The sequence below is a fragment of the Balaenoptera acutorostrata genome, chromosome 6, assembly GCF_949987535.1.
Source record: "Balaenoptera acutorostrata chromosome 6, mBalAcu1.1, whole genome shotgun sequence".
NCBI lineage: Eukaryota > Metazoa > Chordata > Mammalia > Artiodactyla > Balaenopteridae > Balaenoptera > Balaenoptera acutorostrata.
The window spans coordinates 91353368-91425456 of NC_080069.1; the positions used below are offsets into that span (position 1 = coordinate 91353368).

Here is a 72089-nt window from a genome sequence, read left to right on the forward strand (position 1 = left end):
AAAGACAGAGAGGCTTCAGGGCCAGGAGGTAAGGAGCCTGAATAACCTGAGTTTCCCTTTCAGTGTAGAACCTCCTCTGCAAGACTTTAAGCAAGGCCCTTCAGCAATCTGGGCCTAGTTTCCTTCCAGCTTGGATTTCCAAGATTTCCTTAAGGAGAAGAGCAGGCCACCTCTGCATCTGCATGAAGGGGCATCTGGGTCAAGAGATATGGAGGAATTTTCCATGACTCCTTGGATCCCCTCCTTTATATTTACGAAACCCTCTGAGGGCACTTCAAAACTCGGTAAAGCAGTTAGGGGAAGAGCTACCAGCATCTTCTACAGATCACCAGCACTCCTCCCCTCCCCCCAAAATTTAACATAAAATAGCCTGTGAGGGGACAGGTTTTTCCAAAAGGTGCTGGGGATACATGCAGGGCTGAAGGCGGCTACAGAGAGGATGGAAATCACCCAGCACCCGCCTACATCAACACCAACCCACCGCTGCTGGACTAGAAGAATGATTTCCAAGGGACTGGGACCCACTCCACAGCTTACAAATGGTTCTCAATGGGGTCTGTTACCCCTAAACACGTTAAGGAGCACTGCACCAGGGAAGAGGGGAAGACTGGATGAGAGAAAATGGAGGAAATGGCCTGGCACCGAGGGGATCTTTATGTATAGTTTTGATCCAAACGGGTGAATTGTCCCAGTTCACTCAAATCGTTTAATTCAAATTTTACATCATGGATTCATAGAATCTTCAAAGTACAGAATTTTGAAATGTGTTATTAGAATAAAACATTTATGGAATAGAATTTTTAGGATCCTTTGTTCATGAAAATCTTAGAATCATAATCTTAATAAATCTAATCTCAGGATGCTAAGGCTTGGTTTGTTGCACAGGTGTAGCTCAGTAGCCGCAAAGTTTGAGAAAAAGGATCAGTTGTCTAGAATGAGTCCACAGTCACAAAACAATGAGGATCAAAATATCGTGAGACATGGAGGTTTCTAACCATAGTAATTGGAGCTTAAAAGTCTCTATCATAAAGTAATTAAAGCATATGGTCACAAATATTATAAGAATTATTAGATTATTTGAGTTATAAAATAGTGGATCTAGAACTAATATTTTAGAATTAAATAAGAAGAGAGAGGTGGATTTAAAGGACCCAAATCTTCCAATCAGACATTCCTAGACAGGAATTCAAATTAAGTTATATGTACCTTAGAGCTGCAAAAATATCTAAAACCTAGAGAAACTACAACTCCCAGCAGTGGCATCATATTTTCAGGCACAAAATCTTACTCCCAGCATCTTAAAATATGAGGAATACGCTTTTACTCTCTGACCAGAAGCTTAAAGTCATAGGAATATAATCACAGTCAAATAATTTAGACTTCTGGTCATGGAATCTTAGAACTACAGAATCACATTATTTGATTTATGGATTCACGTTAGGATAGTGGTCCAAAATTTAACATTTGGAAATCTGAATCTTGGAAATACAGAGAACCACAAAATCCAGTATTAAAAGATTGCTATAATGTATCTGGTTAAAATGTTAAACTTTTTTTTTCCCTTTGAAAAAACGTAACAGGATGAAACCTGGATTTTCGCAGCTTCGTTACTTTGCTGGGAGGAAAGTAGGAAGGAAGGAAGCTGGGAGGTTTTTGAGCGAGTGAAAAGCCTCTCCCGTCTTTCGAGCATGAATCCGCTGAGGAAGGTCTTCATGCAAACCGTTCAATTTGCTTCCACACCCGGGTCGCCGGAGCGAGGATCTGAACTCTTTGCCTCTTTCTTCCGAAGGCAGTTGCCCAATGCTTGGCGGGGCTGAACCTGCCCGGAGCTCATCTCCACGAAGAACGCGACTAAAGCCCCTGAAGGCCGCCGCCCGCGCTCTCGCGGCTCTCTCCGCCCAGCCCTGCACCCGCAGCCCCGCGGAAAGCTGCGTCTCGGCAGGAGCCTGAAATTCTAAGGGTAGAACGCCCCACCCCTGACATCCGCACATGCTTTCCCGCCCCCAGTTCTCAGAGGAGAAAATTAAGGGCTTGCGACCGGGAAGGGACAGGCCCAAAGTGTCCCTGCGAACCCAGACCTTAGGGGCCGCCGCCGCAGGGGGTCTTGAGCGAGGCCGAATCAGGCCTTAGGGAGCTGGCGGGAAACGAACTCCGAAACCGGACACCCACGAAGCGGACGGGTCCCGTCTGCCCGCCCCTTCCCCGGGAGACTCGCCCACCCAGAGCGCCCACAACCCCCGCCCCCACCTCTCGCAGCCCTCCGTCCCGCTGCGGGAAGGGGCTGCTCGGCTGCCCCCGGAGGTCTTGGGAGCCACTTGGAGCCTTCCTGGCTGGGCGAACTGGAGCAGAAGGTTGCCGCGAGAGGGCAGAAGCCTAGCCTCCATGCTCTTTAAGCTGTGTCACTCCACATCATATAGAGAGGGGTCCCGAGCCACCCAAAGATAAAAGATTGGAGGGCGGGGGGGTGGGGCGGGTGTTGCGGCCTTTCCCTAAATATCAGCAATTGCGATACAAAACCTCGGTACAGTGGAGGAACCTGGAACCCACCGAGGGAAAGTGGCTACCTCTGGTACATGTCGAGGAAACGCACTCCTACCAGAGACGCAGGCAGGTGTGAGGTTCGGCTAAGCTGCGAAGTCGCGGTGGAACCGTGGCAAGTCACCTCCTCTATCGGACCTAGGAATCCTGCCTGAAAGATGAGGGACTGGATGGGGAATGGCCAGGGCAGCCTTGAGTTGGGGTTTGAAAATAAATCATCCTTGAAAGACCTTGGAAGCCAGTCACCTGGAGTGTCTTCTCCCTTCCTCGTCCCCCACCCTCAAGAACCAAGCGCCCCTCAGCCAATTCTCACCCTCTCCAGCCAAAAAAGGTGAGGCGAGCCCTTCCTTTCACCTGCGGGTCCCAGCCTTCTATAGAGGCTGGTAAAGTCCCGAAGCGCTGAGTTCGGGCGCCGAGGTCTCCAGAGACAGTTCCTGGCCTCTCCCGACCTCAGTCTCCCCGTCGGCGCGCAGAGGACCGGCCCAGGAGACCTCCAAGGGACCTCCATGCTCAGATCGTGTGGTGTACCCGCCGCGCTGCCACAGCATCTCCTACCTGGGGAGGTGCGCCGAGGCCCAGGGGGCGGGCAGTCGGGGGGCGGGCGGGGAACGGGCACCGCCCCAAGCTTCCTGGCGCCTTTAAGGAGGAGAAACCCGCGGAGGGAGGAGCCGGTCCGGGTGTGTGCAGGGAAGCGCCTCGCCAGCGGTCTTGGCGGCTTGAGGCCAACCCTGCGGAGAGGAACAGTCGCCGGCCACCCCGCCTGGCCCGCGCCGCAACCTCGCCGCCGTCGCCTGGCCTCGCCTCCTTGCCCTCCGCGCCTTCGGCGGCCCGGGCCGCAGGGGCGCCGCCTAGGCGGCCCCCACCAGAGTGTCCCCACGCCTGCACTAACTGCTCTCGTTTCAGACCTTGGGGCCCGCAGCCTCCTCTGCGCTCAGGACCTCGACGGTTATCCTCAGATCAGCAGGAAGCCCAGAACTGATGCAGGCGCCCCAGCCCAGGACCAATTCCAGACCCCGTGACCTCCTGGCACCAGCGCGCAAAGGACCCTTCAGCCCGCGACAAGAGCCTCGTCCGGGTCCCAACGTCGCTGCTGGCGCCTGGCTTCGAGCTCCAGAACACGAGCAGAGCCGTCGGTGGGCGGGACACTCTTGAGCCTCTGTCCGCACTGAGCCAGCCCGGAAACTACGGGCGCCAAAGCTCCTGGGCGCCCCTGCCAGGAAAGCTGTGCTCCCGGTGCCAGCTGCGAGGACACCCTGAACTCTCTGCAGAGGGCCCCAGCGTCGGTTCCCGTTACCCTGCGTCCCGGGCCCCGCAGCTCCCAGACCCGTCCCCGACCCTCGACAGCAGCGGGCAGCGGGGACGCCCCAGGGACGCGGGACGGCTGCGCCATGACGGCGGAGAGCGGGCCGCCACCGCCGCCGCCGCCGCAGCCGGAGGCGCTGGTGGCCGTGAAGGAGGAGCGCGGTGAGGCGGGGGCCGGGGTCCCCGCAGAGGCCGCGGGTCGCGGCGCTGGCGGGCGGCGGCGGAAGCGCCCCCTGCAGCGTGGGAAGCCGCCCTACAGCTATATTGCGCTCATTGCCATGGCCATCGCGCACGCGCCGGAGCGCCGCCTCACGCTGGGCGGCATCTACAAGTTCATCACCGAGCGTTTCCCCTTCTACCGCGACAACCCCAAAAAGTGGCAGAACAGCATCCGCCACAACCTCACACTCAACGACTGCTTCCTCAAGATCCCGCGCGAGGCCGGCCGCCCGGGCAAGGGCAACTACTGGGCACTCGACCCCAACGCCGAGGACATGTTCGAGAGCGGCAGCTTCCTGCGCCGCCGCAAGCGCTTCAAGCGCTCTGATCTCTCCACTTACCCGGCTTACATGCACGACGCGGCCGCCGCTGCGGCTGCTGCCGCGGCCGCCGCCGCTGCCGCCATTTTCCCGGGCGGGGTGCCCGCTGCGCGCCCGCCTTACCCGGGCGCCGTCTATGCAGGCTATGCCCCGCCGTCGCTCGCCGCGCCGCCCCCGGTCTACTACCCGGCTGCGTCCCCAGGCCCGTGCCGCGTCTTCGGCCTGGTGCCTGAACGGCCGCTCAGCCCAGAACTGGGCCCCGCGCCGTCAGGGCCCTCCGGTTCCTGCGCCTTTGCCTCGGCCGGCGCCTCTAACACTACCACCGCTTACCAGCCCTCCGGCTGCGCCGTCGCCCGACCTGCCAACACTTCCGCCTATGCGGCCGCCTACGCGGGCCCAGACGGCGCGTACTCGCAAGGGGCCGGCAGCGCCCTCTTCGCAGCGGCTGGCCGGTTGGCCGGGCCCGCTTCGCCCCCCGCGGGTGGCAGCAGTGGCGGCGTCGAGACTGCAGTGGACTTCTATGGGCGCACATCGCCCGGCCAGTTCGGAGCACTGGGGCCCTGCTACAATCCTGGTGGGCAGCTCGGAGGGGGCAATGGAGGCGCCTACCACGCTCGCCATGCGGCTGCCTATCCAGGCGGAGCGGATCGGTTTGTGTCCGCCATGTGAGCCGAGCATACAGGCGAAAATTCATAGATACCTCGACTGCCTTTACGAACTCAGTATTCACGAAACCTGAGGACAGGACTGGAGAGAGGATCGAGTTGAAAGCCACATAGGAGGGACCGAGCCGGAGGTTCAGGCGCAGCCTCCTGGTGCACCGTGTACACACCGGTTCGCTTTGAAAATGGGAGGAGGTGGGGAGAGGCATCCTCGGCCCACGGACTGAGACAATGGACCCTCACTGAGGCGAAGCTCCAAAGGTCGTGCCTTTCTGACATTCTACCGGGGAGGGTCCTTGGCTCTAAAGGAGGCACAACGTAGTGTCTACACCAGAGGCTAAGGGAATTGTGGAGAATCACATGACTTCACTCTTCCCCGTACTTACCAAAACTCGGGTCTTTTTACACAGTTCCATCTCTTGTGCCTTTGACTACGTTATTACAATAAAAGGCTCCGATAGTGTCTTCCTACTTAAGGTGAGGAGGACAAATTCGCAAAAGAAGTAACCATTTTTTTTAATGGGAAAGATCTCTGCTTCGCTTGACCAGGGGCTGCTTTTCCCTGCCTCTGAGAACTGCAGACCTGGCTCTGAGTCTGGACGGTGCCCCAGCGCCACAGTGTAACCCAGTTCCATCACTCACACCCCCAGTTTTCCCATCTATAATACAAGAGGGCTGCAGAATTCAACCGTCCCCCATATGATCTTTAAGGGCCCATCATGGTTGTTGCATATCTGGCAGCATGGGTGGGCCACCCAGGGCCTAACCCTATTCCAAGGAATGGAAACAGAGCTCATGGCAAGCATCTCTGGATTACCTCCAGGCACCGGTTATATCATAATTTCGTGAATCTTTTGAGCATGATGTGCTGATCATTTGGCAGCTACTACTGCTGGGTCCTAAGTGCGGTTTTCCATTGAGGCAGGTAGAAATACATTTGTCCATTGCCCACGCTTTCTTTTCATCAAGCAGCCTGGGACCCAATGGGTGAACTAAAATTCAAAGAGATGACCGGACTCAAGGGAGCCTGTTGATGACAGTTTTCATTTTGTTGGGCTGGCTCTTCCATCCCTGGTACCCTCTGCCGTACCTTGGCAGCCTCCTCATGCAAAAAGGAAAGAGAAAAATTAATTGGGGCCATCAGTTAAGTAAGCTTTAGAAAGAAACTGGTGTTTAACTTTGCTTTGTATCCTTTATTTGTTTCAAGCAACAAGCTGACCAAAATCAGAAAGAAAAAAAAAAATCCAACCATTTCCCCACCTTTCTCTTGAGAAATCTTGTAAGTTTCGATTCTGTAGCAAAACTTTCTAGCATTAAATATTTCAGAGGCTCGGTGTGCAGCTTTCAGATAAACCTGAGTGTTCAGATGAACTGGTTTAATAAAGATCTTTGAGCAAGTGAGTTCTGACAAGAGAAATGCAGCCTCTTTCTGCAGAGTTAATTTGCTAGGGAAGAGTTGGGGGGGTGAGAAAGAAGACTGAAAACCACTGGTAATTTTTATTTTTAATTCTGGGGATTGCACTATCCTGTTCACAAAGACATGTGAATGTGATTCAGTCCAGACGGGTATTTGTCTAAATAAGTGCTGCCCAATAGAAATATAATGTAATCTGCCTGTGTAATTAAAATTTTTCTGGTAGCTGCATTAATTTAAAAAAAAAACAGGTGAGATTAACTAATAATATATTGTATTTAACCCAATTTAATGTCCAAACTATCATTTCAACATATAATCAATATAAAAGTTGTTGAGATACTTTTTTCATACCAAGTCTTTAAAATCTGGAGTGTATTTTACACTTACAGGTCATCTGTTTGGACTAGCCACAGCCAAGTGCACAGTAGCAGTGTGTGGCTCATGGCTACTGTATTAGACGGTACATGTCTAGATGTTGGTCCTTCCTGACTTTGATGGTGGTAAATGACCACCTGGAGGAGGGGGCAGCTGCAACACTGACCCTATTGCTAGTGGGTCCAGATTTCAGACCCAGCCCTGTGACCTTGGAAGAATCTAGGTGTTAGGCCTCCCTTATCTCTGTATGGATCCTTGCAGGTTGAAATTCAAAGGTTCTCCGTGTGCAGCTAGACAGTATGGCTCTCCCAGGCAGAAATCAGGATGCCTTGCCTCGTTGGCACTGGCCAGAAATTGAAAGCCCTTCACCCAGGGGTTTTGTCCTTGTCTTCCTAAAGCCCGGCTGGGGGATTGGGGCTGGAAAAGGGCAGTCTATGCGCCCAGTTAATGCAGCGGTTGAGCCTTTCTCTGTGTTTTAATTACCAAGTCCAATGCTTTGACAGCGCCATTAACGTTAATCCAGTCCTTTCCCTAGTGTCCTCATTTGTGAATGGGAATTTGTGACCCCTCCCTCAGAGTCCACCTGAAGTTAAACGAGTCAAGAGGGATAGAAACGCTTTGTAAACTGTAAAGCGCCGGGCACACGAGGGAAGAAGGTTTTAACATTTAAGCGCCGCCTTATCCGGAAGTCTCCTGGAGCGTCGCGGTAAAGCCGGGGGAACAAGAAAGACAGGGAGGGAAAGCGCACGCGTCTTCGCCCCCAACTCTCCTTGTCAACTGGGACGACAGGTGAGATCGACCAGGGTCTGTGCCCTGAGAGAGGGGACGCTGCGAGGAGGGAACTGGGTATACAGCAGGAGCCAGGAGAGACAGCGAGACCCTCGAGGTGTTGAAGAGAGAGCGTCAGCCCTTCTCGGCCTCCTGCCGGCCGGCGACACCCAAAGCTAGCGCGCCACCCGGCCGGGCCAGAAAGGACGCTGCGCAGGCGAGGGAGCGCCGCCCTTCATCCACAGCCGGGCCGGGCGGACCCTCCAGTCCGCGTGACTCTAGGACATTGAGAACATTCACTGATGCGTCTTGGGACAATCCAACTCTCCGAATCCCCAAACCGTGAAATAGAACCTCCCCGGCTCCCCGTCTAGGGGCTCAGAGACCGGAGGTGCGTTTCTCTTTTTCTTCTTCCTGTCTTGAATCCAGAGAAATCGTTTGCGCGGCTCTGAGCCCTGCACCCCGCCGCGTCGTGTTCAGGGCACCCCCCCCCCCCAACCCCCGCCACAACCCCGGGTCTGTAATTAGATGCGTTCTTCCCTAATTGCCCAAGGCTCGTTAGAATTCGCCCCAGAGCTGTAACATTTTCTTTCAAATTAACTTTGCTTGCAATTAAGCTTAGGAAACCAGCAACAAAAGCAGACTTGGCCCGAGGTCGTTTACTACGAAAACGGATTAGGGAAATTTCTGCCCCAGTTTTAAGGGGAAAGATTCCTGCGGCCAGAACTTTGGGGGAAGAGTTCCCACAGCTGAGGCCAAGTGGGAGGAGGAAGCTGCTTGCGGCGGTTGTGGATGGTGACGGCATTGGCCTTCCTCCTCATCTCGGTGATTCGTGCGCCAGAAGTGAGGGTAACCTCGCTGAAAGGAATTCCGGAGGGTTTGGGCTGAATTACACACCTTGACTTGAAGCTGCTGCACGTAGTTACAGTTCATCCCGCACGCTCATAAACATAATCTCATTTACTAAGAACTCTGTGAGAATTTTTTCATTAAAATTAATTTTTTTCGGGCTTCCCTGGTGGCGCAGTGGTTGAGAATCTGCCTGACAATGCAGGGGACACGGGTTCGAGCCCTGGTCTGGGAAGATCCCACATGCCACGGAGCAACTAGGCCCGTGAGCCACAATTACTGAGCCTGTGTGTCTGGAGCCTGTGCTCCGCAACAAGAGAGGCCGCGATAGTGAGAGGCCCGCGCACCGCGATGAAGAGTGGCCCCCGCTTGCCACAACTAGAGAAAGCCCTCGTACAGAAACGAAGACCCAACGCAGCCATAAATAAATAAATAAATAAATAAATAAATAAATAAATTTAAAATGGATAGGACAACATTAAAAAAAAATTAATTTTTTTCTTATTACAAAATTGGTACACGTTCATTGTAAAACACAAACAAAAAATACAACTTAAGAAGAAGAATCAAAGGAACCCATAGTTTGTCCAGAGAAAGCACAGCAAACACCTCAGTGAGTATCTTTTCTAGTTTTCGTTTTTGTTTTTCCTTTGCAAGAGGCCTGAGCCTCAACTCTGTCACTAAAATGCTGTGAGATCTTGAACAAGCTCCTTCCTGCACTGTGTAGGCCTCAGTTTCACCATCTACAAAGCTGGGTGGCAGGTCCCCTTTCACCCTCACAAACTCCCCTTTTTTTGGTCATTTGAATCCAGGACGCACTTCTCCAAGCGCCAGTAGAGAAGCTGAGAGCAGGAGGCTTGCCCTCCCTGCTGTTTTGCACAAGACATTAAGGCCCTGAGGCCTTGAAGCTCTAAGTGTGGGCCACAGACTAGCTGCATGGGCATCCCCTGAGAGCTTGCTAGAAATGCAGACTCTCAGGCTCTACCCAGATCTACTGAACCAGAACCTGCAATTCAACAAGACCTCAAGTGATTCATATGCCCTGGGCAGAGAGGCAGAGCTTTAGAGAAGTGGGGTGGGGGTGGAGGACGTGTTATGTTGTTGAAATCAGAGATCCCAGAATAACTTCCAGAAGGCTCCTGTTTCTCAGCAAGAACCCCAACCAGATATGGCTGCAGAGAGAAGAGATGGCTAGGGTGGAGCCCTTCACCTCCTCCCTTGGGTGTGCTTTACAGTCTTGGAATCCTAACCCTTAGAATGCATCTCACCTCATGTTCCCGGTCTGATAGGTGACCATGACCATGACATTCACTGAGAGTGTTTCTGAAACCATCTTGAAAGCTGGACTGTCACAGCCGGAGCAGGAACCCAAACACCTGACTCCCTGCTGAGCCACTTTGGGGACCTTGGGTTCTGGTCTCTGTACCCTCCATAAGCAGCAGTCATTTGCCCAAGTATGGATTAAACTTGGCAACTTCAACCCCAAGTCTGGGCTTGTTGGGGTTTAGGAGAAAAATAAAGCTCTCTTCTCAGCAGGAAGAGGCCCCCACCTCTGAGTCCATCTGGGCTGAAGGATCCTCCAGTAGAGCATTTAAGTACCCCTCGGACAGCCTACGATCCTGGGCATCCTAATGAATCCTCCCCCACCCCAAACACCCACACCTTTCTGGAGAATTTGGTTTCTGTGCTCATCCTGCTCCTGAGAAGTGCTGACTCCTGGGTGGGGGTCGGCATGACAGGACAACTGGCCGAAAAAAGTCCCTGATGATAAGGAGCATGTACCAGACTGGGCTCTCTTCCCAGGATCACATAGCAACGCAGTGGAAGAACCAGGACTCTCATCTCAGTGCTCACATGAGTTTTCAATAATAGGAATAAATAGGAATACCATGCATGCGTATAGAGCTTCTATAGAGCTAAAGGGGCACAGGACTTACCCAACATCTCATAGTGTCCAAGCCTGGCTAGAACTTATGCCTCCCTCAAGGGAGACTGCATTTGATTATCACCCTCATAAAAGGCAGTGTGGAAATGGAAGTAATCAGACGGGGGGTGGTGAAGGTGGGGGTTGAGGGATGGGGAAGGAATGCAGCTGCGGGAGGGCCCTCCATTGTATGGATGGGTAAACTGAGCCTGGGATCAGTTAAATAAATAGTTTAGAACCACCCAAAGGGAAAGCAGTGTGACTGGTGCTTTTCAGCCCAAACTGAGCAGTGAACTAAAGGAAAAGCAGGACCAACAGGTTGGGTGCAGTGAGGATAGGAGGTCTTTAACAAGTTTGGTGCCTGTCCCTACCCTTCTTCCAGCGGCTTCTTTCCGGGCTGAGGCCAAAGCCAGCCTTTGCAGAGCTCCTGCGGTGGAAAGGATGACTGCTCCCTATGGAGCTCCCCATGCCCCTCTGCCAGCCCCACAACCCCTCTTCTGAGAGCTGAGGCTCAAATTTCCAGCTCAGCCCAGAAGGGTTAACCTGGTGCAGAAGCATGTAGTCAGAGAGGCCCTGGGGATCAACTGTCAGCCCCTCCCAGGATGAGGAAGGGATTGAGAGGCGGAATCAGGGTGGATCTCAGCCCTGGTGCAGAGCACTGGCTTATCTCACTATCTGAGAACCTGGAGCGGCTTCTCCCAGGAGTGTGGGCAGAGCAGAGCCCCAGCTATGATTTTTCAGGCGTGGAGGCATTCAACAACCAGAGATAACGTGTGAGAAGCACAGCCTCATAGAGCCTAACTCTTGCCTCTGCTCTCAACCCCCAGCAGCTGGCCAAGCCCTCCCCATGGATGCTCCTGCCTCCTCCCTCCATTCTGCCCCCACTGCCAGCCTCACTTCCTGAACCTGAGCTCCAGTCCTCTGGGAGCAGGCTCCCTGCTGTCTGCAACAGAAAGCCCGAACTCCTCACCTGGCACTTGGGGCCCTCCATTATCCTTATACCAACCCTCTTCCCAGCCTCATCTCCCATAGTTGCCCTTCCTACACATCTAGCCTCCAGCCAATGCCCCACTTGCTGTTCCCAGACTCCCCTGTGTGTTCCTGTCACCATGAATTTGCTCTGACCATTACCTCTCTAGGAACCCCCTAACCCCATCTTGCACGTCTAAGGCCACCAACCCAGTAGGAGGCTCCTTCGTCTCTCTCCTGGATCACAGCACCAGCCTCCTAACAGGGCTCCCTGCTCCCTCCACTGCTCTCCTCAGTCATTCCCCACAGCAGCCAATGTGTGATTCAGCTCAAACATCAACACATCATGTCACTCTCTCGCAGAGGTCCAGACCTCAGGACAAGGCAGTGAGATTAGGAGCTTGGCATGTTTGTGAGCAGTCCCATGAAGGGTTTCTTACACTATGAGAAAATTAATATGAGCACTTTCAAAATTTCCCCCTCCCATGTAACACTTTCCTTTTATCCTAAATTTCATCAAAGCTTCATAATTAACCTTGTGTGAAGTGGGGTGTGCCCACATTTTTCCTGTACCCATGCTCAGAAGAAAGAACAATGTCTTATCATGGGGATTGGGCACAGGGGTCTTGATGGTAGAGCTGAGATGGAGCATCTTGAGGACAACCATATAGTGGACAACTCTGGACAGAAGTAAAACAATACACTCTCTGGCATATTCAAGAAGAAGTTGTGCCAGACTGCTAGTTGTCTACCCAGCCATTTTCTCCCCTTCTTCTCTGCTCACAAGACCCTGATTTTGTTCAGGTTGCAGTTGGTCATGTGTTTTAGGGGAAGTCTTACCCCTTGGAGTATCCACCGGCTCAATCTGGACTTGTCTAAGGTAAACGTGGTGATGATTCCATCACTCTTGCCAGTGATTATTGAGAAACAGGCACAGGATACTTTCCAGGCCAATGAGATGCCCAGAAAAGTCTGCTCAGGGCTTCTGGGAAATATTTCTTTGTTCTTAAAGAGACAGGGGGAGAGCAATAGCCATTTTCTTCCTCTTAATGTTGTTAGAGTGTGACTCCTGGAAGTGTGACAGACATGTTGGGCTCGGAGGGTACCAGCCTAAGAGAACAAGCCAACCTGCTTAGGATGGCAGAGCCAAAAGGTGGGAATAACCTGGGGGCCTGATGATATCACTGAGCTGCTGAAAGAACCAACCCTGGAACAATTCTTTACACCTGTGGGCGATAACAAACGTCCTCTAAGTTTAAGCCTCTTTTCTTTGGGCTCTGTGTTACTTGCAGCCAAATGCATCCTAACTAATAAAGAAGGTGACCTTTATGGAGCAGGAAAAAATTGATTCTTGGTTTTCCCTTTGAGATTTCCTTTGCCATTCTTATTTTTAAAAAAAATATAGCTGAAAAATTATCTAGTCCCACCCCTTGTTTTATAGAAGGAAAAAACAAGGACCAGAGAAGGTAACATTCCTCGGTTGTACAATGAGCTAACATCTTAGGCCCTTGTCCAGGGCTCTCACCACACCATTGCTCTTCCCCAGCTTCAAGTGGCTCAGCAGTGGCACAGCTGACTAAGGTAACCCTGACATTACCCAAGAGAGGCTGTGTTCAGGGTGTACGAAGTGCTTCCACATATGCTATCCTTTGGATCTTCACAACTGCCCTGGGAAGTAGCAGGTTTCAGGTGTATTTTTTTTCAGATGAGAAAACTGAGGTCCAAGAAAAGAGGACAAGCTCAAGGTCACAGACCTTTGCCTGAGAGGGATTCAACCCAGGTGTAACAAAGTTCACAGCAAAATGAATCAAACATGAGGATTTTTCCTTCCTGGATATGGGAATCAGGAGACTTGCGTGTTGGTTTTGACTGCAGCTCTGGGGAAATCCTCTCTCTTTGGGCCTCTAAGTAGGGTGGATCTTCCACATGTCCCTGACTTACCTCCACAGGGCGTGTGAGGCTTAAAGATAATGTCTGCAAAGTGTGTGGATCTGCTTGCTTCAGATCCTACAAAGTAGGATGGTTAGTGCCAAAGCTGAAGGGGACTGGCTGTTGCTTAAAACAAGCTCTACCATCGTGGGCCTCTTTTCACCCTCCTATCACCCCACCCTGACCCTCCCAGCTTCAGCCAGCGTTGGTCCCACCAAGGCGAAAGCTGCAGGAGCAGGCCCGTAGTTTACAGAACACCTGGGAGAGGCTGTGGGTAGCTGGGTAATTTCCAAATTAGTTGTAGGAGAAACCTAACAAAACAATCTGCAGGCTAAGCATCCGGGGAGCTCTCTGTGAGACTGACAGCCTGGAATCCAGCAAGTACAATGCACCGACCACAGGGAGGGCCCTTCTTCCTTGGCGGGAGGAGGGCTGACTTACTTCCAGCAGGGGCCCGTCTGGGCCTGCAGCTGGCCTGATAGGAGAGCAAAACCCCAGAACTGAAACAGGCTTTCCACCCAAATTCCAAACTATAATGAATATAAACGACTTTCCCGAAACGCTACTGCAAGGTTGGCTGGCCAGTGAGTTACATGCCCTGGCAGACACCTCACTTCTCAGCAAGGGGCTGTCAGGTCTCATTTTGAAGGTTTCCTCCTGAATCCATCCTAAGGAAACCTGGGCTGTGCCCCCACTACCCCTTGTAGGCTACACACAAACGCACGAAATGAACCTGGAGTCTGATATACTGTTAGTAATGGTCAAATCTGAACATTGTTTAGTACTTTCCTATTTTCTGAGAGGCTGCCTGCCTTCGTCAGAAAAGCACTGGTTCAAGTCCTGGCTCTGGTACCAGGGCAAGTCTCAGCCTAAACTTCCCCAGCAATAACATGGGTGCAACAGTGCCTTCCCTCTCTGATACCAGTTACAATGGGTAAGCTGGTGGGAGATAGTGATCATGAACTATAAGAAATGGTAGGAGCAGTTTGAAACCAGGCAACTGGGCACCAGAGCTTCTAGGTGATAACACTTTGCATCATGAGGCTCCTGGTTCAGAGAAGCACTAGGCTAGAAGTCAAAAGACTCAGGGCTGCTCTCTGATCGCACGGACAGCCTTCAAGATGGTGCCGAAGAAAGACAAGAAGCCTAAGAAGTCAACCTGGAAGTTTAGTTTGGATCTTACTCATCCCGGAGAAGATGGAGTTTTTGATTCTGGAAATTCTGAACAGTTTCTACATGAGAAAGTTAAAGTTTTTCCAGGAAAAACTGGAAATCTTGGGAATGTTGTTCACATTAAAGCCTTCAAGAATAAAATCATGGTTGTTTCTGAGGAACAATTCTCTAAAAGGTATTTGGAATATCTTATCAAGAAATACCTTAAAAAGAACAATCTTGGTGATCGGCTTCGGGGATTGCATCTGAGGAGGAGACTTACGAACTTCGTTACTTCCAGATGAGTCAAGATGAAGATGGATCTGAGTCGGAGGAGTAGTGAAGCCATCCCTTATAGGCCTCGGCTTGCTGATAAAACAAATGAAGCATACAAGACAAAGAAACATCTAGAAATTGACCCTTAGATTATCAGTGAATGAAAAACACTGTACTCTGTTATGTTAAGCATTCATCTCTTTAGGTGTATGCTGTTTACATGGTTCTTTAATACTTTCTATAAGCAATATTTAAATAACTTATAGCTAGTGGAATTTTTTCCAGTTTTTCTGAAATGTATTGCTTTTAAAAATGTCCTCGAGCTAAAGTGTATAGTGTAGTATAGGAAAAAATGAAGCACAATTTTGGGTATAACTTTAGATAATAAAATATTTAAAATTAAAAAAAAAAGAAGATTCGGGGCCTCACCCCTCCACAGCCACCAACTTTGTGCGTGACCTTGAATGAGTCCCTTGCCTTCGGCAGTCTCATCTATACACTGGGTAGATGTGTGTGCCTGGGGGTAATCAGATGGACTCCAGTGTCCCTTTAGCATAACCTTTGGTGAATCTGAGTCCCCCTCCCCTGAACACAAACATGAGAATGGAATAGCATAATATGAAAGTTTCTGTAAACTGCAGTGTGATCGTTTATTTCCAAGCCCTTCCATGTCTTTATCTCATGAAGTTCTCAAAACAACCTCAAAGTGATCAGGGGTGAAGTGAAATGGGGGAGGTTTTACTGCAATAGTGTTTATAGCATGGGGCGCTAAAGCCCAAAGAGGGGTCACCAGCAATTTCGATGGAGCCCACACTAGACTTGGGACACCAGGCTCTGACCCAGTGCTTTTGCAGTTACACTGTGTGAATTATTACAAATGAATGGATACCCACAGCACTTTAATGCTGTGCCTGGCATTGTGCCTTGCCTGCAGTGGGTGCTCACAGCATGTAGACCTAGGAAAGTGGCTTGGTAGTAAGAAGTCTGAGAGCCAACCCCCACCTTGGTTACTCAGCCTGGGTCCAGGGGGGCTTAGGATTAGTACACACCCAGATCTGGGCCCAATCTTACAGGCTGCTCAGACCCAGAGTTCTCAGACATAGCCTGGGTCCCCAAGCCCCTGCCCTCCATCCACAACCTATTATGTTCACCTTCTAGATAGCTGATGGTTATCCCAGGCCTCATGTGCCTCATACACCATCTGTCCCTCCCACCTGCCCCATAGGGTCACACACTATGGCTCCCAGTGATCACCCCTCCTGGTATTCACAGCCTGTGTAATCCCCTCCCATTGAGTCTAGTGACTTGCTTCTAATCAACAGGATATGGGAAAAGTTATAAGATGTCCCTTCCATGATTAGGTTACAAGACACTGTGACTTCCGTCTTGCTAGCACTCACTCTCTTATCCGCTCTAATGAAGCAGGCTGCCATGTTGTAAGATGCAGTACGGAGAGACCAAGATGGTAAGGAACCAAGGGACTTATGAGGAACTGAGACCTTAGTCCAACAGCCTATAAGAACTAAACCTGCCAGAAACTACGTGAATGAGCTAGGAAGCGAATCCTTCCCAATCACATTTTGAGATGACTGTAGGCTTGTGAGATACCCTGAAGCAGAGGACCAGAGAATCTGAGATCAGAAATGTTGTGATTTTAAGCCCCTAAGCTTTGGGATAATTTGTTATGCAGCAGATAACTGGTACATGGGAAGCACTCTCACTTCCACTACAGTCTCCAGCCAGGCTGCCCCATGTCAACCAGAAGACACACACACACACACACATACACGAATGCCTCTTCCCCTTGGGGTGGAAGATTTGAATACTTCAGCTAGGTCAGCCTAGACTTCTTGAGGGGACTCTGAAGCCTGGGGATCCCCCCAGCTTTGTGCACTCCTTTTTTTTTTTTTTTTTTGGCTTCAACATGCGGCATGTGGGATTTTCGTTCCCCAACCAGGGATTAAACTCATGCCCCCCTGCATTGGGAACATGGACTCTTAACCACTGGACTGCCAGGGAAGTCTGTTTCTTTTTCTTGTGTACTCCTGACTTTCAGAGGGAGCAAAGAGACTGGGGAGCCCCCTTGAGATGACAAAGGGAAGGAGGGCCAGGAGAGCTGCCCCCAGGGAGCCTAGGCCTATCCTTAGGACCCCTGGTTGCCCAGCCAAGTGACAGCGGGTTGCCCAGGCAAGTTTCACAATATCCAAGTCCACCTTGCAGCCTTTGAAAAAATGTACAGTGTCAATAAAAGCAGATTCAACCTACTTTCTTTTGGCCTTTAAGTCTGACATTAAGATTAGAATTAATTGCTCCCAAAAGGAAATGAGTAACACATATTACAACCTTAAGTGAGAGGCTTACCTTTGGAGACCTCAGCCAACCTCAATCTGGGCTGAGTTTTTCTCAGAATTACATCCACGACTTCTGTTCCACGCTGGGTTTGGGTGCTGTTTGAGAGAAAGGCAGTGTTTCCTAACACTCCCTTCTTCTGAATTATTTAGATTCCAAGGGGAATCCAGAAACTACATGACACCATGGCAAGATCTTTCGGACTGTGCCATGGAAAACTTAGGCAAGATCTGCCATGTTTTTAAGTAGGGCTGTGAGTTTAAAAAAAAAACCAAGAGCACACGGGTCAGCCAGGAAATCCAGGATGGGTAGCAGCATGTGTGAAGACAGCTTAGCCAATACTATGCTCACTATGAGTCAGGAGTGTCATGAAGCTGCCATAATAATGAACTTGGAGACTGCATTAAAAGAAGTAGAGTGCTCAGAGCAAGGAGGTGATGGCCCTGCCTGACTTTACCCTGTTCACAGTGTCTGGATTGGCCCTGAGCTTCACATTTTTTGAGGGACATTGATCAACTGGAATGTATCATGAGAAGACAATCAGGTTGGGGAAGGGGCTTCAGCCTGTGTCCTGGGAGGAGCACTTGGAAGAATTAGGCTTGTGTAGCCTGAAGAAAGTCAGACTGCAGCACAATGTCCTTTCTTCAAGTCCCTGAGTAGTTTCCAGGACAGAGATGCTGGACGAGGGGCACGCTGATAGCATCAATGCCACGTAGCAACAGACTTCAGTCAATAAAAGGAAGAAGCTTCAAAGAGTCAGAGGTAGACAAGGGTGATACTGGCTGCCTCAGGCAATAAAAAACTCCCCATTCTGGAGGGATGTCCAAACACAGTTGAAAAAACAGATGGGGAAAAAAAAACCCAAAAAACAGATGGGGATGTTCACAGAACAGAAGGGAAAGCTGAGGAATCAGGTCTTAAAAAGGACAGAATTCAGGGCAGCAGCTAATAGATGAGCTTTTCTGAGTGTCACTGTCAAGATGAATCAGGTTGTCAGTAATTTGAACTCGCATTCAAACTCCAGGGAGACAGCCTGACTGATCCCTCTGGTATCACACACCCCTCTTGGCTAGCAGGGGACAGGGTACATTGACCAACAGATAGTCCAATCATGACCATACCCATTGAAGGAGGGCGGGGACTTCCACAAAGCAAAATCAGGAAGATGTTATCAGAAGAAAGGGATGCTGTGCTAGCATAATAAAGGGATTTGTGTCTTGCTTTTGCCAGGATAAGTCGACAGGACTTGTCAAGGGGACTCTAAAATCTGTTCCTCCAATTATATGTTAATTATATCTCAATGAAGCTGGGGGGAAAATGAAATAAAATAAAAATCCATTCCTCCAACCTCTTCCATTACAGTGAGAGTAATGATTTCCCTGACCCTAGAAAAGGCCCACAAACTGTATCAAGATCAAGGTCCTGGGTAACATTGACACTTTGAGATGTGGGTACAGACATCTTGGTGGAAAAAGCACTGGAACTTCTGTTTCCATCAGCAACGAGGACCAAACACCCTTAAAGAACTTTCCAGTGGAAACAACTAAAATATCTGGATGAAATGTCTTTTAAATTGCATTGCTGGGGGGCTTCCCTGGTGGCGCAGTGGTTGAGAATCTGCCTGCCAATGCAGGGGACACGAGTTCGAGCCCTGGTCTGGGAAGATCCCACATGCCACGGAGCAGCTGGGCCCGTGAGCCACAACTGCTGAGCCTGCGCGTCTGGAGCCTGTGCCCCGCAACGGGAGGGGCCGCGATAGTGAAAGGCCCGCGCACCGCGATGAAGAGCGGTCCCCGCACCGCGATGAAGAGTGGCCCCCGCTTGCCGCAACTAGAGAAAGCCCTCGCATGAACCGAAGACCCAACACAGCCAAAAATAAATAAATAAATAAATAAAGTAGCTATAAAAAACAATCGAATTCATGCTCTGCAATTCAGTTTAAAAAAAAAAAAATGCATTGCTGGGGCTTCCCTGGTGGCGCAGTGGTTAAGAATCTGCCTGCCAATGCAGGGGACTCGGGTTTGAGCCCTGGTCCGGGAAGACCCCACATGCCACGGAGCAACTAAGCCCGTGCACCACAACTACTGAGCCCGCGAACCACAACTACTGAGCCTGCGTGCCTAGAGCCCATGCTCCGCAACAAGAGAAGCCACCGCAATGAGAAGCCCGCGCACCGCAACTAGAGAAAGCCCGTGCGCAGCAACGAAGACCCAACGCAGCCAAAGAAAAAAAAAATCCAGGGCCTGTTTTAGGTTGAGAATGTACAAGGAGACTATACAAAAGTTGGGATTTCCAAAGGTATATATACTCAGGATAAGGGTGAATAAAATGCGTTTTCTATTTCTTTTTTGTTTGTTTTTCATTTCTTTTTGTTTATTCCTTTTTTTTTAATGCATTTCCTTTTTGCCTTACATCCCAGACTTGAAGCTGAAGAAACTGGCAACCTGAGAACACCAAAGGGCACAGACAACAATGCCTCCCAAAAGCCTGCTCTCCTCAGCCAAACAAGCAGGAAAAGGGCAGCCCAGCAAGACAGAAAACTACTCCAGTCAAACACCACAGAAAAACTGTGACCCACCCACACCCACACCAACAATGGCCAAGTGGGGAGCATGGACCCAATTACATGCTGTTGTGGTAAACTGAATGACGGTCCGCAAAGACACCCAGGTCCTAATCCCTGGAACCTGCGAATATTACCTTACGGCAAAAGGGTCTTTAATGTGATTAAGTTAAGAATCTTGAAATGGGGAGATTATCCTGGATTGTCCAGGTAGGTCCTAAATGTAATCACCAAGGTCCTTATAAGAGAGGGGGAGAGGGAGATTTAACACAGAAATAGGAGATGTGACAACAAGAGCATGAGATCAGAATGATGTGGCCATGAGCCAAGGAATACTAGCAGCCTCTAGAAGTTGGAAGAGACAAAGAACAGATTCTCTCCTGGAGCCTCAAGAAGGAGCTAGCCTTGCCAACACCTTGATTTTAGCCAAGGAATGCGCCAAGGAATACTAGCAGCCTCTAGAAGGTGGAAGAGACAAAGAACAGATTCTCTCCTGGAGCCTCAAGAAGGAGCTAGCCCTGCCAACACCTTGATTTTAACCCAGTGAAACTGATTTTGGACTTCTGACCTCCAGAACTGGGAGAGAATAAATATGTGGTGTTTTAGGTCACCAAGTTTGTGGTAATTTGGTTTAGCAGCTATAGGAAGTTAATATAGCTATCTATCAGAAACTTACTTCTAATATAGCAATATAGGCAAGTTGAAAGTAAAAAGATCAAAAATATATATCATAACAACATTAATCAAAAGAAAACAGGAGGGCTATATTAATATCAGATAAAGTAGACTTCAGAACAAAGAAATTTCCTAGGAACAGAGAAGGACTTTACCTAATGACAAAAGGGTAAACCCACCAACAACACTTAGCAATCCTAAATGTGTATGCACCAAACAACCGAGCTACAAAATATGTGAAGCAAAACTGATAAAACTGAAATGAGAAAGAAACAAATTCACAATTATAATTGGAGACTTCAACAACCCTCTCTCAATAATTGATAGAACAAGTAGACAGAAAATTGGCAAAGATATAGAACAACTCAGTGCTACCATCATACAAGAGGATGTAGTCAACATTTGTACAACACTCCACGCAATAACAGCAGAATACACATGCTTTTCAAATGCCTATGGAAGATGTACCAGAATAGACCATCTCCTGGGCCATAAAAACAAACCTCAATAAATTGAAGAGAATTGATCTCATACAGAGTTAGCTCTCCAAAGTTCTCTGAGAGAGATAACAAGAAGATCTCCAAACACTTGGAAACTACACAGCACATTTCTAAATAGTCCATGGGTAAAACAGAAAGTATCAGAGAAAAAAAAATTAACAATGGAAGTGAATGAAAATGAAAATACAACATGTCAAAACTTGTGGGAAATAGCAAAAGAAGTGCTAAGAGGGAAAGTTATATCACTAAAGGCATACATTAGAAGAAAGGAAAAATCTCAAATCAATGACCTAAGCTTCCACCTCAAGAAAACAGAAAAAATATAGTCAATAATATTATAAGTCTGTATGGTGACAGATGGTAACTAGCCTTATCATGGTCATCATTTTGTAATATATAGAAATATCGAATCACTATGCTATATGCCTGGAACTAACATACTGTTGTAGGTCAATCATAGTGGAAGGAAGGAATGAAGGAAGGCAGGGAGGGAGAGAGGAAATAATAAAGAGCTGAAATCATTGAAACTGAAAACAGAAAAACAATAGAGGAAATCAAGGAAGTAAGGAGCTGGTTCTTTGAAAGGATGAATAAAATGAACAAAACTCTAGCAAAACTGATCAAGGGAAAAAGAGAGAAGACACAAATCACCAGTATCAGGAATGAAACGGAAGATATCATTATTTACCCTACAGACACCAAAGGATAAGGGAATTCTATGAACAGCTAAAAACACATAAATCTGACAACTTACATAAAATAGACCAATTCCTCAAAAAACAAAAAATACCACAACTTACCCATTATGAAGTAGATAATTTGAATAGCCTTATAAGTATGAAGGAAATCAAATTCATAATTTTTTAAAACTCTCAAAAAGAAATGTCCAGGCCCAGATGATTTCCCTGGAAAATACTACCAATATTTTAAAGAATTAAAACCAATGACACAATCTCTTACAAAAAATAGAACAGGAAGGAATATGTTTAATTCATTTTATGAAGCTAGTATTACTCTGATGACAAAATCAGATAAAGGTCACACGAAACAACAACAACCATAAACCAGTATTCCTCATAAATATAGACAGAAAAGTCTTTAATAAAATATTAGTGAATAGAATTCAGCAATATTTGAAAATAATTATACAACATGACAAACCAGAGTTTATTTCAGAGATGTGAGGCTAGTTCAATAGTCAAAAATTAATCGTTGTAATCCACCATATTGACAGGCTAAAGAAGAAAAAAATCACATAATCATATCCATCAATGCATAAAAAGAATTTGAAAAATTAACACCTATTCATGACAAAAACTATTAAAAATATAGAAACAGAGGGGATCTTCCTCCACTAGACAAGGAATATCTACCAAAAATCTACAGCTAACATTATACTTAAGACTGAATATTTTTCCCAAAGATAAGCTCAAGGCAAGGATGTACACTCTCATCACTCTTATTCAACATAGTACTGGAAGTCTAGCCAGTACAAAAAAAAAAAAAAGGCAAGAAAATAAGAGGCATACAGAATGGAAAAGAAGAAATAAAACTGTCCCTATTTTCAGATGACATGATTATCTACACTGAAAATCCCAAAGACTCTACAGAAAAAAAGAAAGAAAAAAAAACTCCTAGAACTAATAAGTGAGTCCAGCAAGGTCTACAGGCTACAAGACAAACATACCAAAAAATTATACTTCTATGTACTAACAATGAAATTATGTACATCAAAATTAAAAATACAATACCATTTACAGTCACTCAAAAAAAAACTTAGGTGGTAAATCTAACAAAACATGTACAGAACTTGCATGCTGAAAAGTATAAAATACTGATGAAAGAAATTCAAGAAAGTCTAAATAAACAGAGAAACAGACCATATTCATGGTTGGTAAGCTCAACGTATGAAGATGTCAATTCTCCCCAAAGTGCTATACAGGTTTAATGTAATTCCTATCAAAATCCCAGCAAGAGTTTTTGTTGATGCAGACAAGATTACTCTAAAACTTATGTAAAGGCAATGGAACTAGAGTAGTTAAAACAATTTTGAATAAAGAATAAAGTATATTTTAGTCAGTTTGGGCTGCTATAACAAAATATCACAGACTTGGGGGCTTATAAACAATAAAAATTTATTTCTCACAATTCTAGAAACTAGAAATCTGAGATCAGGGTGCCAGCATGGCCAAGTTCTGGTGAGAGCCCTCTTCCAGATGCAGACTTCTGACTTTTCATATTCTCACATGGTGGAAAGAGGACAAGAGCGTTCCCTGGGGTCCTTTTATAAGGACACTAATTTCATTCATGAGGGCTCTACCCTCATGACCTAATTACCTCCCAAAGGCTCTATCTCCTAATACTTTCACATTGGGAATTAGGATTTCAACATCTGAATTTTCAAGGGACACAAACATTTAGTCTATTGCAGTGAGGGGAATCATTTACCCCATTTCGAGATTTCTTATATACTACAGTAATCAAGACTGTATGGTATTGGTAGAGGGGCAGACACACAGATCCATAAGAAAGAATAGAGAACCCCAAAATAGACCCACACATAAGTAACCAACTGATTTTTGACAAAGGTGCAAAAGCAATCCAACAGAGGAAAGATACCCTTTTCAACAAATGGTGCTGGAGCAACTGGACACCCACAGTCAAAAAACAAAAAAAACAAAAAAAAACCTCAACCTAAATCTCATACTTTATGCAAAAATTAACTTTAAATGGATAATGGACTTAAACATACAATGTAAAACTACAGAACTTTTAGAAAAAAAAACATGGGAGAAAATCTTTGGGATGTAGGACTAGGCAAGCACAAAGTTCTCAGACTTGACATCAAAGCACAATGCATAAAAGAAAAAAAATTGCTAAATAGGACTTTGTTAAAGTTAAAAACATTTGTCTAAGAAAGATCCTGTTAAAAGGAAGAAAAGACAAGCCACAAACCAGAAGAAAATATTTTCAAATCACATATTTGACAAGATTCATATGTAGAATATATAGACAACTCTCAAACTCAACAGTAAGAAAACAAACAATCCAACTAGAAAATGGACAAAAGAGATATTGCACCAAAGAGGATAATACACAGATGGAAAATAAACACATGAAAAGATGTTCAACATCATTAGCCATTAGGGAAATGCAAATTAAAACCACAATGAAATATCACTGCATACCTATCACAACGACTATAATAAAAAAAAAAAAAACAACGACAACACCAAATCCTGGCAAGGAGTCAAAGAAACTGGATCATTCATAAAATGCTGACAGGAATGTAAAATAGTACTGCCACTCTAGAAAACAGTTTGGCAGTTTCTTATAAAGCTAAACATGTAACAACCATGTGACTCAGCAATTGCACTCCTGGGCATTTATCCCAGAGAAATAAAGACTACGTTCACACTAAAACCTGTATGTGAATGTTTATAGCAGCTTATTCGTAATAGCAAAACTTCTGAAAAAAAACCAGATGTCTTCCAATGGGTAAATAGTTAAACTTTGGTACACCTGTATTGTGGAATAATACTTAGCAATAAAAAGGAATAAATTACCAATACACACAACAACTTGGAATAACCTCCAGAGAATTACGCTGAGTGAAAAAAGCCAATTCCAATAGGTAACATGCTGTATGATTCCATTTATATAACATTCTTGAAATGAAAAAATTATAGTAATGGAGAACAACAGCTCAGAGATTGACAAGCGTTAAGGAGAGGGTGCAGTTGGGAGTGAAGTGGGTGTGAATATAAAAGGAAACATGAGAGATCCTTGTGGTGATAGACATGTTCTGTATCTTGAGTATATGAACGTTGCTATCCTAGTTGTGTTATTATACTATTGTTTTATAAGATGTTACTATTGGGGGAAATTGAGTAAAGGGTACATAGGATCTCTCTTATTTCTTTTTTCTTTGTCTTTTTTTTTTTTTTTTGGCTGTGCCGCACACCTTGTGGGATCTTAGTTCCCCAACCAGGGAATTCTGTATTTCTTAAAAGTGAATCTACAATTATTTAAAAGTATTAAGTTTTGACATAAAAATAAATCAGGTTAGGGAGTTCCCTGGTGGTCCAGTGGTTAGGACTCCACGCTTTCACTGCCGTGGCCCCGGGTTCAATCCCTGGTAGGGGAACTAAGATCCCATAAGCCACAGTTGAGAGACCAAAAAAAAAAAAAAAAAAAAAATCAGGTTAATAAAATAAACCCTGTGTAGCTGTGATAATATCAGACAAAATCTTTTATGGCCCAACACAAACAAACAAACGAACAAACCAAACCTCACTAGAGATAATGTGGGTCACTTTATAACACTTTCAGTTCACCAAGAACATAATAACATTCTAAACTTGTCTGCACCTAACAACTTAGCTTTAAAATATATAGAGCAGGGCTTCCCTGGTGGCGCAGTGGTTGAGAGTCTGCCTGCTAATGCAGGGGACACGGGTTCGAGCCCTGGTCTGGGAAGATCCCACATGCCGCGGAGCGGCTGGGCCCGTGAGCCACAATTGCTGAGCCTGCGCGTCTGGAGCCTGTGCCCCGCGACGGGGGGGGCCGCGATAGAGAAAGGCCCGCGCACCGCGATGAAGAGCGGTCCCCGCACCGCGATGAAGAGTGGCCCCCGCTTGCCGCAACTGGAGAAAGCCCTCGCACGAACCGAAGACCCAACACAGCCAAAAATAAATAAATAAATAAATAAATAAATAAATAAATAAATAAATAAGAAAATCCTTTAAAAAAAAAAATATAGAGAGCAAGGAATCCAAATTGGAAAAGAAGAAGTAAAACTGTCACTGTTTGCAGATGACATGATACTATACATAGTAAATCCTAAAGATGTCACCAGAAAACTACTAGAGCTAATCAATGAATTTAGTAAAGTTGCAGTATACAAAATTAATACACAGAAATCTTTTGCATTCCTATATACTAGCAATGAAAGATCAGAAAGAGAAATTAAGGAAACAACCCCATTTACCACTGCAACAAAAAGAGTAAAATACCTAGGAATAAACCCACCTACGGAGGCAAAAGAAAGTTTTCTGTATCCAGAAAACTATAAGATACTGATGAAAGAAATCAAAGACGACACACAGAGTTGGAGAGATTTACATGTTCTTGGATTGGAGGAATCAATATTGTGAAAATGACTATAATACCCAAACCAATCTACAGATTCAATGCAATCCCTATCAAATTACCAATGGCGTTTTTCACAGAATTAGAATTAAAAAATTTTACAATGTGTATGGAAACACAAAAGATGCCGAATAGGCCAAGCAATCTTGAGAAAGAAAAACGGAGCTGGAGGAATCAGGCTCCCTGACTTCAGAGTATGCTACAAAGCTACAGTAATCAAGACAGTATGGTACTAGCACAAAAACAGAAATATAGATCAATGGAACAGCATAGAAAGCCCAGAGATAAACCCACGCACCTATGGTCAACTAATCTATGACAAAGGAGGCAAGGATATACAATGGAGAAAAGACAGCCTCTTCAATAAATGGTGATGGGAAAACTGGACAGCTACATGTAAAAGAATGAAATTAGAACACTCCCTAACACCATACACAAAAATAAACTCAAAATGGATTAAAGACCTAAATATAAGGCCAGACACTATAAAACTCTTAGAGGAAAACATAGGCAGAACACTCTTTGACATAAATCACAGCAAGATCTTTTTTGACCCACCTCCTAGAGTAATGAAAATAAAAACAAAAATAAACAAATGGGACCTAATGAAACTTAAAAGGTTTTGCACAGCAAAGGAAACCATAAACAAGACGAAAAGACAACCCTCAGAATGGGACAAAATATTTGCAAATGAAGCAACTGACAAGGGATTAATCTCCAAATTACACAATTAGCTCATGCAGCTCAACGTCAAAAAAAACAACAACCCAATCCAAAAATGGGCAGAAGACATAAATAGACATTTCTCCAAAGAAGACATACAGATGGCCAAGAGGCACATGAAAAGATACTCAACATCACTAATTATTAGAGAAATGTAAATCAAAACTACAATGAGTTATCACCTCACACCAGTCAGAACGGCCATCATCAAAAAAATCTACAAACCATAAATGCTGGAGAGGGTGTGTAGAAAAGGGAACCCTCTTACACTGTTGGTGGGAATGTAAATTGATACAGCCACTATGGAGAATCGTATGGAGGTTCCTTAAAAAACTAAAAATAGAACTATCATATGACCCAGCAATTCCACTACTGGGCATTTACCCAGAGAAAACCATAATTTAAAAAGATACATGCACCCCAATGTTCATTGCAGCTCTATTTACAATAGCCAGGACATGGAAGCAACCTAAATGTCCATCAACAGAGGAATGGATAAAGAAGATGTGGTACATATATACAATGGAATGTTACTCAGCCATAAAAAGGAACGAAATTTTGTCATTTGCAGAGACGTGGATGGACCTAGAGACTGTCATACAGAGTGAAGTAAGTCAGAAAGAGAAAAACAAATATCATATATTAATGCATATATGTGGAATCTAGAAAAATGGTATAGATTATCTTATTTGCAAAGCAGAAATAGAGACACAGACATAGAGAACAAACGTATGGATACCAAGGGGGAAAGGGCAGGGGTGGGATGAATTGGGAGATTGTGATTGACATATATACACTAGTATGTATAAAATAGATAACTAATGAGAACCTACTGTATAGAACAGGGAACTCTACTCGGTGCTCTGTGATGACCTAAATGGGAAGGAAATCCAAAAAAGAGGGGATATATGTATACATATGGCTGATTCACTTTGCTGTACAGCAGAAACTGACACAGCAGTGCAAAGCAACTACACTCCAATATAAAAAAATATATACAGAACAAAAGTTGGCAGAATTAAAATACACCATCAGAACCCTCCTACACTGTTGGTGGGAATGTCAGTTGGTGCAGCCACTGTGGAAAACAGTATGGCAGTTCCTCAGAAAACTAAAAATAGAATTACCATATGATCCAGCAATCCCATTCCTGGGTATATATCCAGACAAAACTATAACTCAAAAAGATACATGCACTCCAATGTTCATAGCAGCACTATTCACAATAGCCAAGACATGGAAACAACCTAAATGTCCATCGACAGAAGAATGGACACACACACACACACACACAATGGAATGTTACTCAGCCATAAAAAACAAAGAAATGATGCTATTTGAAGCAACACGGATGCAACTAGAGGTTATCATACTAAGCGAAGTAAGTCAGGAAGAAGAGAAAGACAAATACCATATGATATCATGTATATGTGGAATCTAAAATATGACACAAATGAAACTATCTATGAAACAAATAGAATCAGGGACATAGAGAATAGACTGGTGATTGCCAAGCAGGGAGGGGGTGGGAGAGGGCTGGGTTGGATAGGGAGTTTGGAATTAGCAGATGCAAACTTGTTTTTATAGAATGGATAAACAACACTGTCCTACTGTATAGCACAGGGAACTATACTCAATATCCTGTGATAAACCATAATGGAAAAGAATATTAAAACGTATGTGTGTGTATATATGTGTGTGTGTGTGTGTGTGTGTGTGTGTGTATAACTGAGTCACTTTGCTGTACAGCAGTAATTAACACAACATTGTAATTCAACTATACTTCAATAATAAATAAATAAATAATAAAATAAAATACACCATCACAGTAAACACATCTCTCTCAATAATAATAGATCAAACAAACAAAAATATCAATAAGCATAGGGAATATTTGAACAGCTCAGTTAACAAGCCTAAGGTCATTCAAGGAATAGGGAACTCAGGAATAGGAGAAAACATTCTTTGTTAGCACACATGGAACATCTATAAGTATTGACCAGGTGCTAACCCATAAAACAAGCCTCAAAAGATTGGTGTCAGACCGTAAACTCTGATCATGCACTTAAGTTAACAACAACAACAACAACAAAAATAACTAAAGATAAAAAAAAGAAAACTAAAGAACGCTACATGTTTGGAAAATTTAAAACAATTCTAAACAACTCAAAGAAGAAGTCTTAATAGAAATAGTAAGATATTTAAGATCAAACCATAAATAAAATATGGCATATCAAACCTGAGGGATAGAGCTAAAGTGCTATTTAGAGGGAAAATTATAGCCTTAATATTTACCTTAAAAAGAACATTTTCAAAATTAATTAGCTAAGCAATCTAACATAAGAAATTAGAACTCATAACAATAATAAATCCAAAGAAAGAAGAAGATAATAAAGATAAGAGAAAGAATTAATAAAGTGTAAAAATACAATATAGAGATATCAATAAAGTAAAATCTGTATTTTTGAAAAGCTTAATAAAATAGACAAACTTCTGATGAGATTAATCAAAAGGGAAAGAGATTGAGAGAGAAGACTCAAATAAATACAATTAATTATGGAAAAAGAGAACATAAACATAGATGCAGCACACCTTGCCATTGTACACCAGAAGATATGTGCAAGAATTTTCACAACAGTGTGTTCATAATTGTAAATAACTGAAAAAAACCCCACAAATGTCTATCAACATCAGAGTGCATAAATAGTGGTCTTTCATACAATGCAATACTACTTGGAAGTGAAAATGAATGTACTACAGCTACAAACATCAACATGGGTGAATCTCAAAAACAAAATATTGAACATAAAAAAAGTCACAGAGGAATATATGCCTTATTATTTCAGTCATAGAAAGTGTTAAATGGATGAAACTAAACAATACCTTTCTTGTTTAGGGATCTATACATATAGGAGTGATATTAGAAATATTTGCTGACTATTCAGCCAGGCACCAACCAATCAGAGTGGACGCCCAGCCAACCAAAACAGACACCAGCTGTAAACAATGGGAAATACTGTATCTGAGCAACTGGCTGAATGTCAGTCCTCTATACCATCACGGTGTAACTAAAGAAATACATGGGGATGATTAGCACAAAATTATGTTAGTGATTATCCTGGGCGGGGAGGAATTAGGAAGCAAAAGGGGAGAGGAACCTAAGGGGTCTATGACAATATTCTGATCTCTTAAGCTGGGTGGTGGCTTCAAGGATGCTCATTTGATGATGATGATGATGTGTATTGCATCAATTCCTTCTTTTATATGGATGATATATTTCACCAAAAACTTTTTTTAAAGATCACTGGACTTGGATTCAGAAGTCTTAGATCCACATCTATATAAATTTCTTACTAACTGAAGCTCAGAGAGATTGTGATCTAACCACCTATGGTAACAGCCTCAAAACTAGCCTCCTGACTTCTAGTCGAGTGCTCATTCCTCTACACCCAGTTCCATGGCAGAGCTTCCTTTAAGTTCCATTCTTTTGAGAGTGAATTGTTTGTTAAATGTTACACGTAAAAGTTGTTGAACCCAGGGCTGTCAGGATATGCAACTCCAGGGTCACCATGCACACAGTAAGATACTGTCAGCACACATCTTAGATGTCTGCTTTCACCCCCAGAACGTCCCCTTCACAGCACCCTGACATCCAGGCCAACTAACCATGCCTCTGACATAGCCAAGAAGGAGCAGAGTAGGGAGACTCTCGTCTACAATGGGTTCTTGAGTCAGCATGTCCACCCCATTCCTTCCACCCTTTGCCATTAGACAAATAGCAAAACCAAGAAAGGAGAAAGGACCTACTCAAGATTACCCACCAGGTCAGGGGCAGTACAGAACTCTGAGCTGCCTGCACTAGGCTGGCGGCAGTGGGGCCCATCCACCAACCTTCCATGGAAGAAACCCAGGTAATTAGTACTGATGCCAGTGCCCCACTCTGGAGTTCCTGACACCTCTTCTTGGATCTAGGCCCTTTCAAAAGGAGCATTTCAACTAGGAGCCATCAACACTTACAGAAGGTGGGTCTTAATCCATAGAGGATCATTAGCTTCACCCAAGTGATGGGACATCCATCAGCACCTCCCATTCTTCCACCAATTATGTATCTACTAATTATCTGGGATTAAGAATTGACACAGAACGACATCATCATTAACCACATATTTGCATGGCTCATTCATGCTAGTGGGGCTGCTCAGTCTCACCGAGTCTAATAGGACATGCCCACAATGCTGCACAACACATTTACATCTGCTCGGCTGTCAGCAGCCAATAAAGGACGGCAGGATGTGCTTACTTGCAAAGGGACTTGGCTCTTGGCAAAAGCTTTTTGCAGGCAAGCTGGATGTCTTGGCTTTCTGGCAGTGAGGCTTAACTCAGAGCACGCATTCAATATTCGTTAGCTCAAGCACTGTAGCAAGCACAGCACTGACTTCAGGAAATTTTACAAAGGTGAAGGAGACACTGTTCCTACTACCTCGGAGGTTTACCACCAGTCAAGGAAACACATGTAAGCAGAGAGAGCTAAGGGCCCTGAGAGAGGGAAAAGCAGCATGCCATGGGAATGCAAGCCCAGGAGAGATCTGTTTGGCCTGAGAAATCAAGGGAGGCCTCGCAGAGATGGTATTTGTAGCATAGGGACAGATAGAGAGAGGAATTCCAGGCTGAAGGAACTACAAAAGCAAGGGCACAGAGGTGTGCAAGGAGAACGGGGCATGACCTAGTGTAGATGGCACACATGCCATAGACGGGAAGGAGATGCCCTGGGTCATACCACAGAGAACACTGAATGTACTGCCAAGGTTTGGAAATGTTTCTGCTGGTTATGAGGAACATGGAAGGAATTTTGTTTTGGTGTGTAGGTGGGTGGGAGGGTGTTAGTAAACTTTTTATTGAAGGATAGCATACATATAGAAAAGTGCAAACATTTTCACAAACTGACCACACCTATGTAAATAACACCCAGCTAAAGAAAGAAATCATTACTAAAAACTCCAGAAATCCCTTTTGGACCCCTTTCAGGAACTACCCAATCACAAGAGAAAGCACTATCCTGATTTTAACACCATAAATTATTTTCCCCTATTTTCTTGCATTTGGCTTCTTTCACTCAAAGCAATGTTTTCAAGACTCATCCATGTTGCTATACATAAAAGTAGTTTGTTAGTTATCTTTATGCTAATATCCCGTTGTATGAAGGTATCACAATTATTAATGGGCATCATTTAGTTTCCAGTTTGGGGCTATAAACTTTCTTGCACATGACTTTTGGTGCTTTTATGGGTGCTTTTATCCATCTGTTGTGTACATATCTAGGAGTGGAATTGTTGGGTCATAGGGTATGCATATATCTACTTGAATAGACAGTGCTAGTTTTCTAAAGTTGTTTTGTCCATTTACAGACCCACCAAACATAGAGTGTGGTGCTTAGAAAAGAGGGAGCCGGGACAAAGGGACCAGCCACGAGGCCACGCAATAAAGCCCAGGAAAGAGATAATGAAATCAGTGGTAACAGAACTGGAATAAAAAAGGCTGATAAAAAGAGACACTGTAGGGCGGAACACGTAGGCTGTGGACACAAGGGAGAAGTGGTATTGAGAGGGAGGTGGAGGAAGGTTCCTGTATGCGGTGGCTGGCTCGGTGAGGGTTGTCAGGTTTGAAGGCAGGAGAAAACATCTTAGTTTGGGACACATCGAGCTTGAGATGTAGGACAGACGATATGAAGATGTCCAATAAATTGCTGGTTACGTGGGTCTGTTCGCTAAGGGATGAGGTCAAGGCTGGAGACACAGCATTAGCATTTATCATCACAGAGGCAGGGGTTGAAGCCAGGGGTGTGGCTGAGGTTTCCCAGGGGGGTTGTGTGGAATCAAGGAGAGGAGGGCTGAAGACCAGCCGCCCACCTTGACGGGATGAGCGGAGGAAGAGGAACGACAGACAACATTGCTTCCCTCTGAAACGCTGGCAGGGGCTGTGAGGCGTGAGTCAGGCCCTTGGAGCCCAAGCAGCAGCCTGGGGTCCATCTCACCAGCCACGTTTTCTACTCAATGAACTTGCATCACTAACCTCAAAGCTGCATTGCAAAATCTGCATCAGACTGCATACCTCTGGCAGTATCCTAGGGACAATGGGCACCAGAGACTCACAGCATCTTGGGGGCTGGGAGTCCTCTTCCCCACCTCCACACATCTCTGCCAAGATGGTATCCAGCACCCCAGGCAGGGAACTCAAACTCCCCATGGCATCCCATTCCACTGTTGAGCAAGTGAGGCTACAAGAAAACCTTTCCTTACAAATGCAGTCTCACGATGTTGGAAGTCAAAGGAAGAGAAAAAAGCGACCCTCCAACAGTGATGACCCTGGATAGAGTAAGATGCAAGGGCTCTGCATTCTGGAAAATCTGTTTCTACTAACGTAGCCACGAGCATCTTCCTGTTAGGGTCATGGCACTTGACCCCTCACAGGAAGCGGCAGTGATTTCACTACCGTTCGCACCCTGGCTGGGGACATGCTCATCTGCTGCAGGCGTTCCTCTGACTTCATCAAGCAGTGAGTCCTGCCCTGGAATGTGGCCAGGCTCTCAGGACTGAGGCAGAGCATGCCACGGCACAGATCCACCAGGCTGGACACGTGGAAAGAACGAGCAGCGGCTGGCTGAGAGCGAGCCCACTGCTAGTAAGGCTGGCACGATGCCATGCGATTCAATGCCTTTTTCTAAATATTTACCTGCACCCGCCCTTTGTGGATCTCTGGAGAAGAAGAAGGAAGACAGATATGATTAAGAAATGGCTCGCCCCCACTCCCCGCCTTGGGGAGATTTGTGGAAGAAACGGGCATACAAGAAGGAAAGGTAGTCGCTGAAACTTTTTTTTTTTTTTTTTGGCTTTGTTTTTAGCAATTTCCAAAACACCCACCTACGTAGCCTCTTCATGATCTGAAATATGGGGGTTTGATATCTGGGAAAAGCATCAGAGGAAAACTGCCCTTGAGCCTCAATAGAAAGGGTCTCATCAGCCACTATTAACAATTGACATAGCATGAAACTCCAAAGTGTTAATCCTTGGATACGTGTTTGCCAACTGAAAAGACATACATCACGTTCTCCGGACTACAAGCCATCCATTCCATTAGACCTCAGATTGAGGATTCTTAGGAATTTTCCAAAATTTGCAGACTTTGGAAGTAGTTAGCTTCTTTCCAAGATGACAGAACAAAATTAACTTTCTGGTTCTACAGAATCCTTTTTCTTTCCCTTTGCTTTACCACTCATCTTGCCTATTATTGTACACTGACACCCTCTATTTTCTCAAGACGATTCCCATTATCTTCATCCTATTACTTTTGACCCCCTATGGTCATGAGACTTGCCCAATCCATAGGCATGGAATCCCACCAAGCACAGCATATGACCAGTAAACAAGGTATGGGAATAGCCCATGGTCGTGGGATGCACAGCTTGATATCACATAATGCACCTGGAAGCGGCCAGCCTCACAGAATGCTGAAATGCCCTTCTAAAGGCACAACCAATGTACTAGGCACTCTGTAAGAATAGAGTGCCATTCTTCAGGATGCAGTGCATTTGTTAAATCAGAGACCCCCTATAGGTGTGTGTGCCCCAGCAGGAAGGATGGATGGCCTGGGAACCAAGGGGTGGAAGCAGCAGTGGCCCCACTAACCATCAGTCCCAATGTCCACTGTATAACTCTGTGCTTCCCATCTCTGCACCTCTGGCCTCTGCAGGGTCACACCTGCTCAATCTCATATGAATCTACCACTATGGGAATATACACTATGGCTTATCAGTTGGACTTCTTGACTGGAACTTACTTGTTTTATAGAAAATTGGTTGATTTTCTCAACTTCTTGATTGTTGTGGTGGTTTCACTGGTATACGTATACGTCAAAACTCATCAAATTGTACATTTTAAACAACTGTACCTCAGTAAAGCTGTAAACAAATAGAAAATTTGAATAGTTACATGAAATGCCTGATCTCAAATGAAAAAAAAATACTGAGATTTCAATAGAGAGTTTGGTAGAAATATAAAAAGTAGATAGAAAAATCAAGAAATCCTTCATAGAAGAAGTAACCATAGGCATGATTCAAAATTAATAAAGTATATTTTCATATATAACTCCAACTGCTCTCTTTAAAAGTTGGAATAGCTTAAAGAGAAGGCCTCTCCTACTCTTCAAACCAGGATGGGTTTGAATGTGCAGGTTGGGGCAGGGCTTTAGGAGAGGGGAATTGCTCTGTGTAATAAAGGAGAAGCATTATAATGCTGGGGAAAGGGGAGGTGCCTGGGAGAGAGGAGAGAGGAACCAGGACCAGCAGGGTGGGACACTGCAGGGGTGAATGAAGGAGAGTTGAAAGCCTTTAGGTGCACAGCAACACTAAAGGGACTTTGGGAGAAAAGGAATTGATCAGAGAGGACTTTTAAGTTGTTTACCATGGTGTATGCCATGGTCCTCTCTCCCTCAGGTCACTCCCACACTATCTTTTAAAAAGGCTGCATTGCTTACCAATTCTTTTATATGAAAATGGATTTTTCTGGAAATGTTGAAGGGGACAGGGATGAGTTGCATGTCTGTGTTGATGCAAGGCAAAAACAGATTATGCGGAGAAACTGGAGTTAAAGACTTCAGCGTAAATCCCTGGAAATGAACAAAAAATTACAGGAGAACTTCAGAGTTTCAAAAGCTGTGGAACTGGTGAGATTCAAGTTGAGATCTCCCAGGGGTAAAGAAGGACCCAGTTAATATCTAGGTTTTAGGCGGAAGAAACAGGAAATAGCATAAGATATATATGTGATATGATGAAAAGATGGAGTAGAGAATAAAAAAGGCCCAGAGAAGGGTAGAGGGATTTAGAAAGCGTCGAGGGACCTGCTAGGCTTAGAGGCTATAGTTCACCTACACTCTTTGTCCCCCCAGCCCCCCAACCACCACCCTAGAGAAACTGAAGATGAGCCCCCAGCAGTAACTGAGTTTTTTTTCCTGTCCCTCTTCCCAGTTTTCTAAATTAAGTTATGTTGGTCCAGAGAGACAACTGAGATGGGAACTCTGAGGAAAGAAGAGAATATCATCTTTGTGGGCAGGGAGGGGCTAAAGTATAGCATCTAGGGCCTTTATCCAATATCCACAGACCATCTGTTTGGTGTTGTAGTGGGGTCTGGGAAAAAAACCCAATCACGCAATTCAGGGGCCATGGATTGGATTATTAAGAGAGTTCAGAAAAACTGAAGAAGGAGTCCTCAACACTGGTTCATCAGTCATTCCCCAGCCCCACCCCCCATCCAGGTGTCTTGGCCAAGCCTTTCCTCTGTGTTAGGGCTGATCGGAATAGCAATGCTGAGCCTCTGAAGTTTCTAATCAGATGCTGGAGCCCCAGTGCTGTCCTCATGGAGCAGAACCTCACCTTCTGGAGCAAATCCTATCTGAGATTTTGTCCCCTTCCTCAGGAGAGGTCAATCTACTAACTGAAGAAAATCAACTGTGGATCCCACACAGAAGACCTTTCCGTAAGGTTTTCAAGAAAATAAAAAATATTTTTATCCACTTCATAAATGAATAAAAGAGAAGTAAATTAGAACTCTGTTAATGCAAAGTAGAAAGATTTACTTGTGAATTATGATCTGCCTAAAGAGAGGAGAATAAAAATTGAGGCCAAGCCCCTCATTCCTTTTTTGTTTTGCAGCATCAATGCAGGGAAGAAGAGGAACAAAGAGGGAGCATTTGGTAGGTAAGGTTCTGCCTATTCAGTCCAGAGCTCTCAAGGGTTAACCTTAATCTCTCCTTTCCGTAAGACCCAGGTCCACATCCACAGTCTCTAAGGATGTCAGCTGCTAGAGCTCATCCCTCTTAGAAAACAAAGCTCTCAGCAGGGAGAGTCATAGGAAGGAGTCAGAACCAAGAACACTTCTCCAGTTCCCTGCTAGGTCCATCCATGGGAATGGAAGAATGGTGGAATGGGCCTGTGGGTCTTGCCCACTAGGTGGCAGTGTGAGACACAGTGGAAAGGATATCTGGAGGCAGACCTTTTGGGTCCTGATTTGGGACAAATTATTTAATTTTCCTAAGGCTCAGATTCCTCCTTGAGATACACCTAACCTTCATCCCTCACAGCGTGGTTATGAGGATCAGATGGGATAAAGTGTAAAATGCTATTCCATACTTGAGCCTGTCTATTGTTGTCACTGTTTGACCTTGTGTACTAATGCTTAGGGCTTTTGGAGTCTAGTCTCCCAAGAGCCTTCCCCAGAGGACAGTTTTGCTCAGCCTCCTATACAATCCTTTGCTCCTACCTTCACCGCATGTAACCAAGTCTCCTGCTTTACCAGCTTGGAGAGTTTGCCAGAAAGGAGCACACGTGACATGGGACCTGTTTGCTCTTTGGAAAAGCAGGTATTGATGAAGCTCTTCTCCTTCTTTCCTTCCCCCTCTTCCTAGTACGGCCTCTGTGACTGCAGGGCCCCCGTGCAGCCGAGGTTGACATGAGAGGGTAATCTTATAGTGAAGGGAATTTGAAAGAAGCACCCTCCTTGAAGAAAAAAAGAAGCATCTTGAAGTCAGTGACGTAGGGAACGTGACTCCTGCCAGGCTTGCTGGGCCCTCCTAGCCTCATTCTGCTCCCAGCTGCAGCTTGTACATCCTGTCTTTTGCAGCCATCTGGGCAAGCTTCTTGATGATAACACTTTGCGGCAAGATCCCTGCTGGGAGGATCATGATAGAGTGACTGTAGAAGCTGATCTTCTGATGTCTGGGGAGGTTGAGGAAGCTGCTGCTTCCTCTGTGTCCCTTTGCCTTCCACAGCTCCTCCGCCTGAGCCCTCCCCTCCCTCAGAGGCCTGTCTCTGGGGGACTTGGCAAGCAGGTGCACTGAGGAGGTAGCTTCTCTTCCTCAGCCCTGATCTCCAGGAGCTCCAGGAGATACAAGTCACAAAAAGAGTGCATTTCCAAATTATGGAGCAGAGGGAAAAGGAGGAGGGACACTTCCCAAGCAACTGAGGCAGACGACCAATGAAATCTTCTGGAACTACTTTTTTTTTTTTTTTTACTTTATTAAAATACTGAGTTTATTTCACATGTATATTTTTGTCTCCCCACCATTTCCATTTGTCTGACCACCACTACTACTATGTCCTATCATAACATTCTAGACATACTTAAAACCAAGCAAAGGGTGGAGTTCCATCTTTTAAAACTAAACATGCATTTTGGACAACACATTCTTGGCAATGGAACCTGGACAATATTTATCAGACATGGTAGGGAAAGTTCTCACTCTTCATTATAAAAAGGACAGCCAGATATCAACTATTTTCTTTCTTTCTATCTATCTATCTGTCTATCTATCTATCTATCTATGGCTGCGTTGGGTCTTTGTTGCTGTGCGCGGGCTTTCTCTAGTTGCTGTGAGCATGGGCTACTCTTCATTGCGGTGTGTGCATTTCTCATTGTGATGGCTTCTCTTGTTGCAGAGCATGGGCTCTAGGCGCACGGGCTTCAGTAGTTGTGGCACGCAGGCTCAGTAGTTATGGCTTGCGGGCTCTAGAGCACAGGCTCAATAGTTGTGGCGCATGGGCTCAGTTGCTCCACAGCATGTGGGATCTTCCCAGACCAGGGCTCGAACCCGTGTCCCCTGCATTGGCAGGCAGATTCTTAATCACTGTACCACCAGGGAAGTCCTTAAACTATTTTCTTAAAGAGACTTCCTCCACTGCCAGAGATCTTGAATAGCCATCCGGAAACAATTCTTCACATAATTGATGAACTTGGCTTCCACTTTGGGAAGGGAACCACCTTTTTCTATACTTGCTTGCATTTTTCCTTTAATGTCTTCTACAGAGCTAGGTCCTTTCCGTGTTTTAGCAGTCTTTTCCTGTTTTTTGAAGGATTCTTGAGCTTTTGATCTTGGTGTTGATGGTTTTGAGTCTTTTCCATTCTGGTTTGATTTTTGTGCATTTTTGGCTGGAGTATCTTGTACAGATTTCTTTACTGGAGCTTTTTCTTCAGCTTCCTCATCATCAAAGTCATCATCATAGTCATCTGCATCATCATCGTCATCTTCATCAGCAGCAAGTTTTACTTTTTTCTGTGGAAACTTGCTACCACTTCCAGGGGCAGAACACTTTCCAGATATACTTAGGAGAGTCACATCCTCCTCCTCTTCATCTTCTGACTCTGCATCTTCCTCCACAGCTACTAAGTGCTGTCCACTAATAATGCACAGGCCCTGAACCACACTTCAACCATCACACCACAGGTGGTGTTATTTCAAAGCCCCCAAGGGAAACCATTGGCCGTACAGACATTTTTGAAGTTGCCAGTGTTACTTAAATTGGACTGCCTTCATAATTCATCGCCTCTGCTCCAACAATGTGCAACTCATCCTTTGCGCCAGCCCCTAAACTGAGCGTTCTTAAAGATAACTGGTACTCATTTTCATCATTATCCACTTCCAAGTGATAATCTTTGTCAGCCTTTAGTTCACACCGAAAAGATAGTTCTGGGGCCTCAGAGGGCTCATGTCCATGTCCATTGAATCTTCCATGGGTTGGTGGCATGCACTTAGGTGGGAGAGAAGGCGGACGGAGATAAACGACTACTGTTCCGGAGAACAGCCGCGAAGGATGGAATCACACCAGGGATGGGACTACTTTAGTCTCTTGCAGACACACAGGACACCACAGGCTCCCAAGCCTTGTGGAGCATCATAGACAAACCAGAGCAGCTGCAGTCCTCTGCAGTTCCCAAACCCCAAAACTTGAGGGGACTCTGCAGCAGAAGTGGAGCCAGCTCTTCCAGGGTGTCCCCTCTCTGCATAGTGAGTCCCTGGGGCTACTGTCCTGGTCTTGGGTGGCTGACCCACACTAGCGTCTCCCTTTGCCTTATTCAGTGGATTCCCTAATGGGCCCAGTCCATATTCAGGCTAAAATATCCCCACTGCAGCCCCAGCCCCAGCCCCCTCTGATCTTGAACCCTGCCCCAATTCCAGCCCCTAACTCAGGCCCACCTTCAACCTCTCTCCCATCCTGTCACCCCAGATAGGGCCTGTGGAGTGTCCTTCTCTGAACCCAAGGATGAAGTACAGTCTCTCATCCCAAAAGAAATTCAACCCCAAGACTGGCACTTATTCCAGAAGCAGCTGGAACTCTTTCGGGCCCAAAGAGCTCAGGAAACCTTTCATCCTCTAGCTCCCAATGTTCCTCAGTGCAACATGGCCTCTCTGTCCTAAGTACCAGGCTCCAATCTTGCTAGAGAATTTCCTATTATCAATGAGATCTGGCGGCAGCTGGAGCACCACCTTTGAAAGAGCTTCAGCCAACACTGGGCCCACCTGGCACAGATACAGCCTCAGGGCAAACTAGCAGGGAATTCTTGGCCAAAGGGCAAACATGAACCTTCACAGACCTCTGTGGTAGGGGCCAAAGTAGCAAGGAAGAATCTAGGCCACATGACGTTGAGGCAATCAGGAAATTTCCATGTGAAGGGACAGGCAAAGAGACCCACAAAGAGTCTGGTGCATAGCCTGAGGAAGAGCCCCCAAATAACCCAGGTATTTAGAAAGCTATCCTGTGAGGAGTCTAGGGTCTGACTCTGAGGAGACAGAAAGTGACCTGGTATGTCACTCAGGGAGCTCAACAGAGAACCTAGACCAGAGGCAACTGGAAAACACCCTAAAGATTCATTTGGACAAGAACTTGGGTAGATGTCTCCAGCAGGAGCCCTGTAGGTATGTGTAGTTCATGGCTTGTTGCCACCTATACACTGCCCCCTCCTGGGGAGTCTTATGGCCACTTGGAAACTGGAAATTCGGCACCTTCAATGAATCAGGAACACTGCCTGAATACCTCTTGGAAGCTTTCCTTCCTTGATCTAGGCATTAGACAAGCACTAGAAGCCCAGATTATATGGTTTGGGGTACAGCAAAGGTAGAGCTTACCTCTCAAGCTCCTTGAATCCATAAAACCGTTTAGCTGGTAGAGACTCAATCATGGCCCCTTCCTCAGTCCACCTTCCTCTCTCAGCCACCCATGTTTCAGGGATGGCTAAACCAAGGTTGCTTAGCTCTTTGAAAGAAACCCTTAGGCAGGTCAGGAGATAATCTGATCACAAAAGTTCAGTCCCCATCTTGGATAGTCCTCTCTCGGTTCCTCAGCTGTAAACAAGGAAGGCCAGACAGCCCTGAGATGTTGGTTATCATTCACACAGGACCTTCAGTCTGAGGAGACCAGACAAACTTTTTAGCTCCTCACACCCATCATCATGGACAAATTGTGGCAGAGTGGGAACGTATGGGGGACAAAAGAGGCAGTCCAGAGTCACTCCAAGTCAAACAATGGCAGGACATGACCCAAGGGGTGAGAGTGGAGTCATGTCCCAACAGCCTCCAGTCACAGAGGAGCAGTACCCCAGAGGCAGAGACCACGGAGGAGAGGGTCTGGAGGCGAGCATCTCCTTTCCACTTTAGGAAAAGGATGTTGGAGATTAATTTAGGGATTCCTTCAAAGGCCAAAAAGTCCAGGGAAGAAGTTCAAGACGACTGCAACTCCTGAGCCACAACTGGAAGATGTTCTGAGAGCCTGTGAGCTGGAAGATGCACAGAAACTAAATGGCTGTCTGAGCAGTCAAGGGGTCCAGTGACCAAGGAATCTCCCTCCCCGCCCTGAGGAGTGTTGGTTGCCCAAAATCTGCAATGGCCAAGCCTTGAAGAGCAGCTTGCTCATGGACTGAGGCTCATACTGGAGGTAGAGATGCAGAGCCAGCCTCAGGATTTTCCCATTGAAGTGCTCCTTGCCTCAGAGAGTCCGCCTACTCCATTTCCTTAAATCTATAAATCAATTTGAGGAGAGTTGACATCTTAATAATACCATGCCCTTCAATTCACAACACTGTAGATCTCTCCATGTACTTAGACCTTCTTCAATTTCCCTTGGCAATGTTAATTTTCCTTGTACAGCTACTACACATATCTTGATAAATTTTATCCCTATTTCATATTTTTACATGAATGCTATTTTTAAGTTTCCAATTGTTCATTGCTAATATATAGAGATAAAATTTTTGTTTTTTGACCTTATATTCCATACCTTTGTTAAACTTATTAGTTCCAGTGGCTTTTTCTGTTGACTCTTGAGGATTTTCTACATAGACATGTCATCTGTAAATAAGGAAAATTATATGTCTCCCTTTCCAGTCCATGTTCTTTTTATTTTTCTTGCCTTACTGCATTAGCTAGTACCTCCAGTACAATATTGAATAGAAGTGGTATGTGTAGAAATCCTTGTCTTGTTCTTGATCTTAGGTTGGAAAGTATTCAGTCTTTCATCACTAAATATGATGCTGGCTGTAGGTTTTTTTGTAGATGGCCTTTATCAGATTGAGGAAGTTCCCTTCTATTCCTGGTTTTCTGAGTTGTTTTTTTTTTTTTTTTTTTACCAGGAATGGGTATTATATTTGGTCAAATGCTTTCTCAGCATCTATTGAAATGAACATCGTGTTTTTCTTTTTCAGTTTGTAAATATGGTGAATTATGTTGATTTATTTAATGTGAAACCAACTCCACATTCCTGGGATAAATCATACTTGGTCATGATATATTATCCTTTAATTTGTTGTTGGATTAAACTTCCTAAAATTTTCTTTAGAATTTTTGCAAATAAGAGATATTGGTCTGTAGTTTTCTTTCTTGTAATATTTTTGTCTGGTTTTGGTATCATGGTAATGTTGCATTCATAAAATGAGTTGGAAAGTATTCCCTCCTTTTCAATATTTTAAGAGTTTATTTAGAATTCTTTTTTCTTCCTTGTTTGATAGAATTCACCAGGGAAGTCATCTGCACCTGAAGTTTTCTGTGAGAGAAGGTTTTTAACTACAATTCCAATTTCTTTAATAAAGGCTCTTCAAGTTATTTATTTCTTCTTCAGTGACTTCTGGTAATTTGTATATTCATATTTTTTATTCATTTCATCTAAGTTTTTAAAATTTATTGACACAAAGTTGTTCATAATATTCCTTTTAAATATCAGTATAATTAATAGAGGTGTCACCTCTCTTTCCTGATACTGTTAATTGGTTTTTTCTTTTTTTCTAATCAGTCTGGCCAGAAGTTTATCAAGTTAATCTGAAATAACCAGCTTTTGGTTTTACTGATTTATTTAAAATTTTCTGTTTCATTGATTCCTGCTTTGGGTTTAATTTGCTCTTTTTGCTGCAATTTATTGGGATTTTAGCAAGCAACAGAAACAAATGCATGGGTTCACTCCATGTTTATCCAGAAATCAGAGATGTGATTTGAGGGGAACTCAGTCCCCCCTCAGTTCCCTGGTCAACTCAGTTTTAGTTACACTTCATGGCTCTTCCATTTGAATTTATGGAATAGCCATCTGTGGATTCTCCTAGGCCGGAAACCCTAGAGTTATTAGTGTTTAAGAATGTTGGTTCTGGGACTTCCTTGGTGGCACAGTGGATGAGACTCCGTGCTCCCAATGCAGGGGGCCCGGGTTCAATCCCTGTCAGGGAACTAGATCCCACATGCATGCCACAACTAAGGAGCCTGCGAGCTGCAACTAAGGAGCCTGCCTGAAGCAACGAAGACCCAGCACAACCAATAAATAATTTTTTTTAAGTTTCAAAATATAAAAAAAATGTTGGTTCTGCAGTTTGACAGACTCAGGATTTACATCCTAAGTCTTCCCCCTTTCTAACCATGAGACCTTGTAGAGTAACTTAATGTCCTTGATCCTCAGCTTCTCAACTGTACAATGGAAATAACAGTATCTTTCCTCATAGTGAGATAATCCATGTTAATTAAAACTCTTAGCTCCGTACCTAACCTGAAGTGCTTAATAAATGTTAGCTATTATTTATTACTATTTTTTCATGACTTTCATCACAAAAATCCATCCTGCCCTAAAACCCCTTTATCATTTAAGGATTTTGTCATGTTAACCCCTCCTGTTATATAAACTCACTTTCCACTGCTCCTCTCAAGAGTGTGGTAGCTAAATGTATAAGCTAGCTTTTGTTTTATAGCAAATCATCCCAAAATTAGTGGCTTAAAATAAACATTTTTTTCCCCTCATGATTCTTTGTGTTGGCTGGGCCATCTAGGCCAACTCAGATACAGCTGGATGATACAGGATGGCTTCACTTACATGTCTGGTGACTGGTTCAGTGTCAGCTGAGACTCAGCCATGATCTCAAGCAGGCTAACTCAGGCTTGTTTGTGTGGTAGTAGGATTCCCAAGAGGAAAAGAGAGGGCAAGCTCTGATGACCAAGCTCCTCCCACCTGAGGACCCAGCGGATATTTTGTGCATGGCTTCACTAATCAATCCATTTTATGTCACTTGATTTCTCCTTGCCTTGTCATTTGCGAGCACTGCTTACTCGTGTTGTCCTCCTAGATTGAAGGTATCTTTGAATGTGACCTTTTATCTTGGCAAAGATAGGATATTGGGCAAAGAACTAAGGAAGAGAAATCTCCAGCTCCGATATGAGGGGGTCCCTGACCTGAAGTCCCTGGATAACCAGCCTAACCCCTCTGGGACTTGGTCCTGCCTTGACTCTGCCAGTTCTCTGACCTCTACTCCTCCCCAACCCAGGCAGAGCCTGAGCCTCCAATCTGTTGACAGCCCTACTCCACCACCAACGCAGGCTCAGCTCTGCCACCTGCGACCGTGCCAGCCTGCGCTTCTTCCTAGTCTGCCCCACTTCCATCTCAGCACAGTCCCCTGACCCAGTGGGAATAGCCGATCCCCAGCTCCGAGCCTCTCCTTTCCTGCTGACTGAGCTCAGAGTTCCCATTGTGACAGTGGGTAAGGGCCAGCCCTGGGGATCCAGGGAGAGCAATCCCCAGCAGTCAAATGGCCTGTGAGCTCACTAAATGCAAGCAGACAGAGAACCAGTGGGAGGAGCTGACGAGTGAAATGATCCTGCAAGCAGAGACCCATCCCTTTGTCTGGCCTGGACGAACTGCACAGGTTTGGTGAGTACAGAGCTAAGGTGCTCTCAGCAGCTCAGCCCTCTACCAGCAACACCATCCCGCACAGGCGCCTGTCTTCTGCCTGGAGGCCCAATGCCTTATCCAAAACCCTGTCTGGGAAGAACAGAAAAAGTCAGTGCATCCTCGGGGACAAGCTGCCCAGGCCCAGTCAGTTTACCTGCTCCAAACTGGCTCAGCTCCACAGCTGATGTGTGACCTGGGTGATTTCTGTTTCTGTGATCCACATGTGATGCTCCAGGAAAAAATGTCTCTAACTATATTTACCAGATTTGGGGGGGCGGGGCGCGAGGACAAAGTTACATATTTACATAAATCGAACTTATTTAAGTTAGGACATTTAACTCTCCTTATGTTCCACCTATAAAAATAACATGTGCTCATGATTAGAAAAAAATCCACAGTATACTGAAGAGAATAAAGTGAAAAGTTCCCTTCCCTAATAAGCCCCCAGAGAACATGCCCCCGCCCCCAAGCAACCATTGTTAGCATACTTGTATTTATCCTTCTAGAAGTTTTCTACATATGTATAAACATGGATTTGTATACCCTCATTTGACATGTATGAATAGAACATTATAACACATACTTTACTATTTATGTTGTATTGGTGAGTTTTCTCACATGGCTACATGACTAAATCTTTTCAAAACGTAGAGAGTCCATGACTTAAAAGCATGCAATAACCCAAAAACCTATTTTGTAAATAAGCTTTCTGGAACTCATAACACCTTTTCAGAGAAATAATGTTCTAAATCAGGGTCCATGAACTTCTTCTGTAAAGGGCCAGATGGTAAAATCTTCAGCTTTGCATGCCATATTCTGTCACTGGTTCAGCTTTGGGGGCTGTTTGCTTTTGTTTACAATCTTTTAAAAATATAAAGACCAATCTTAGCTCCTAGGTGATACAAAAACAGGCTGTGGGCCAAACTTGGCCTTCAGACTATAGTCTGCTAAGCCCTGTTCTAAATAGCGGTTAGGTTCCCAGCTTAGTGCCCAGAAGCAAAATCCACGCAAAATGTTGCTAAGATACCAAATGAGTCAACATATTTTAAATGGCTTTGTAAACTATAACGTCTATACCACTGTGAAGAATTATTAGACTTCTTCAGTGTTTAGCATGTGGTGATTTTTAAAAATAAAATTAGCTAACACTGAATTAAAAAGTTTTACACATCTTGAACTGCATGAAGAATTAGTTAAGAAACTGAATAGACTTCTCAAGTTATCTACAAGGTAGAAAAAGTAGGAAACCCTGTATTACATCCAACCCTACCGTTTTTGTCAGCACAACATAAACATACATTGACTCAAAGTTGATTGGCCTGTGTGGCTTGAGTTCGTAGGCCAAGTAGCCCCCTCCATCAGAAAACAGAGAGGGTACCGCTGAGTTTTTGCCCCACCACCTGCCGTCACTGTGGGTACTGGAAAGGCTTTTCTTGTGCTTGTCACTCACAGTCACATACACTGACCTTGAGTCCTCTGTGAGTCCCACTTCCTGGAACCCACAGAGGCAGAGAGGGGGCAGAGAGCAGATCAGAGAGGATGCTGGAGAGTCGTTTGGTGGCTACCCAGAAGAGGAACCTTATTTTTAACAATGACCAAAAATCCCTATTATATTTCATTGAGCTTTTTTAATCCTTACAACTTGCCTCTTCTCTGTCACAGAGGTAGAACTTACCTTAATAATTTCACATCATGATTAATTCTATCTTCTTGTAAAAGAAATGCAAAAAAAACAAAAAGCTAAATAAATAAAAGAAATGCAGACTACCCTGAAATATCTGGGCTGGAATCAGGAAAGAAGGTGAGAGAGAAAGGGTACTAAAGAGGATCGTGCGTGATAAAGGGACTGAGCTGGGGACTGTGTGCATGGGCAGTGAAGGCGGTTCCTGGTACATGTGCAACCTCAGGAGGGAAAGCCGGAGGGGCAGGTGGCAAAATGTCAACTGGGTCTTTAAGGTGCAGCACTTTGCGACAGCTCCCTTAGCAAAACGTCCTATAACTTGCTAAAAGAAGTTCTTTTTTTAAAAAAAATTCTGTAATGATAATAATAAAACAAGACCTTCCATACATTGGATTTTAGGGACCCCTTGATTCTCCTGAATCTGCTTGTCCAGCCAGGTAAGCCAGAGCAGAGTGACAGAGAAAGGGTGTTGATGATGACAGGCACAATAAAAATATGACCTAAGTTACAGACCATGGAAGAGTTTAGAAAATACTTTCCCAAGGATTATGCTTGTAACAACAACTCCGTACGGTCAGGGAGGTGGAGATGGGCTCAGTGAGTCGCCCACGGGCACACAGCAAGCACAGGGCAGAGCAGAAAGAGTGCTTGAACTTTCTGAGGGCAGCCTCAGTGCTCTCCACATCTCCCACGCTGCTTCCCAGGAGCTTCCAAGCAGATCTAGTGGGAATGGACATCTCTGCCCTTACTCCTCTCCCTGTTCTTCGTTTAGTGATTAGATTTCCATCAGCATCACTCTAAGTGAAGCATCCTGTGCTTATGAAGCATAGGGAGCTGCTTCAAATAAAGCAGCATGGTTGGCTGAGCGTCTGCACCTGCACTGGGGGAGGCAGGAGCGCCAAGCTAAGAAGGCAGCCAACTCTGGGACCAGGCGGGTGGGCTGAAATCCTCGATGCTTGGCTGACCAGCTGTGTGAGCCTGAACACGTCGCTTAACCTCTGGTCAATATAGGGAGAGCATGTAGCCCAGTGCCCAGGATGTGCTAAAAGTTCAGTAACTGATGCACATTTCATTATTACTGAGTCCTCATCTGCCTCCTTTGGGACTGTATCATAAAAAGAAAACTACCAACAAGAGCTTGACAAACACATGGCTCATGGGTTTAGCTAATGAGTCTATCTGGTTGTGCACAGCCTCTGCATGCTGGAATAATCCATCCCCCTCCTTAAGCCAGGCTACAATTTTAAAATGTAATAAATGGCACTCATCCTTCTAATCTCTTCCTATATGTGACTGACAAGTATCAGTGTTTCTTGTGGAAGTTACTGTTCTGGAAAGCTGGGGCAGGTGGGCCGAAAGCCAGAATTACCTAAACAGCTTGAACTCCTGGAGTTTATCTCCAAGCTAGTGAAAATAATCAGCTATCAGGGCTCCCCAAACAGGCACCAAAAAGCAAAGGCTAAATTCTAAGGTGGATGTCATTTGTGTCCCCTTCTTTTGAAAAAGTTTCCAAGATGAAAAGGAATAGTAGATTTACTTCAAATGATTTCTCTTGCTGAGGGATGGAAGTTCGTAACCCAGGGATACAAATTTCCTCACAATATGACACTTACTTGCCTAGAGACAAAAGCTCACATGGGGGACTCAAGGATTGAGGGTGGGGTGAGGCTCAGGAACACGTTACATGAGAAACAGCTGAAGAAAACATGGGAGCCTGATCAGCTTTACCCTATGTGGCCTGGCCAGAGGGTGGAGTTATCAGAGAACAGATCTGATCTCATATAAAGGAAGAACACTTTAATAATGAGCTACACAGGGCAGGGGTAAAGGTTCATCACCGAGGGGTTTAAGCAGGGGGAGAGGGCCAAACACTGGGTATAATGAAAAGACTGATGAGCTGGCAGAGAACTAAGCTGGATTATATTTAGGATTTTAGTTCTAAAATCCTGAGAATGTATATTAAAACCCCAAACAACAGAACAGTCCTCTTGCTAGAAGGCCGGTTGGTATGGTCCTAAGAGTTATTTTTTCCATATTAAATATCAACATTTTGTGTTTCAAGACCTGACTCAGTCTCAAAGTAATTTTAAGAGAAAAGAATTCAAAATCAAAATAAAGGGTGGATTGTACCAATGTCAACTTCTTAGTTTTAACATCATACCATAGTTATGTAAGATGTTACCATGGGAAGAAGCTAGGTAAAGGGTACACGGGACCTCTGCCCTATTTTTTGCAACTTCCTATGAATCTGTAATTATCCAGAAATAAAAAGCTTTTAAAAGTCGATTTAAATACACTTCCCCAAGAGGTTCTAAGTAACCTCAAATAAAACCCAGTTTGTTTCAGAAGTGCAGTGTCATCAGCCACAAATGACTCTGTGCAAGCATCCACAGGCAGCAGGGCTCATTTCAAAACCATGATCAAGCAGCTATTAAGATTTACAGTTGCGATTAGGAAAGCCTACGTCATGTTGACAGGTGTCTAATTTGGTCACACTGGTCATAAATCTTCAGTTATCTGGGATCACATCTTTAAAGTCAACCTATAGGCAATACATTCTTAAAACTGCTTCCCGTGTGGTGCTTATACAGGAATCATGTACGGACTTAATTACTCTATCTAACTGTAATACAACAATGTGTTTGTGTCTTCTTCCTCCACAACTATGACCTACAACAAGAATTGCATCCTGTTCATCTCATTCTATCACCAAAACCTAACTCACAATAGTTCTCAGTAAACAGTCATAGAATAAATAAGAAATAAACCAGTAATTAAGTTATTTTCTTGGACTTCTCAGAGTGACTTTCTTTTCTGACACAAAGGCATCCAAAGAAATCTTAGAGTCTCTAACTTTGGAATCAGGATTAAATATTACACATACGTGTGTGTGCGTGTGTGCGTGTGTGTGTGGCAAAGTCTCTGAAACACAGGGGTTTAATCTCTAAAGGTCTTTGTAACTACTTGGTTTTGATTTGTTAGTTTCTTAAGATATCATAACTCAGTTTGATTTAGAATAAAACCGAGAGGTTCAGGCTTTTTCAGACAAAAAAATCAACATGAATTGTTCAACACATCCCCCCAGCTTCTGCCCAGTTTTATCAAGTGCCAAGAAGAATTGACTTCTTTCAGAAAACACTGATAAAGCATCACCTTTGGATTCTTCAGTATTAACTGATCAAAAACGATCATGCTATGGCGATTTCTCCAAATTCTGTATCTCTTAGTTTATTAAAACACATGTTTTTCAAATAAATATTCTGAACAACCCAAATCAATCAAAGCAGTGAGATCACAAAGTGTTGCGTCTTTCTGCAAAGAAGGCACATCATTAGCTTGTACAGAAAATCCAACAGCCATACTGAAGTCAATTAGGCTGTCTTAAAGACTCGATGGAGGCTACTCACGATCCCAGAGACACCAAGGACTCCACAGGGTCACTCATCTGAACAGGTCAGAAGCCGGCTTGATCCTTAAGACCTCTGCAAAACCATCACCAAACCAGCACGTGACATGCGCTATGTCTACTGTAAAGTAGAAAAGACGATCCTGGCAGACTTTCCGTCGATATACAGACCGAGGGTCGGCTGACAGCACAGCCTCGATGGCACACCTTGCTTCCTCCGCTGACTGAAAATATTTAAATGAAGCCTGACCAATACCTGCAATAAGAAGAACACAACTTGGGGATTCCCCTGGCGGTCCAGTGGCGACGACTCCACGCTTTCACTGCTGAGGGCGAGGGTTCAATCCCTGGTCGGTGAACTAAGATCCCACAAGACGTGAGGGACGCACCCCACTCCCCACAAAAAAAAAAAAAACTGACCTTCCTCTTCCCATGAACTGTACAGAGTGATTAAACAACTTTCATAAATAAAACTTTAAAAATAAAGAGATTGATTTAAAAATCAAATGTTCTGTTTAAACATAAAGCCTTAGGAAAGAATGAGTAGCACAACCATCCAGGGGCAGGTGAAATCTGACATCTCCTTGGCAACTAACTGGCTACTTCTTACAGGAATCACCGCACCCACTTTTCAATGGGCCTCTCCTTCACTCTGGACAGCTGCTTGGAATCTGCTTGTGGGCTGGAAAAACCAGATAACAATGTTGGTTAACAACCATGTATTAGAGTAAACAGGCTCCAGGTTAAAAGCCCTGTGGCTTCTCTCTTCTGCAGTGAAGTGCATGCCTCTAGTGCTGGGACTTTATGGGGACAATTCCTATGCTAAGACACTCTTTCCTTCTTACTCCTGGGCTCTGTGACAGAGGTCGAGCTATCCATCACCCAACAGGTAAAACAAGATGAGACATTTCTCTACTCAGATAGTGAAACAGATGAAAAAACTCAATCTACATAGGTACAGAGCAAGCACAGTTTAGCTTCCGAATGCTGTTTGAGAACTCCAAGAGCTACTGCCACACGCAAACAAGAGGCCCAATTCCCGGGCAGCAGCCGTTCTCAGTGAACACTTGACTGAGTGCCCGGCACTCACTGTGCTGCACAAACAGTTGTTGATTGAAAGCCATCAGATGATGACGTTGCCCAAGTATGATTTTATACTTCTACATTTCTTTACAAGTCATAATCACAAATACTCTATATAAAACTGCCCTCAGAAATAGCAGGCAAAGCAGTGAGATCACAAAGTGTTGCGTCTTTCTGCAAAGAAGGCACATCAGGCAATTTGCCTAAATCTCCTAGTAAAAGCTCATCTCTCATTCAGAAACAAGAAATGGAAAGTACCTGGTTCACCTGAGCTGAGGTGCTCAAGGTCCATCTCCGCGTGAGGAGTAAAACGGACTCCCAAGGTGGCCACGGGAGCCTCTCTCACCCAGGCGGGGACCGCACTGCGGTGGGCTGCACCAGCCGCCCTGGAAGGGCAGGGAAGAGCCTCGGGCGGCACCTCCGTGCTGTGTCCTTGTGGGACCACTGCTGCTTCCCCTCTCCTCAGCCTGCTGTCTGCTTGTTCCTCTGAAAAGCTCTTCTCCAGGCAACATGGGCCACTTTGCTCTTCTGCTACCCTAGGACTCGGACCACTTTCTGATTCTTCACCCAAATCTGCTGCTCTCTCCCTGGGCTCAGGTGAGCTTTGCTGGATTTTTGCTGAGTTGTCGTGTTTTGCGTTGTTTTCTCCTGAAGTTCTATCTTCAGGACATTTAGGTTTCTCCTTAGTGCCACTGTAGAGCCGTGGTTCCTCGTACCCTGAGAGCTGTTGCTGGTCACAGCTATCAGTCTTGCCATCACACTGGGACACGGTTTTTGGTCTACATTGGTTATTCTGTAAATTAAAGTCCCCTAAAGGCTCAATCAAATTTTGCGGCGAGTCATAATCAGCTATGTAGGGCTTTATGTCTAGTACAGGTGTGCCATGAATCATGTCAATTCCAGAAAGGTATATGGCTCCACCTATAATGTGAAAAACACCCTCTTAGAAATATTAACAATGAAGAACAGTGCAAACAACTGGAGAATCAGCACCGTCTGCTTAAACCCCACCAAGCTTACTCACAATTCTCTTACGCACCAGGCCCTCTTATACCTGGTGCCAAGGTACAGTTTTCTTTCTACCTAGAAACCCATTCTCTTCTTTATCTGTCAAACTCCTACTTGCTCTTCAAGGCTCTCACGTAACACCTCCTTTACAGAGCCTTTCTGGCTCTTCCAGACGTAAGCATTCTTTCCTCTGGGTTCCGCAGAGGTACCTGTGCCCAAACCTCTCCTGAAGCCCTTGTCACACGGTCTAGCAACGACCTGCTTAGAGTCTCTCCCCCTAGACAGTGAGTAGGTCCTCGAGCACTAGGTGGGGCCATCTCACCTTTGCATCACTGAGGGCTTCTAACTCTGTTCCAGACACATCAGAGTCCTCAATATATCTCTGTGGGACTGATGATGGTCTCCAATGTGTCAAACAGAGTCTAAGGTGGCCCCATGATGTCACCTCCTGGTGTATAATCCCCTCTTCTTGAGTATGACTTGATATCACTTCAGTGACTACGTTATGTTATCTAAGACTCCTGTGTTTGCTGGCAGATTCACTTGAGAGACTTCCCCTGTGGGCTTGAAGAAGCAAGCAGCCTTGCTGGGAAAGCCCGTGTGGCAAGGCGCTGCGAGAGGTCTCTAGGTGCTGGGGGCCACCTCTAGAAGCTGGGGGCAGCCACCAGCCAACAACCAGCAAGAGGCCAGGACCCTCAGAACCACAACTGCAAGGAAGCGAATTCTGCCTATGACCAGAGTGGGCTTGGAAATGGCTTCTTCTACAGTCAAACCTCCAGAAAAGAATTCATTCCACTTCACTGCAGCTTGGTGAGACTCTTAAGCGAGGACCCAGCTAAGCTGTGCCCATACTCCTAACCTATAGAAACATTATAATGTTTTAAACACATAATAAATGTGTGCTGTTTAAACTGATAGTGCATGGTAATTTGTTACACAGCAATAGAAATCGAATACTCCACTGAATAAACAGGGCACTTCCCTGTGGTGCAGTGGTTAAGAACCCGCCTGCCAATGCAGGGGACACGGGTTTGATCCCTGGTCCGGGAAGATCCCACATGCTGCTGAGCAACTAAGCCTGTGTGCCACAACTACTGAGCCTACGCTCTAGAACCCACGAGCCACAAATACGGAGCCTGTGCGCCACAACTACTGAAGCCCACATGCCCTAGAGCCCATACGCCACAACTACTGAAGCCCACACGCTCTAGAGCCCACGTGCCGCAACTGCTGATCCCACGTGCTGCAACTACTGAAGTCTGTGTGCCTAGAGCCCATTCTCCACAACACGAGAGGCAATGAGAAACCCCGCTCATCGCAACTACAGAAAGCCTGCGCACAGCAACAAAGACCCAACGCAGCCAAAAAAAAAATAAAAAAATTAAACAGAACATAAGTCACCATTACCAAATATTAAGGAAAGGTCCCCTGTTGTCCCACTTATACAGCTGCTGTTCAGTTCCTTCTACTGGGGCAAAGTCTACTAACTTGATCCTTGGAAAACTGGCCCAGTGAGAATCAAAAACTGCATGTGATCACATTTGATCCTATCTCCATTTGAGAAAAACATGACTAACAAAGGACTCTGATTTCTAAAACATGCTTATTGTGAATGAACCTGGAACTTTGGAAAGAAGATTTCGGACTTTCTAAGTGATAGATTATGCCTAATAATGTCTGCAAAAGAAAGAAAAGCACTGGGGTACAGGTGAGAGTTCGTGGGATTTGAAGTCAGACAACCCCCTGGCTGGATGCTATTGGGTAAATTATCAAACATCAAAGAGCCTCAGTGCCCTCATCCATAACACAGAGACTGCTACCTTATCAAGCCCACAAGCCACTGTGAGATACCATACGTGAACACCCTTTATAAACTGCAAAGCACCACACAAACTCTAGTCATCCTCATAACGCTTATTTATAAGAGTGTCTACAGTGCTACTGTGTTTGCCTTTCACCTTTCTGATTTGATCTTCCCCATTAGAATGCTAAGATCCTCTGTAGGGCTGGGATTTTTATCTAATCTGCTTGCCACTATATCCCCAGCACCTAGAACAATGGTTGGCACATATTCAGCGCTCAGAAAATACGTGTGGGTTGCACAAACGATCATAAAACGTTCCAGTACTGCTACCCAAGTTGTGTGTTTCCCAGCACACCCAAATGTGCTGATCAGGTCCAAAGGATTCAAGAATGGGAGGCTTTCAAAAATGAACGGCTCAGTAATGTGTTTATATATGAACATGTAGTTAAATCTAATCTGGTATTCTACACAGGTTCTCCCACAATCTGACAGATGTTCAACCTATGGTGTATTCATCCCAGACCCTCTGCCTCACATCACAGGGGACAGCGGCACTGCAGCCACGATGCACGTTCATTTCCTCAGGGCTGCAAGGAAGAAATGATCCACCACCCTGTGGTCAGATGTGCTGACCATATGTGCATGTGCAACCAGTTACTGTGCATTAAATTTTGAGAGTGTCCAATTATTTTTAGATCATTTTATATTTACTGCATTCCAAGTCAGGAAAAATTTGGTTACTAATTTAATGATTATAAAATCTTAAGAGTTACTTTTAAATAATTTAATAACTTCTGATAAATATAATGACATAAACTAACTCTGAGCATCCTATGAGAGCTGATTCCAAAGTGCTTCAACGCTGACATTCTTTTAATTGTTTCATTTTCTTCAATGTCTGGTGGTTCACAGGGGCTAACACCATTGGTACTTGTCTCAATTAACAGCCAGTGCTGAATACTATGTTGATTTTATAAGACTTCTTTTGGTTAAGGAAAAAATGGTAAAAGTACAAATTACCTTCTACCTTTTCCAGTTTGGCTAGGGTCAGTCCTATCGCATTGGGACGATGTGGGCTCCTCGTAGAGAAAACGCCAGTCTTCATACCATTCAGCCTAGGAGGCTGCACTTTTGCCTTACAGCTCAAATGACCATTTTTGTGAAAAACAAACAAAATCCTATTGAAAATAAACCAAACCATTGAGTAAGAAAAGAACATAGTTAATCTATCATAATGATTTGAGGGAGAAAAAAAACTTTAATCCCCACAAATTAAAATAGAAAGAATGCTTCTAATGGTACTAAAATGTAATCAGTGGGGGAAAAAAGAATAATATCATTCCCGTTTTTTGAAAGAAGACAGTCTTATCTCTATATCCACTGCCCGTAACACAATGACTGGCACATGCTAGGACCTTAACAGGCTTTTGTCAAGTACCTGAATAAACAATACTTCATGGGTCTAGAGCAGGGTCCACAAACTTTTTCCGTAAAGGACCAGGCAGTAAATATTTTAGGGTTTGCAGGTCAACCAGTCTCTGCTATAAATAATTCAACTCTGCTGTTGTAACACAAAAGCAGCCACGACCAACACATAAATGAATGCACGTGGTTATGTTCCCATAAACTTACTTACAAAAATAGAAGATGGGATGGGTTTGGTCCACAGGCCATAGCTTGCTAACCCGTGGTCTAGAGGACAGAATAATGACCCATGGACAGAATCAAGAAGGTCTACAGATTTCAGCTCAACAGAAGTCATTCAACAAAACTGGAACCAACTGTAAATGGAATGTGCCCCGCAGTGGATCCCAAGCTTCCCCGAGGGTGTCCAAGTTATGCAGACAATCACATGCATAACTATAGTACAAAAATCCCATGCAGTAGACAAGGGTGGTCTGGATGGCAGTCTCCAGGGTTGCCTCCAACTGGAGTACTTTACTCAAGGGCAAGTTATGGTCCAAAGTACCATTTCTAACTATAAAACAACTTACCAAACATGAGAAAACTGTTCTAAGCCCATCAAGGAATGTTCAGGATTATTAAAGATGCTTTTTCTAATCCTCAAACAAGCCCGTGAATGGCTACAAATGGATGGCTGCCTTGGAGTACCATTCTTGGCCGAGAAACAGGATTCCAAGTAACCAATTGGCTCAGTTAAAAGATTCCCTACAGAAGAAAATTAGATAAGAAATCATTAATGATGGAGATATGTTAATATAAATGTTTCAGACATTACATGAAATTTCTAAAAATCTTATATTTGTATTTGTATGGAAATATGTATGGAAATATGTTAATATAAATGTTTCAGACATTACATGAAATTTCTAAAAATCTTATATTTGTATTTGTATGGAAATATGTATGGAAATATGTTAATATAAATGTTTCAGACATTACATGAAATTTCTAAAAATCTTATATTTGTATTTGTATGGAAATATGTATGGAAATATGTTAATATAAATGTTTCAGACATTACATGAAATTTCTAAAAATCTTATATTTGTATTTGTATGGAAATATGTATGGAAATATGTTAATATAAATGTTTCAGACATTACAGGAAACGTCTAAAAATCTTATATGTTCTGGTATAATGTTATAAGTAATAATCCTAGTTATTACTTTAAAATGTATATCTCAGAAATAACTAATTTTCTTGTCAACTGCATTATTATGAACTTTCATCAAATCTTTAACCATGGTCATTTTTAAGTCTTTTGTCATTTACAGACAGTTCTGGGTGTACTCTGATGATTTTGCAAATATGTTCCTATAAAAGAGTTTCATCTTCAAGAAATTCATGGAAAAGACTCTGACAAGTACAGGTTTCTGGTAACTGACTGTACTGCTGAACTGAATGAATAAGCATTTTCAGAACTCTAATGAAAAACTGATGAACTCATAAAAGTGCTAACAAAAGATCAAGATGAAAAAAAAGAAATTAATTACATGGGACTGAGTGAACTGATGAGGATGAGTATAATTTTTGTGACTTTCTGTCTGAATTAAAAAAAAAAAAATTCCACAAGGACTCAGAGGAAAAGAATATACAAATCAATTTTCACTGGAAAGTAAAGGAGCTGTTACAGTGGAGGATTACTGGACTGAATGTCAATGTTATGACATAGTATAAGTGTGTTTCATGTTTGGTAATTGCAATCATTGTTGCTTTTGTTGTGGTCATCCATGTACAATGCTTGGTGTCAGTCTATCTATCTCTTGTAAAAATAAAATACAGTGTGTGTGTGTGGAAAAAAAAAAAAAAAAGAAATCATTAATGAAAAGATCAAGCAAAGATGTAGGAAGACATGTTTTCTTTAATGCATCGATTTCATAGTTTTAAAATCTATTAGGTGTTATGCAACTATAAAATAAGATTCTTATAGCATTCAAATATATATATAAATATCCTTATCATTACATATATCATTGTTATCAATACATCCCTTTAGATAATAAACTGGAAAGTGTATTGGTCTAAGAAAGAAAGAATGAAAAGAAAAATTCATTTTTAGAAGAACTACTATGACTATAATTCAAATTCTATGCTACCATTACTATGTTATGTGACCTTGGTTAGGGCTAAGAGGGTATTTCAAACAGAGGGAATAAGCTGCACAAAGTTAAATGAGAAATTTTATAGCATAAGCAGGGAACAAGCCATTTTGATTGGCTGGAGTGTGAAAATACAAAGCAAAGAATAATGAACGATAAGGAGACAGAGACTGTATATAGGTAAAAATGCTTTCAATTGAAAACAACAGAACACACGAAACAAACTAGTTTAATTAAGCAATAAAGGGAGTGTATGGGATCACAGTACTAAAATATCTAGAGGCAGTCTAGATTTCAGGTTAGGCTTGCTCCAGCAGCTCTCTGCCCCACTAGAATGTAAACTCCATGTGGGCAGGAGTTTTTCTGTCTTACTGACTGCTATGTTCTCATTGTCTAGTACTTGCCTACAAGAGGATAGGTACTTTAAAAATTCATGCTACATGGAGAAAAGGATTATGTAAGTCTAAACTGATTAAAATGGAAAGTGAAAAAGTGAAAGAAGAACGTGTATAACATAATCCTATTTATGAAAATTTTATGTATTTACCTAACTAAACATGTACATATGTATGTCTAGAAAGCTATCTAGAAGGATATTCACCAAAATTTTAACATTGGTTAAAACTGGTGGAGACTTTAAATTGTGTTCTTTTCTGTTTAGGCTGGTTGTAATCCCTCTGATATTGGTATCATTGCACCATACAGACAACAGTAAAAAGTCATCAATGATTTATTGGCACATTCTTCTATTGGGATGGTCGAAGTTAATACAGTAGACAAATACCAAGGAAGAGACAAAAGTATCATTCTACTATCTTTTGTTAGAAGTAATAAAGATGGAACTGTGAGTTAAAAAAAAAAACTGGTGGAGGGATTGTTGGATTATTTTTATATTTAACTCTGTAATTTCTATAATATTTGAAAATTTTACAATAATCACAAATCATTTTTAAAATGTTTTAAACCAGTAACTCAAAAGAAGAAAAAACTGGCCAGGCAACATCAATATAGGTTTAAAGTAGAAGGTATCTGCAACTAGCATTTTGAATTTATAGATAACTTTTTTTTCACATTTCATGAAAGCTGTATTAGCTTCTTTTAAGAGATGATATAAAGACATTCTAGAACCTCATTTTATTTCCAGTTTCCATTAAATCTATCCTATCAGCACAGGTGGGCAGTGAGACTATAGGCCTGTCCTTCATAGCACCTTTCATGACTTTTCCCTTATAAAAACTAAATTACATGATACATATAAAATATTACATGCAACATATATATAATAAAGCATAATGTTAAAATGAAATCCTGTGTACCACCACCCAGCCCAAAAACTAGTGCTTTACCAACAACTTTCATCTTTTTATGTTGCCGCTCTCCCTACCTTTCCCCTGAGATAAACAAGAGCTTGAATGTGGTCTTTATCATTCATTTCTTTTCTTAAATATGATTTTACCACATGCATATGCATGCTTAAACAACGTTTCATTTATTTTGTCTTTGAGTTCTATAAAAACTGGTATCTTCTCAGACTTGCTTTCTCTATCTCAATATTATGATTCTAAGATCCATCGACACTGCGTATGTTTTTGATGACTTAAAATTTTTTTCCAACTACGTTCACAGGCACTCTTTTTTTTAAACCTTCACCTATGCTCTGTGGAATTGATATAGTAAACATTTTAAAGATGAAGGAACTAAAGTCAAACAATTCTCTGGTGTTCATAAAAATATCATGAAGAAAAAAGGCCAAAAAGGGCTCCTGCCTTAGTCAGTTATGTTCTGTTTTATTTAACAAACACTTTCCAAGTGTCTACAATTGCCAGACATTGTGCTAAGTTTGGGGAAAAAAATACAAAACAAGAACTCGTATCACAGTGGAGTTAACAGTTGATTGATAGAAACTCACAATATGCTTCAATATCATGGGAAATGTCATATCTGCAGTAATGATCAAAGACTTTTGCCTTTGACTATCTGATTGGGGGTCTACAAGTTTATAACTAACTTGAGCTATCACTTCATTGAATCAGTCTATACCTGTTTTTCACAGGTTATACATATGCTATGATAAATATAAGTTGTAACCAATTAGATTTATTCCAACCCTGTTTTTTCACCTCTATAAGAACATAAGCAAGATAATACTGGGTAAGCAATGAACTGAAAGAGCTACATTGGAAGGAGTCCCTCAGCTATGTCACTCTCAAATGTTTGAGACCACTCTCAACATATCAAATATCCATCTAATAAACGTCGGAACTTAACCATATTCTAATACGTCTGGATCTTATTTATTCTCTGTGCCCCGGTTCTTGGGATATTAAATTTCCAAATATAAATTCTGCTTGAATGCTCTCCTTGAAGTGGAGGCCTGAGAACGTCCACCCAAGGGAATTCTGATCTTCTTCCTCTTGCCTCATATCTCAAAAAACAAACAAAAAGAAAACATTAAGCACCTACCACTTGGTAAGCACTGTGCTGAGTGCCTGGGAACAGGCATAAACAAGAACCAGTTCTCACCATCAAGGTGTGCAGTACATTGACAGAGTGGACAAGTAAATCAACAATTAAATCAAACTGCCTTACATACATGCAGAATAGGGAGAGCACAGGTATGCCAGAGTAGTACTGGCATGACAACCACACAGAAAGAGGGAGAAGTTTCCCTGGGGCCTATGGCTGGTATGAAAAGAGAAAAAGGACAAAAACAACACAGGGCCATAACACTAGCTGTGTGCCCTTGGGCAAAATTGCTTACCTCTCTAAATCCAGTTTTCTCAGCTATAAAACAAGGATAATCATCCTATCTTGGAAAGATGACTAAAATATGTAAAGTACCTAGTACAACAGAAGGTGCTCAGCAAGGAGAGATTTTTAAAGCCCTTACACAGGATTTTCCCTCAATTTAACAATATTACAACTGTACTAACCATATAATTTTAAAAACCCAACAAGTTATTAATGCAGAGGCTTTCTGTACACAAGTCTTATCAACAAGTCTTGTGCAGACAGAAATGTCCAGGTCCTTTTCCCCTCTTGCCCAGACTATTAAATTACCCTTGTTATAATCTGTCTTCCCTCTGCCAGTCCCTCCCCTCCTCAAAACACACTACACCAGTCCTCTGGATTCTGAGTTCCTTATGTCTCGCTACTCTCTAAACTTTTTGTTTCCCACTATTAACAGATGTCGTATTTCTTTTTTTTAATTTTTATTATTTATTTACTTATTTTTGGCTGGGTTGGGTCTTCGTTGCTGCGCACGGGCTTTTCTCTAGTTGCGGCGAGCGGGGGCTACTCTTCCTTGCGGTGTGCGTGCTTCTCATTGCGGTGGCTTCTCTTGTTGGGGAGCACAGGCTCTAGGTGTGTGGGCTTCAGTAGTTGTGGCTCGTGGGCTCTAGGTGTGTGGGCTTCAGTAGCTGTGGCGCACGGGCTTACTTGCTCCGCGGCATGTGGGATCTTCCCGAACCAGGGCTCGAACCCATGTCCCCTGCATTGGCAGGTGATTCTTAACTACTGCGCCGCCAGGGAAGCCCTGAAGTCATATTTCTTAGCCTGCTATTCAAGGTTCTCTACAAACTGAATCCAATCAACAGTTCCAATACCTCCCTATTCCATCCAACACTTTAAAAAAAAATTTGTTTATTTATTTATTTATTATTTGGCTGTGCTGGGTCTTACTTGTGGCATGTGGGATCTTTGTTGCCACATGCGGGATCTTTGTTGCCACGTGCAGGATCTTAGTCGCGGCATGCATGTGGGATCTAGTTCCCTGACCAGGGATCGAACCCTGGCCCCCTGCACTGGGACCACAGAGTCTTAACCAATGGACCACCAGGGAAGTCCCCCATCCAACATTTCTGACTTACAGCTCCCGGACCCCATGCTCTGTAGACCTGTGAGCCCTGCTCTTTCCTGCCTGTCAAAATATCAGACCTGGGGCTTCCCTGGTGGCTCAGTGATTAAGAATCCGCCTGCCAATGCAGGGGCACGGGCTCCAGCCCTGGTCCAGGAAGATCCCACATGCCGCAGAACAACTAAGCCCATGTGCCACAACTACTGAGCCTGCGTGCCACAACTACTGAAGCCCGCGTGCCTAAAGCCTGTGCTCTGCAACAAGAGAAGCCATCGCAATGAGAAGTCCACGCACCGCAACAAAGAGTAGCCCACTCGCCACAACTAGAGAAAGCCCACATGCAACAACGAAGACCCAAAGCAGCCAAAAAAAATAAATAATTATTATTTTTTTAAAAACCTATCAGGGGGCTTCCCTGGTGGCGCAGTGGTTGAGAATCTGCCTGCTAATGCAGGGGACACGGGTTCGAGCCCTGGTCTGGGAAGATCCCACATGCCACGGAGCAGCTGGGCCCGTGAGCCACAATTGCTGAGCCTGCGCGTCTGGAGCCTGTGCCCCGCAGCGGGAGGGGCCGCGATAGAGAAAGGCCCGCGCACCGCGATGAAGAGCGGTCCCCGCACCGCGATGAAGAGTGGCCCCCGCTTGCCACAACTGGAGAAAGCCCTCGCACGAACCGAAGACCCAACACAGCCAAAAATAAATAAAAATAAAATAAATAAATAAATAAATAAAAAGAAAATCCTTTAAAAAAAAAAAAAAAAAAAACCTATCAGACCTGTAATCTGGCAGTATGCAACAATTTTTTTTTTTTAACAGGCACAACCGTTGACCACATAACAATATATATATATTTTTTCTTTATGGCTGTGTTGGGTCTTCGTTTCTGTGCAAGGGCTTTCTCCAGTTGTGGCAAGCGGGGGCCACTCTTCATCGCGGTGCGCGGGCCTCTCACTGTCGCGGTCTCTCCCATTGCGGAGCACAGGTTCCAGACGCGCAAGCTCAGTAGTTGTGGCGCATGGGCCTAGTCGCTCCGCGTCATGTGGGACCTTCCCAGACCAGGGCTCGAACCCATGTCCCCTGCATTGGCAGGCAGATTCTTAACCACTGCGCCACCAGGGAAGCCCAACAATACTTTTTAGAAATTCAAGTTAAACATTTAGAACATACACAAAGATTTTAGTTTCAAAACTTTCATTTAGAACAATGAAAACCGGCAATAACCTAAATGCCCAACAATAGGGAACTGGTTAAATAAGAGCACATCTATAAAACAAAATAGTGTGCAACTTCTCAAAATTAACATTATTAATTGCCATGGAAAGATTTTCATGAACCTTAAGTTTTGTTTTTTTTTTTTTGTTTGTTTGTTTTTTTAAATTAATTTTTATTTATTTATTTGGCTGTGTTGGGTCTTCGTTTTCTATGCGAGGGCTTCCTCTAGTTGCGGGGAGCGGGGGCCACTCTTCATCGCGATGCGCGGGCCTCTCACTATCGCGGCCTCTCGTTACAGAGCACAGGCTCCAGACGCGCAGGCTCAGTAGTTGTGGCTCACGGGCCTAGTTGCTCCGCGGCATGTGGGATCCTCCCAGGCCAGGGCTCGAACCCGTGTCCCCTGCATCGGCAGGCAGACTCTCAACCACTGCGCCACCAGGGAAGCCCTGTTTTGTTTTTAATAAATGTAGAGCTGGGATTCAAACCGAAGTTTTGGTTTTTTTTTTTAAATTTATTTATTTACTTCTGGCTGCGCTGGGTCTTCGCTGCTGCGAGTGGGGGCTACTCTTCATTGCAGTGCACAGGTTTCTCATTGCGGTGGCTTCTCTTGCTGCAGAGCACGGGCTCTAGGCGCGAGGGCTTCAGTAGTTGTGGCTTGCAGGCCCTAGAGCGCAGGCTCACTAGCTGTGGTGGGCTTAGTTGCTCTGCAACATGGGCTTAGTTGCTCTGCAACACGTAGCAATCTTCCAGAACCAGGGCTCGAACCCATGTCCCCTGCACTGGCAGGCGGATTCTTAACCACTGCACCACCAAGGAAGTCCTTAAGTTTTTTTTTGAAGTTATAAGACAATGGTGTCACATATCACCTCATGTTTCTAGTGTGTAGGCACTGAAACTATTATGGAAAGTAGACACCAAGATATTAACAGTGGTTTTCTCTGGGTAATGGCCGACTACTTTAATCTTTTTTTTCCATTTGCTTCATCAGATTTCTAAAGTTAATATATTCTGCCCTAAAAATAGGGGTGAAAATAAAGAGAAACAAACTCATGCCATCTTTCAATGCCCAGTTTAAAACTATTTCCTACACTTCCTACAGCACAGGTTGCTTCTCTCTTGTGGCATTAATTCCGAATCGGCATAACACCTGCTGTATATATTCTATCTCTCCTTTATGGGTGAGAACTCCCCAAGACAAAGGCCACTACACTGCACGTGGCTGTTCTGCCAAGACCAGGCCACCTTAGCTACCAAGAACAGAACAGGAGAGATGACATCATCCCGCTCGCTTAAGACACATCACGTGGTCTCCTAAGCACATGACCCGTGCCTTCCAATAATCAGGAAAAGCGACCCACGTCCATTCTAGGGCTCGCATTTGCCGTCCCTCCCTGCAGTGAAGTCGGCTCCCTGCACTTAGGGCTCTTCGGAGTGCGGAACCTCCAGCCTCTTAGAAGTTACCTGTCTCCAGAGCCGGCTTCATGCACCCGCACGAGGTCGCTGTGGGTCGAGGGCCGGGCTCCTCCAAGTCGCGCATGGCTAGTGGTCTCACAGGTGCCCACCCAACGCGTTCAAGCCTTCCGCTTCCGGTCTCCATGCACGGCGCCTGCGCAGTGCGGGAGAAGTGCGGCGCGCGGCGGGCGGCGCCGGAGGCCGCCGCTAGGTGGCGGTTAGGGCCTGGATCCCTCGTTTCGCTTCTGAACGTGTGTCCGCTGTGTCGCGCGGACGCCTTGCAGTTAGTTGCCCGCCCTTTCAGGGCAGTCAGAAGCTCCAAGTTACCACCCTTTCCAAGGGGGGCACGTCGATGAAGATTTATGCATAAAGATGTCTCTCTCGAAATAATAAGCAACCTACATATCCAGTGCATGACGCTAATTTTTAAATAAAAAGAATATGTATATACAGTTATCACATAGCAAGATGATTGGATGTTATTAAATGTTAATTCTTCTTGAATGGTGGGAATACACAGATGGTCATTTATACTTCTCTGTATGCTCCCGTTTTTCCACAAGAAAAACGATGTTTTGTCAGAAAGGAACCCCAAGTAAACCTTATTTCAAATCTAATGGATGGTTAGCCCCACACCAAATTAACGGGTAAGAAGTGCTTGTGCTCCATACCTCACGAGAAATGAAGCGAGAATGAAACTGAGTCAACATGCCATACACATTGAGGGGATTGTAGTCGTTGTTTCTGGGCAGCTCTAAAAAGTTGAGGGCCAACAAGAGTCAGTTTTCATCCCATGCAATGACCAGTTATCCCTGCACCGCTAGCCTAGCCTTTTACCCACTTACTTGTAACGTCATCTCTCTCCTGTGTATTTATCAAGTTTCTCCGAATGTATAATTCTACTTCTGAGCATTTTATCCTGTTGCTTCATGGGGTGAGGGGGAACATACTGCCTGCAAAATAAATTATTCAAAACCATAAAACTCCACAGATTGAAAAGCTTCAACAACCATGAAAAGCTGTTCCTAAACCTGTTCATTTGTCATGAACTAATAGACCACTAGCAGAAAGTAACCATCAGAAGGAGCCAAAGATTTAAAGAGAAGATTATGGGTTTTTGTTTTATGTTTTGACATTTTGCGAAATTCAGCAAACATTTTAATTTATACATGAGAAAAGGAAGTGTTCAAAAGGGTATGCATTTCAAGTTATTGCAGGTTATTTGTGAGAGAATTTCTGCAGGTAAAACATGTTTAAATTTAACCAACAGTAGCGTGTCAGTGTATTTAAAATCATGACAAAAATAGAGAAGATTGTAGGTTTTAAAACAAAAACTTTAAAAATTGATAAAATTCATATACCTACGTGTTCTCTGATAGTTTTTTTCCACGTGAAAATTTGGAAAAGAATACCATTATTCTTTTTCGAGGAGGGAACAATTCTGGGCCGCTGATGAAACAAGAACAGGTTTGAGAACCACTGAGCTCTATACACGTTGTAAAACTGAGGCCATAATAGCTGCAAATTGCCACTAGATGGGGGTGTTGCTAAAAGTGATAGTCTTGCTTAATTTGTGGACAGACTCCTGTAGAAAATGAGGTATTTTCCCTCCTGGCTTTAGATATCATATATAATGATAATCACACCAAAAATATATTACCAAGTGTGACAAGTTCTGAAATGCAAAGCAGAATTGGAGACACTGATGAAGTAGATTGCTACTTCATTTAAAGGAAAAATTTCTCATTATGGAAAACAGGAACTTAAATATGTAGCCCTTTCATTATATGATTTGAAGTTTCTATTATCCTGTATGGAGGATATATGATTATATAAATAACCATTATATACGATTATTTGTAGTTTATGAGACAACCCTTTCTCTGGAGCTAGGACCTAGGAATCTGCCTTAAAAAAACCCGAATGATTCAAAGCAGGTGGTCATCTGTCTACACTTTGAGAAACACTTCTCAGTGTAATGATTCTTAATCTTTCATTTGAGTGAAGGATCCCTTTGAATATCAATTAAAGCTTTGGATCTTCTCACACATCATGTTAGATTTAATATCATAAGATTCATGGATTTTAAAGAACAACCATTCTACCCACGAGTGGAGGGTAGCACAAAGTAGGGCTAGATGGATTCTTGCAAAACTTTAATTCTGTGACATCAAGGCTCTAAGCCAAGAAGAAAACTGGAACATTTTTAGATACACACTGGTGTTTGAATGAGAATAGTGAGAAAGCAGAGCTTGTATGTCTATATAGGGAGTGGGATAAGAAGGCAAGCAGAAAGGGTCCTAAAAGGTAGAAAGAGAAGACCCCTCTTCCTCTAATGTACTATATTTCTTCATATCATCTACTTCCTTATCTCTTTCACCTTTGTGCCCCTGTCCATTGTACATATGCAAATCTCGTAAGATTCATCTTAATGAAACACTTTTAGAACTTGACGTTTCAGTTTACTCTTTTTTCTCTAATCTTGACCCACCCTGGCAGGTAAAATTGAGACAAGATTTCCAAAGATTGAAAACCATCACAAAGAACACTGAGGAAGTTAGATGAGACTTTGGGTGAGTACCCACCCTCTCTGCAGTTATTCCCTCATCTGTAAAATAGGAATGATAATCACTGCCCAGCCTATTTCAAAGATTCTTGTGCAGATCAAATTTTAAAAAGTGTATTTGAAAGTACAAGTTCTGAAGTGCCATCCAGATGTAAGGGACTATCATATGGTGTGCTGTCCTCAATATTTACTGTTACTTGAGTAATACAATGGGATATGAGTAATCATTGTTCAATTAACATAGGCTGAGGGCGAAAATTTTATTGTGGGAGAGGGTGTGGCAAATAGGAGGGAAATAGCATTGTAACCTCCCACCATACCAGTGGTCCTCAACCCTAGCTGCACATTAGAATCATCTGGAGAGCCATTAAAATACTCTAAATCAGGGGTCCCCAACCCCCAGGCCATGGACCGGTACTGGTCCTCAGCCTGTTGGGAACCAGGCCGCACAGCAGGAGGTGAGCAGTGGGCAGGCGAGCAAGCAAAGCTTCATCTGCAGCTCCCCATCGCTCCCCATTGCTCCCATTACCTCCTGAACCATCCCCCACCATCCGTGGAAAAATTGTCTTCCATGAAACCCATCCCTGGTGCCAAAAAGGTTGGGGACCACTGCTCTAAATGCAATGTTGTAGCCTAGATTGGATCCAGAAGCAGAAAAAAGACATTAGCAGAAAAACTAATGAAATCCAAATAATATCTGTAGTTTAGTTAATGGTAATGTAACAATCTTAGTTTCTTAAGTTTTGATAAATGGACCATGGTTATATGAGATATTAACATTAGGGTAAACTGGGTGAGAGCTATATAGGAACTTCTGTACTATCTTTACAACTTTTATATAATTCTAAAATTATTCCTCAAAAATTATTTAGAGCAAAAAACAATGTAAAAAATAAATATGTCTGGATGTCACCCTAGATAGGTGAATCAGAATCCCTGGGGAGGTGCCTGGGCAACTGTGATTTTGAAATCTTCCCCAGTGGTTCTAATATGTGGTGAGGGTTGAGAACCACTGTTCTACACCATGAATGCTTGAGAGACTGGGATCCTGTCTTGTTCATCACTCTAGCCTAGTACCTAGCACAGTGCCTATATGGAGAGCTTGCATAGTTGTGCCCTTGCTGAACCATTTGCAGAAATCTCCTTTGAGTCCTCTGTAATAACAGAAGGAAAACTGAAAACAAACCTCTTCCCCTCAAAAATATTGGGTTGGCCAAAAAGTTCGTTCGGGTTTTTCCTAACATCTTACGGGGGAAGATTTTCAGACGTCTTCCTGCCCAGAATAGTTTCTACTCCTGCCCCCAGTCTCTTGTAATTTTCAGTTAAACCTGACCATTATCACCAGATAAATATTCCTGAAATACTAAAACTGCCATCTCTTTGTTCAAAAGTCTTACTTAGTTCCCCATTACCTAAGTAAATAATATACTTCTTAGTTAGGCAAGCAAAATTCCATACACTCCAATAATACAATAATTTTCAGCCTGCTAGCCTGCTATTCCACATGGACCCTGCATTAACTGTAGATTGCATGCAGTTCTCTTGAACATGTCTTTAATTCACCCTTCTCTGTGTCACATACAATAATGCTGCTATCCTCACCTATATTACAAATCCTCTCCATCTTTCAAGGCTCCACTCATGTGTAATTTTTTCAGGTCACTCCAGCAAAAAAGTGAGCATTCCCTCTGTTGTATCTTCTAATTCAAATGGCACTAGCATTACTACTTTCTTTTGTAATTATTTGTTTTCTGTTTTATTCCCCCACGAGACTAGATTAAACTCCTAGTAGGCAAGGACTATGTCTTATAGGTCTTCTAACCCTCACAGTGCTTACCATGATGCTGTTCACACAAACACGTGATAATGATTTAATGTACATTTTGCACAATTACAATGTATAAAAAGTAAAAGTAGAAAATCAAAATTCAAATACACAACTACATTCATCACTCCAAAATATCTTTGAAGGAGTCCCAGAATAAGAATTGTTAAAATTGTTAAATTCTTAAAAGCCATCTGAAGCCTGAATAAGATTTTGATGCTATTGTTACATTAGTAATTGAACAAAGTTTATAAGAAAACTATATACTTCCTCAAATTTTAATTGTTCAGACTTAAAAATGGGAAAAGGGAGGGCTCAGTAATTTTCCCCTGAAAACAAACATTTATTTGACTAATTCTTAAGGGCAGGAAAATTATTAAGTCTGTTCCCACCACTATCCTCTCCCTAATATACCTACACTTACACATGAGTGCACACGCATGGGCGTGCACACAGACACACACACACTACCAGGATGTTGTCTATGTGGTAGAGCCTGAAAAATCACATCAGTTCTCTCTTTCAGATATGGCCTATATATGGGGGAAAAACCACTTTTAAAATATTAATGAATATTGTAGAGATTTCTACCATATGTTGAGAAAAATCACACATATAATGTACTAAGATGTGAATTTTGTTGGACAACTATGATAGTTGAACATGGTTAAAGCAAAAGAACTACAAATTTCATCTTCTGGGTGAATCTCTTGAGGAACATTTGGAATTGCTGGTATCTCTGGTTCTTCTGCTTTGGGTTTTTCCTTCATTTCTGTAAAATAAAATAAAATACGAAAATACATTTAATAAATGGTATTGGGATGATTGGTTATCCACTTGGAGAAAAAAAACTCTACCTCACACTTTGCACAAAAACAAATCTCAGATGAATTAAAGATTTAAACATTAAGATACAGTAAATGTTGTAGAAACAATAGAATATTCCTTTAATCTTAAGATTATAAAGACCTTTCTAAGCAGACCACAGACCAGAAGCCATAAGGGAAAAGACTGACAGGTTTGAATGATTAAGAATTAAAATCGTGACAGGTTTGAATAACTAAAAACTAACATTAAAATTTTGTCATATAGAATGCCAAACTACTACAAAAAAAGTCAAACCACAAACAACTAGAAAAATATTTACAACTTATATGTAGGTAAAGATTTAATAACTATTATTTAAAGAGATTTTTAAAATCAATCAAAAAGGTAGATATCCCAAATATAAAATGGAACAAGGATTCAAACAGGCAATTCTCAAAAGAAAAATACTGAATTCATAATAATCATAAAAATATGCCTAGCAGCATTAGTCATAAAAAAAGTGGGAATTAAAACAATTAGTTTGGTTTTTTTTTAACCTAGCATAATAGGCATAGATTTTTAAAACAATCATATGCAGTGTTGTCAAGGGCATGGGCAACAGGCACTTACATAAATTCTTGGTTTCTGTGTATTGCTACAACATTTTTGGAGGCTAGTCTGACAGAATGTATCCAGACTTTAAATGCTGGTACCCTTTGGCCCAGCAATTCAACTTCTAGGGCTTTGTCCAAAGGAAGTAATCAGACCAACTTAAGCTTCCAGTGCCTTAGTTTCCTTATCTATAAAATGAGGATAATATTATTCATCCACTAGGGTTTTTAACACTGAATAAAGTGATTCACATGAAATGTTTAATACAGTGTCTGGCAGATAGAAAGTGCCAAATAAATGTTAGTTAAATAAATGTTACTTCCAATGATGTTCATTGAACATTGCTGTAATAGTAAAACCTGGCAGTAATCTAAGTGTTCATCATTATAGGGATTGGTTGAATAAATTATTGTACATATAATACTGTACAATTGTTACAAAAGATGTCATTAAGATGGCCACAATATATATTGTATGTGAAAAAAAAGCAGGTTGTAAAATGGAATGTATTGGATTGATACCATCTCATTTGTTAAAACAAAACAAAAACTTAACCTTGGGGATCAGAGATAGGAGATGGTATTATAGGGGACTTTTACTCTACAGTCACTTATATATTGCTTTAATTTATTATAATAAACATTTATAATTTATTACTATGACAATTTCACAATCAGCAAAAAGGTAGATATTTCCACTTGTTTGGTAAGACAAAGCCCAAAACAAAATAAGCATTAACTAATTGCCCATCTTAACCTTGCTGGGTTTAAAATGAAACTCTTAGAATTGGGCACTGTGTTGATTAGAGCTGCTTCTCCATCAGGGGACTCCTGTCAGTACAAGTAGTGCTTCATATGTCTGCTTTTACCGTAATTTTTTAAAAGGTATTTCCTCAAAACCTGTATTACTTGGAATACAGTAACCCCAGGTTTTTGTTGCACTCATATTTTAGGAGAAAGAGAAAATAAGCTACCAAAGGGATTTCTTTAGAACACAATTCCCTGGGGATAGCTATTGTCTGCTAGACAGCCCATTTCTTATACTGTGTACAGTAGTGCACAAAGAGAATCAAGGCTCTCAGTTATGTCCCTGAAACAAGTCAAACTGAAGAAAGGTCACATTATTTCTTAAATGCTATGCAGAGGAGAAAGCTTTTCAGGAGCAAATATTTAAATAGAAAGGGTTTGGGGTAAGCCTGGTAAGTCCTACAAGAACAAGCTCCCTATTACCAGGATCATATTTTATGTCTTTGTATCTCCCTCGGTAGCTTGTACCATGAATTTACTTACCTTTAGTTTGCCAGGAAATTTTAATTTTCTAGAAAAACCTTTATTCACCAAGTTTTCTTGTTAATCTAAGTGTAATTGTCCTTTAAAATATTTTGCACATAATTCACTCTATATGGGGTTCATTTTTCTTCACTGGCTAAAGCTTCCCAAAATGGATAGTATGTACAAGTACCCACTATACACACTTATAGTTTGAATGATTTTCTTTTAATTATATGGTAATATACCAAACAGATATTGGTTGAATGAAAAACATTTTTCACTTGAAACTAGCCAAAGACATTGATGATACCCATTGAGATAACTGGGATAACCCAGGATTGTCAAAGAAAGCAATAAATCACCGCTCCAAGGGAGATAAACCTATCTGGTGCTCTGATTATGAACAGGGAACACAAATAAGTGGCATGTCACTAGCTTGACCCCAATAAAAAAAACCCTACCTCAAGGAAAAATATAAACATCCTTAGCATCTTCCTGGTGTGCTTTAGGATCCTGGTCTTGGGGCCCACCTCTTTCTTGGTACAGTTCTGGAAAGCATTCTTCAGGCACATCCTTATCTTTATATGTCTTAGTAGAGAGGTCTTCAGGCCCAGGTGTTTCTTGGTATATTTCAGGTGCATAGTCTTCAGGCCCAGCTGTTTCTTGGTATATTTCAGGTGAATATTCTTCAGACCCAGGTGTTTCTTGGTATATTTCAGGTGAATATTTTTCAGGAGCAGGTGTTTCTTGGATTGTTTTATGAGAGGGGGCTTTAGACACAGCAATTTCTTTATATGATTTATGAGAAAAGTGTTCAGTTTCAACTGTTTCTTGGTATGTTTTTATAGAAAGCTCTTTAGGCACAGCTATTTCTTGTGTTTTAGGAACAAAGTTTTCAGTCTCAGCTATTCCATGACCTAGTTCAGAATTGTGTTCCTCAGGTTCAGCTCTTTTTTGGTATGTTTCAAGAGTGTAGCCTTTAGGCACTTCTGGTTTGGGGTATGCTTCAAGAGGGCATCCTTCCAGGTCAGCTATATCTTCAGATGTTTTAGAAGAAAGGGCTTTGGCTGCAGCGGTTTCTTGGCACATTTTAAGAGAGAGGTCTTCAGGTTGAGCCATATCATGGCACATTTTGGAAGGATGGTCTTGAAATACAGCTATTTCTTGGCACATTTTAGGAGAGAGGTCTTCAGATTCAGCCATATCTTGGCGTATTTCAGAAGGGTGGTTTTGTACTGCTGTTTCTTGGTATTCAGAAGAATTTT

General features: G+C 43.4%; 3 protein-coding genes and 2 pseudogenes across 8 annotated transcripts in view; 2 read left to right on the top strand and 3 right to left on the bottom strand.

The window, feature by feature from the left end:
- The first annotated feature begins 3227 nt into the window (after nt 1-3227).
- Nucleotides 3228-6482, top strand: FOXE1 (forkhead box E1). The gene has a single exon (XM_057547910.1). It carries the CDS (start codon nt 3927-3929, stop codon nt 5046-5048), a length of 1122 nt encoding a protein of 373 aa, XP_057403893.1. The 5' UTR covers nt 3228-3926; the 3' UTR covers nt 5049-6482.
- A 7890-nt stretch (nt 6483-14372) lies between these two features.
- Nucleotides 14373-14764, top strand: LOC103018839 (60S ribosomal protein L22-like 1; annotated as a pseudogene).
- Nucleotides 14765-37733: 22969 nt separating this feature from the next.
- LOC103019115 (nucleophosmin-like) lies at nt 37734-39624 on the bottom strand (annotated as a pseudogene).
- An 8864-nt stretch (nt 39625-48488) lies between these two features.
- On the bottom strand, nt 48489-63878 carry TRMO (tRNA methyltransferase O). 2 transcript variants are annotated; one of them, XM_007197040.3, is made up of 5 exons: nt 63753-63878; nt 55654-55828; nt 54680-54837; nt 51106-51768; nt 48489-50020 (listed from the first exon to the last, which is right to left on the bottom strand). In XM_007197040.3, exons 1-5 carry the CDS (start codon nt 63826-63828, stop codon nt 49800-49802), a joined length of 1293 nt encoding a protein of 430 aa, XP_007197102.3. In that variant the 5' UTR covers nt 63829-63878; the 3' UTR covers nt 48489-49799. The 2 variants fall into 2 exon arrangements, with proteins under 2 accessions (XP_007197102.3, XP_057403565.1); XM_057547582.1 differs by lacking the exon at nt 48489-50020 and adding an exon at nt 50045-50446.
- Nucleotides 63879-68179: 4301 nt separating this feature from the next.
- Nucleotides 68180-72089, bottom strand: part of HEMGN (hemogen) — a 43381-nt gene continuing 39471 nt past the window's right edge. For all 5 annotated transcript variants that reach the window (XM_007197041.2, XM_028162540.2, XM_057548168.1 and 2 more), the window contains 2 exons: nt 71286-72089; nt 68180-68906 (listed from right to left, as the gene is read on the bottom strand). The exon at nt 71286-72089 is cut by the window's right edge and continues 257 nt beyond it. In XM_007197041.2, coding sequence (XP_007197103.3) covers nt 71287-72089 — 803 coding nt within the window. In that variant the 3' untranslated portion in view covers nt 68180-68906; nt 71286. The remainder of the gene's footprint in view (nt 68907-71285) is intronic.

Coding starts and splice junctions, on each gene's coding strand:
- TRMO (XM_007197040.3), bottom strand. CDS start 63,828: ATGCGCGACTTGGAGGAGCCCGGCCCTCGACCCACAGCGACCTCGTGC. Junction 55,829..63,752: donor GAAGCCGGCTCTGGAGACAG/GTAACTTCTAAG, acceptor TTTCTTCTGTAG/GGAATCTTTTAACTGAGCCA. Junction 54,838..55,653: donor GAACAGTTTTCTCATGTTTG/GTAAGTTGTTTT, acceptor TATTTTCAATAG/GATTTTGTTTGTTTTTCACA.
- FOXE1 (XM_057547910.1), top strand. CDS start 3,927: ATGACGGCGGAGAGCGGGCCGCCACCGCCGCCGCCGCCGCAGCCGGAG.